Raw genomic sequence first — 60,272 nt, 5'->3', positions numbered from 1 at the left:
TTAATCTATTTCTTTTTATCTTGACTTTTTCCCATATATTTTGTGGTAAGGTGTTTAGCCAAAACTGAAAGTGGTTATATTATCCTGATGAGATGCATCTTTGTCATAGTGAAGCATTCCTCTTTATTTCTAGTAATGTTTTTTCTTTAAAGTCTTTTTTGTCCGAAACCAATGGTGTTCTTATAAATAAAGATTTTTCCATACACCTGTTTTTCTCGTATCTGGCACCAAGGTCAAGTGGACCAAGTTTCCTCTATGCTCTTCCTCCCATGTGGCAGGGTTTACTTCTGTTTCATGCTGCAAGATGGTAACTAATGAGCCCAAATTTTAGTGAGAGTCTTCTATTAGCTTTTCCTCCTTGATGGACCTGAAATTTATCATATGTTTTTAATACTTATGCAGCAAAGTTTTCCAGTGTTTGCAGAAGCTTCTGCTTGTGGTTTAACTTTCTGACTGCTGATTATCTGCTGCAAGAGGGGTAGGACAACTGTAGTGATCCACTACCTTCTATTTTCAATGTTATTTTTCAAACTCCTCCTTGGTGAATTTTTTTTTTTTGAATCTCTAGATGTTTCTGTTCTCTTTTAAATGGAAGAAATCTCTTATACCTTGCTTAGGGTGGTATATACCATTGCCACATTCTCTCCATGGAGACGGTGAAGGAGGGTGGGTGAATATGCCTCCGAATATCGGCTTTCAAGCATTTCTCATTTTGATTTCCGATTTTCAACTTTCTTCTCCCTTTTATTTGAAATCACTAAGTCCTTAGTCTCTGGGATTCTGTAGAGGTAAATTGGATCTCCTTATTCTGACATCCCTCTTTACACACTTCTAACTTCCCGTGTCTTGCAGTAGTTACCACATCTGCCTCTTTGTTCCGTTTTCTTAAATTTGTCAAGATTTTATTCCCCTGTGTATATTAACATCTTTTTTGTTGTCTGTGTGATTTTTATAGCTTTGGGTTTTTGGTTTGTTTTGTCTTCTTTTAACTGTTTTTGCTTCAATTTTTACTAGGCTCTCTGAAGAAAAGTACTTTTAATTAGAAAATATCTAGGCATAGTATAAACTATTAGTTGCCGACTTAGAACTCAGCATCCTCTTTTACATGGTAAATAGTGGTTTTCAAATTTTAGCATGCATCAGAACCACCTGAAATTCTTGTGGAAACTCAGTTTGTGAAGCCCTACCGTGAATTTTTCTGAATCAGTAGGTTTGGAATAGAGCTCGATAATTTGCTTTTCCAATAAGTTCCCATGTGATGCTGATAATATTGTTCTCTGGACCTGACTTTGAGAACCACTTGGTAAGGGAATCCTATTTTGGTCAAGTACTGGGGAACAATGTATTCATGGAACAAGCGTCCTAACCCAAAGGATGAATTTCCATTAGTAGATAATCGTAGTGACACCAGCCTGCCTCCTTTGCCTGTGATTGGTGCACATGTGGGAATATTACTCAGATTTGGTAGAATAAGAGAAAATAAAGATCATTTTAGTGACAATTCCAGATACACAAGAGTACTATCCTGAAAATTAGTGAGATAATGTTTAATGAAATTAGAAAGGAGGAGATGCGTTCCAGAGGCAGGAAAAATAAAAGGATAGGTGCTGCTTAGAGACAACAGGTTTGGGAGAGGGAAAGGGAAGGGAATTATTTTAAGAATGTCTCCATTTTTAACAACTGGGTAGCTGATGGTGCAGATATGTAGAGATCACAGAATGATATTAAGAATGGAATCTAGTTAGATTTGTTGGGTGTGAGATGGCTGTGGGACATGAAAGTGGAGCCAATGGGTAGATAGTTACGATATTCCTACCTACTTGTTGAGAGAACTTGAAATATATCCAGTAATTGAAGTTACCGAAACAGGTGGACCCACACCATTGAAATTTTGCAGCATGAGCAGTGGGTCTGGAATGCAAATGAGAGACACCAGGATTTCAAGAGCATGAGCTCTGTATCCTTTGCTTAAAGAAAACTGAAAGGAAGGAAGAACAAAGAAGGCTATGTAAAACAGAAGTGTAATGTTCCTGAAACTAAGGGGGAGGAGACTTTTATTGAGGAGATGATCGATGGCCTCACAGCTGCAGGAAGTGAAAGAGGTTGCGGTTGTGATTGTGAAGGCCGAGTCATGCGCTGAGGTCTTAAGATCGTTTCCTTTTGACTGAATGACAAGAAGGAAGTGCTCATACAGACTTTCTGGCAGTGTCTAATTTATTGTGCCCTCCACTTCGTCAGTTCCAGAGGGAAAGGGAAGTCACTAAGCAGAAAATAAACCCCACATTCTTATCTATAATCCGAAGCCTTGTAGGTGGATATTAGCAAAGTGGAAAGAAAGTAGGATCTTACTCTGTAATTTCATGTTCCTGTGGTGTACTAGGTAGGAGAGAGGGAGAGGGAGAGGGGGAGAGAGGTGCTGAGAGCTGTTTCAGGGAGCAGCGAACATCTGGCCAGGCTGCTGCATCAGGTCACCTTGAGAGGTGGCACAGAACTAAATCTTTTCATGAGGCTTCCACTTGTAGCTATAGCTTTTTCAGTCATCATCTGATGAGCTTATCTGTTCTGGTTCTTCTCTTTGCACGAGTCAAACAATGTTCACTTATCCAAAATCCAAACTAGCAAAACAAAACCAAATAGTTCAATTGGGGGCCTAAATTTTCTACTTATTTAGACATTTTAAATAACCATCTAAAGACATAATCATTAGGTTTAAAAGAAAATCCAGGAAATCTAAGCACAAAAGAGTTTTTTTTTTTTTTTTTTTTTCTTTTTTAATATACATTTGTCCTGGCTGTCAAAGATGTAAAAGTTTCCATAGGGTCTAACAAGTAAAAGGCCATTACGAATCTCAGCAAGGACAATTTTATTGAAATGTTGGGGATGGAAACTACATTTCAGGGATTTGCAGAATAAAAAGGAAGGCAGTTTAATACAGACAATAAAGTTTATGATTTTTTTAAAGTAAATAAAATGACTGCTCATCAAGCTTACTTAAAAGTAATTGTAAGCAAATACAAGATTATTAACCTTGACGATGCAATGGAAAACCCTAAAGGGGATCAAGTTCGTTGGACTAACCCTTTGTTAACTGAAAACATAAACTTTCTTGGATGTATCAGGATCAAAAACAAGAGAAGAGACATTTTAATTAAACTCTAAGAACAATCAGAAACCCTGTTAACTGAAAAACTTCATATTCAGATTAAAAGGGCTCATGTTTATGAAGTACAACTATTCAGGTACTGAGTCAGGGGCTGAGCTTGAGTATCATACTCCTTTATGTATGCCAAGTCTGAACAGAACAGTAGTGCATTACAAACAAAAAACCATAGAAGGTTAGTAATGCTTTCATTTCCTTATTTTCCCATAAATCATTCTAATAATAATGTCATATGACAGTCTGAGTTCAGTATAGTTACTATATTGAATAAGATCAATAGATAAAAATCTCAGTTACTTAATTATACTTTATCATGTTTGCCCTTTGCTTGCTTTTCTTCTGATCACATTACAGCTTATTTGTGTCGCCTACAATGGAGTCACCAGTGGAATGAACATTGAAAACAAGCAGTAACACGTGGCAGCCACTTATAGTTTGGTCAGATGTTCGCTCTACTTTCACCAGTTCAGTATGGGTGGTAATTCAACATTTTATCCTCATTTTTAAAAAGAGAAAACAAAGAAAACTTTAGTCTTGATCTTTCCAGTAATGATGTGCTATTAGTTATGTTTGTGTGTGTGTGTGTGGTGCAAGGAAGAAATTGCTTGGTACTGAAGCAATTTGAAAATTTGCAAACTGAGATGGTGAACTGAATTCATTTGCAAAGTAATATTATTTAAATTCGTACCAGAGAAGGATTTGCATTTATTTATTTGGTCATATATTCATTTGTAAAGAGATGACAGTGAAGACAAATTTTCATAGCCATGAGTGATAAGCTAAATATAGTGGTATTTCAAGGGATGTGATTTGCACTTATTAGTCTGTTAAACAGATTCCAAACCATCCCTTCAGTGAGGACTAAGTTTCTAATTCACTCTTTAGGCTTATAAGGTTAATGTAAATTAGTGCATTAAGAAATTAGGGATAATCTGGTTGTGTAGATGAGAAATTCAAACAATTCAGGATAGATGCTAATAGATTTTTTAAGCTCATAGTTGAATGAAATTTTTAAACTGGAAGTATATATCCATCATTTATCTTTTTTTTTTTCTTTTGAATCATCTCATGAGGATAAATTTCCAGGTGGATTTTGGGGTCAAAGTGCTTGATCATTTTAATTCTCTTCATATATCTTGCTAAAATCTTTTCCAAAAGAGTTGTACCAAATTAGCTTCCACCTGAACATGTATTTATATTTCTACTTAAAGAATGAAATATATGAATAACAGGTTTTTTTAAAATGAAAACTGATACACATAGTGTTCATTAAGTTTTAATTTAGATGGCTAAATCCAATTCTAATGATACAAAATAGTTTTGATGAATGTCGTCTATATCTATATAATTTTAGAATAATGAATTCAATTAAAAACTTTCTTCAGATACATAAACAAACTTTATTTTGGTATGCCTAATATTCATATAAGGCAATTAGAAAAGCATAAATATTTTGAAAAGGAAAGTCAAACAATTCTATGTAGTTGTCATTTATATAAGAATATGACTTAATATAAAGAAAAATTAGGATAGCAAATTCCCAATGGTTTGTGCTCTTGTTTTTTACTATCTTACTGTCTTCAAAACTCATGTTGTAATATGTTGGAAAACAAGAAGATTATTTATTGTGATTTAAGAGAGGACTGTGTTCAGTGTTCAAAAAATGCTCATAAGGGACCTATGCAGGACTGATATGAAGGAGAAAAGTAACAAGGTGCCAAGTCCAAGTGATGATTCTAGGGTGATCCATTATAAACCTAGGGTTTTCTTGACACTTCCATATTTAGATATTCTTAGAATTTTTGTGTTCAAAGAAATGTGAGATCCTTTAGATCAATTTATTTTTGAAGATGAGGAAACCAAGGTGCTAAAAGTTCAATTTGGCAAAGTAATATATAGAATTAGTGCCATGTGTATAAATAACAAACAAATTTTACAGATTCATGTTCAGCGTTTTTTTTTTTTTCAATCAAATTGCAAAGTGATATTATATAGAAATTTTATAAAATATATAAATAAGAATATATACCAATCACTAATAAGCTTATCACACATTAATAACCACTATAATGTAAGGTATTTCTTTCCAGTCGTCTTTGTATATGTAAGTATATTTGTATTTTTAATAAAATCAGGCTCAGACAGTTGACACAATTTAATATCCTGTTTTCATTTAGTGTATAGAGATTATTTCCTTCAAAAATCTATTCAAAGTTTGCATAATATCAGGTAATAATTGTCATGATTATATTTTATTATTTATTAGTATATAAAAGTCTACATCAAACTTGTGAGCCTCTAGAGTGTGTTGAGTGGGTTAGAGTGCCAGGTATGAAATTATTAAGTATCAGCACTATTGGCCCTTGCCACTGAATATGTGTACAGAGTGAGACTAGTTTACGTGGTAGTGAGTATTCAGATATTTAATTTATGCCATTTATGTTATTTGCTTGTAAACAGAATGTAAGAGGAAATATGCAGCAACACACTTTCTGTATTTCAGTAGCTAGTTGGGCAGTAATACTAGTTTCAGGTAAAACATTACATGGCATAGCCAAGGCTGGTAGTTAGCAGTTACAGTGTGTAGCCTTCTGCAATTCTACTCATAGGTTGGGCATTTATATTAGATTCTTATTGCTGCTGTAACAAATTACTATAAAATTAGCAGCTTAAAATAACACAAATTGTATTTCATAGTTCTGTAAGTCGGAAGTCAGGGTTGGCTTGACTGGGTTCTCTGGTCTAAGTCTCAAAGGCTGAATCAAGAGCTCTTAACTGGAAGCTCTGGAAAGAATCCACCTCCAAACTCATTCAGGTTGTTGGTGAAATTCATTTCATTGTGGTTGTAAAGTGAGGTCCTGGTTTCTTTGTTGGCTGTCAGCCCAGTCCCTGCCCTTAGCTCCACATAGGTCCATCCATACATCTCAGGCCATCAATTGTGTGTTGAATCCTCCTCATGCTGAGAATCTGACCTCCATCTCTGCTGCATCTTTCTTACTGCCTCTTCTTCCTCTTCTGCTTCTTAGGCCTCATGTGATTGCACTGGGCTCACCTGGATAATCCAGGAGACTCCCTATCTTAAGATGAGCTGATTAGTAACCTTAATAACTTCCCCAGCCCAACCTAGACAAGTATTTAATCAACTAACCAGAGGATGGAAAACTGGGGGAGAAACCTTTAGAAATCCATCAACCTTAGCATTTATTCTGATTACTTTGGTCTCATGCCATCCCAGTTACACTTTTGGTAATCATTCCTGAATCTAAACTAATACAGACAGCAGTGAGATGTGGCATAACCTTACCAGTCAGCCCAATTCCTTTTCTCACTAATCTTGGTTGAGAAAGCACCACTTACTCCTCTGTCATGGTAGGTATTAAGGTCCAAACTTGGTAGTTGTGGCTGGTTTGTGGACCAGTCCTGATCTCCACTCAGTACTTTCCAAGAAGTTCTGCAAGGCTGACTCTCTCTGAGAGGCCAGACTCTCAGAAATCAAGCAAATTAAACTTTATCATCTGTTGATACTTTAAGCTTTGAGATTTGGAAGAAAGCTGCTTGTTTATTTGATATTATCCTTGGGCTCAAAGATAATTAAGAAATACAGGTCTTCTTTAGCTCCAAATGACGTCAATAGGTCTCAGTATGGTGTGCTGTGGAGGAAATTATTTTTTTAATGGAAGTATAGTTGATATACAGTGTTGTGTTAGTTTCTGGTGTACAGCATAGTGATTCAGTTATATATATATGTATATACTTCCTTTTCATATTCTTTTTCAATATAGGTTATTATAAGATATTAAATATAGTTCCCTGTGCTATACAGTAGGACCTTGTTGTTTATCTATTTTATATCTAGTAGTTAGTATCTGCAAATCCTGAGAACTCCCAGTTTATCCCTCCCTACCCCCTTTCCCCTCTGAACCATGATTTTGTTTTCTATCAGTTTCTGTTTAGAAAATAACTTCATTTGTGTCATTTTTTTTAGATTCCACATATAAGAGATATCATATGGTATTTTTCTTTCTCTTTCTGGCTTATTTCACTTAGCATATAATCTCTCAGTCCATCCATGTTGCTGAAAATGGCATTATTTCATTCTTTTTTATGGCTGAGTAGTATTCCATTATGTATACATACCACATCTTCTCAATATTGCTAATTATCAGAGAAATGCAAATGAAAACTACAATGAGATATCATTCAATATTTGATTTGAGTTTCCTTAATTCTGAAACTGTCTTTTTAGTTTGTGCACAAAAACCTTTTACTAATGACTACTTTGGTGATTAATTGGTTTTACTTCTGTTGTTTTTGTATAGCCAAAGTAAACTTGGATTCCCTTCTTAACAGGATGTTCAAATTCACCTTTTTCTTTCCTTTCAATTCTATTCCTTTTCCTTCCCCTCTGTCCTCTCACATCTTTCTTCCCTATTTTCTTTCTTGGTATTTTTTTGTTTTTTAAAATTTGTGAGAAATTTTTCTCAATTTATCTTTCATGCCCAAACTTAATTTAAAACTTTTGCTATTATGATTCAAGGAATTAAAAAAAAATTTTGCTATTATGTTTTCAACTTCTGCCCCGCCACACTAAATGTTCTTCCTTATAGTTTCCCATTCTTGTTTTATAGATTGTATTTATGTCTCAGAGGATATTAATTATGGGTGTGGGAATTTTTCTCTATTTTTTTCAGCAATGCCTCTTCTTTTTTCCCAGTTTTGCTTTCCTTTTTGTTTGTTTTTGTCTCTCTTGTCTGAAGCCTTCCTTAAGTGTCTGATGATTCTTAGATAACCCACTTATATATATGCCAGAGGCAGTAAAAATAGCAGATTTCAGTGGCAGGCCTTGTTGATTTGTTTGCCTCACTGTCTGATTAATGGGTTGAAAGCTGCATTTGTTTTCTTTCAGGTACCCCAAAAATCTAGTTTTTTCCCTTTGACTATTCAGTTTCTCCAGGGAACAATTTTCTCACCATCTGCATGGAAGTTGTTGTGAAACTATTGTACCATTCTTGCTTATTGGATGATAGAAAGTAATTGGAGGGCTCACTTTTATATGAGAGAGAGAGCCTGAGAGAGGGAAGAAAGAATGAGACTGAAAGAGAAAAGTGAACTTGGCCTGGAGGTGCAGTAGAGCTGCCCCATCTGCCAGGAGGTCTACTACCAGCCCATGGCCCTTGGCAGCTACGGGTACACGTTCTATGGAAAGTAACTCCAACCATGCCTACACGTGCAGCCTCCTTTGTACTCCCACCCCCAAAAAGAAAAATATACTTGGACATTTTACTAGGAGAGGTACACAGGTTTACCTTGTTCACTAAAAAAGGAGGTAACCATTGCAGCCAAGGTTGGACTCACCAACAGACCAAGCTACCTAGTACCTAGTTAAGTGGTTACCAACCTCTTTATGCAAGGGACAGATAAAAGTGGCTAAAAACCAACTTCCATGCAGTGTCTAGTCATTGAAATCACAGCCAGTAGAGCTGCCCAGAAACACACCCTCAGTCAAACAGTGCTGAGCTGGCACTACTGATTGAAATCCTCTCCTCTCCTAGGACAGGTATGTCCAGTACAAGCCTTTATCATCCGTCTACCAGGCTCAGGTTTATTTAAAAATGAAAACAGCCATAGAATCTCTCTCCAGCATCTGGCTAGCATAGCAGGATTCTGAGAGAGCTGTTCTTTCACAAACACCCTCACTCTGTACTGCGTACTCCTACAAGTCCTTTCGTCTGGGTGTAAGGAAAACACACGTAACACATGTTGTCCACTCTAAAAGGATCTTCTCAGATGCTAGTGTTTGACCTAACTAACTGGATAGAGAGAGAGAGATGATATAAAGCTGTAGATCTGTGAAAGGGCAACAATTAAATTATTAGTTCTAGGATGACTGTGGTTTCTACTGCTACCATTATTATTATGACTGCTTCTACTAACAACTTTGATAGTTCAGAGTTCTTATCTTAATTACATACAATGAAATTAGAAATGTCATTTTTTTCACACTGTTGAGGCCAAAAAATTATAGAGGAAAACGCTGATGAAATTTAAATGAGTCTTTTCAAAAAATTAGAAAACTGAAAAAACGGAGAATTTGCAAGGAGACTTATATTTCACATATTATTAAAATCATACTCTAGTGTGTCAGAACAGAGCCTTTTTCATTGTCTTCCAACATATAAAAATTTTATCAGCTCTGTATGAGATGAATGCTGGGTTGCTAGAATAATTTTTTGAGGATTAAGGATTAGTTAATTAAAATATAGCTAACTCTTTGTCCTTTATAAGCTTAATGGCAGAATAACATGGAATAAAATGATTTACTAGAAATCAGTGATTTTTTTTAAAAAAAAACTCCCCAAGTAATCTTTTCTGGGGATGTGCCTGAATGTTCTTCATAATGCAACAGAAACAAAGGTGCTAATATTTATCTTTAACGACTTCACACTAAGTCTGGGGAGGATATGTTTAAGAGGCAAGTCTGCCATCATTTTCTTCCCTGTTTACCATCTCAGCCCTCAGGAAAGGAGGTGACCTGAGATCAAATCTCCTTGGAAGTATATTGATGACAAGTCCAGTGCTGTTTGCTAGAGGGAGAGTCCTTATCTATGCAAAGCTTACCGTAGGATGGAGCTGGTTCGTCTAGGATCTGCACTGTGAGAAAATGTAGAATTTGTGGATTTAGGGGGCACATTTCCCTGGAAAATGTCAAACAAGCTATGTAACTATTTGGGTATAAAATGGAGATGTTTCAAACCAAACAACTCCCTTCTGTTAAGTAATGTAGCGGCATAAATCACCTAGCAGTCTGTCATGTTATTTTTGGCCAGAGTGTGGCCTGAAGGGGCAGCAAAGAGCCCAGGGAGTTGTGTCAGGGTTCCTGGCCCTCTTTCTGCTTTACCTCTGGTGGAGACTGGACTTTTTGTATCTTGAAAATTTCTAGTCAAATTTGATACTGGGTAAGATCTCTTATTTGTATGGGTCTGATTTTACATTTGGATTCTTCCTGTTATCTCACTTATTATTTAGTAACATTACAGTTAGTAACTATGTATTTGTAGTTTTAATGAACATAGTCTGTCACCTGACTACTATAGTCCAACTTTTACCACTGAAGAGGAACAAGTAAGTAAGTTAATTTAGGTTGAGCTGGTGTGTTTTGAGAGATATCTGAATATCTAGGTAAATTTTTACTTGTGGGACTTGGAACAGAGCAGCGCCGGTATCCGCCCAGGTCCCCTCCTGTTGACTGGATCCTGGGGGTTCCCGCGTTTCTCTAGGCCTACCTCCTCTGTCTTAGGAATGCTCAATAAGGAGGCCCACTGAGGATGAAAGGTGACATCTAGGGAATGAGGGAAGCTTCTCCAAGGAGATCTCAGTCTGCCTGACTAGGATTGTTGGACAGTAAAGTGGCTCAGAATTAATTCAGATAATGAGGTTCTTTGGAAGGGAGATATCGCCAACCTAGCAGCTCAGCTTTGCTTTTGTTTTACTATGGAAAGTAGCCATGATTCTAATGTGTAAGTTTCTCAGTTTAGTTGAGTTTACAGGATGTGTTTGTTTGAAAGGCTCATTCTGCGGCAAAATATAAGAAGTCCTCTTTCATTATGCCCGTCAGGGAAAAGAATCTCTATATGAGATAAATGTAGTCTACCACTTCGGCACAGCTACCTTGCCTTTTCCTTAGCCACCTAGTGTAGGTCACACAGGAAATGAAAGGAAAGGATGAGGACAGATCCGTCAGTAGACGCCTTCATCTTTTATGGCTCCCAGAAACTAGATGGCATCATTAGTACTTCTCCACCCTCATTCTCAAAAAGAAAAATTTTTCTAAGTTGATGACCTCATGCCTGAATGGGTACACACACACACACACACACACACACACACACACACAGATGCACACACAAATATATGTATAGATGCATGTATGTTCACAGCTACATTCATTGACCTAATTGGCCAATGGACTACGCCAAAGTCTCAGACTCCTTAACATTCACTACTAGTTGTTCACATACGTCTAAATATGGTGCGTGAACATTGCTGACTTGGTGCTGACTCGAGGGTGAAAACTCTGCAGGGAAGATAGTGTACACCAGCACCACCTCTCTGCCTCGGTTTCCTCATATTTTGTCTCATCTCTTAAGTGGAGATAATATTATAAAGATACTAGAGTCAGAGTAGTTACTATAGAGTGCTTGGTAGGTTCCCTAATACATAGTAACTCTTTCTCATTTTTGTTAGGCCCTATTTTGGAATGAGAATTTTCCCATTAAATGAGCCATTGTATATAGTGGGCGAAAGTACAGCAAACTAGACAAACCAGGGGGTAAATGTATCCCCTTGGAAAGATGAACACAATGCACTAACCAGCCACATTCCTTACATGTAACTTGAATTATACTCCCTTCAATCTTTATTTGCTTTGACATCAATCTTAGCAATATTTTTTTATCTCTCTCCTCAGGCGAGGACAACAAAAGAAAAAATAAATGATACTATGTCATACTAGAAAGCTTTTGCATAGAGAAGGAAATTACTAAAAAGAAAAAAAGGCAACATACTATGAGAGAAAATATTTGCAAATGATGTATCTGATCAGGGGTTAATATTCAAAATATATAAAGAACTCATACATTTTAATATTAAAAAAAACCCATAACAATCTGTTTAAAAAATTAGCAGAGGACCTGAGTAGACATTTTTCCAAGGAAGATGTACAGATGGCCAACAGACACATGAAAAGATGCTCAACATCACTGATCAGGGAAATCACAAATTAAAACTACAATGAGATGTCACCTCTCACTATTGTCAAGAATACAAGAAAAAAAACTTGTTGGCAAGGATTTAGAGAAAAGGGATCCCTCATGCACCGTTGGTGGGATTGTAAATCAATGTAGCCATTACAGAAATTATATGGAGATTCTTCAAAGAATGAAAACAGAACTTCCGTATGATCTAGTAAATACACTTCTGAATATTTATCTGAAGAAAATGAAAGCACTAATTCAAAGAAGTATATTCACCCTTATGTTCATTGCAGCAATATTTACAATAGCTAAGATATGGAAGCAACTTAAACTTAAATGTCCATTTGATGGGTGAATGAATAAAGAAAATATGGTATCTTTATACAATGGAATATTAGCCAGAAAAAGAAAAAAAAATCTTGCCATTTGTGGTAACATTGATGGACCTAGAGGCTATTATGCTAAGTGGAATTAAGTCAGACTAGAAAGATAAACACCATATGGTTTCACTTATATGTGGAATCTAAAAAAACAAAGAACAAAACAAAACAGAAACATACTCATAGATACAGAGAACAAATTGGTAGCTGCCAGAGAGGGGAGGGTTGGAGGGTGGGAAGAAATAGGTTAAGCGGATTACGAGGTACAAACTTCCAGTTATAAAGTAAATAAGCCACTGGGATATAATGTAGAGCACAGGGAACATAGTCAATAATGTTCCAATAACTTTGTATGGTGACATATGGTTACTAGACTTATTCGTAATGTATAGAAATGTCAAATCACTATGTTCTACTCCTGAAACTAACGTAATATTGTATGTCAACTATACTTCAATAAAAAAGAGAAATTAAAAAATGAAAAAAATGTAAGAAGTGACTCATAAACAGAAGATAAATAGTTATAATGTACAATATAGCATGGTAATTTTCATGATAACTATACATTTTGACATGAAGAGGATGGAGAAAGTAATATAGACTGAGCAAAAATCAGAGGAGGATTTTGAGGCAGAAGCAGTTTTGGCATTCTGTTTGGGTAGGCAGGAAAATGTGAAAATGTGCTGGGGTGGGGATGTGTATAAATAAACGTAGGGAGATAGAAGTGCTTAGAGCATAGCTGAATTTGAATCAAGCACATCAACCTCAGATTACATAAAATGTAGATATTTTCATGCCTTCTGCTTCAAAATTCAATTTGAAAAGTTTTGTAATGATGTTTTAACTTGTTAACAGATTTCACTGCTTCCCTCTGTTGTGAGGCTAACAGATGTACAGGTTTGTTTGTTTTTGTGTTTGTGTTTTTGTAATTGTGCACAAATTTATGAAGGGCAGGAATCCAAATCTTCCAGCAGTGTGGTGATTGTTGATGCCTCCTTAGCCCTCACCACTGTCCCATTTGCTATTTGAATAGCTGAAGTGTTCCATCCTGCAAAAGGATTTGCATTTTGGCATTCTCTGGAAGTCACAACCAGGCATAAAGCATTGAGTGATGCACCCGTGTAAAACTTTTTGCATTCATAAATGCACATAGTAAACCCTATGTTATTGGAAGAAATCTAATGTGCACCTCTAATTTACTCTAATGTATATATCAGGAACAAAACTATATTTTACTTCCCACAATAGACAGTCATAAAACTTTGTAGTATAGTGTTTACTTTGAGAATCAATCACCATATCTCTTTCTATAATTATTTAATACACATTTTTAATCCATTATGCTTTATTCCTGTTATTAATTTTTATAAAATGTATGTTAATGACAATATAAAGCAGTACAGTAATGCTTTTATACATTTGACTCATATATAGTTGCATAGTCCATTCATAATAGTTATTAAAGACTGTAGGTAAGTAGAAACAGTACATATGTTTAAAATTTAAAAATGGTAAAAAAAAAAACTAGGTAAAGAACATATTAATTTCCTGTAGGTTGAAAAGTTTTTATAATACGCTTATTTGTTAGGATTCTGCATTTGTTTCAGAGATAGTAACATTAAAATCTAAGAGAGGAACTAGCAGTTTGTCAATTGTTTATATGGATTATTTATAGGGATTTTGCATTTATAATTTTATTCTTTTATAGTTCTATGAAATAATACAGAAAAGGAATTAAACGCTTTTATTTTATTTTTATGTGCAAATGTGGCTCTTAATTCTTATGCCAAAGTACACAGGAATGACAGACACGTTTATTAAAGACATGTAAATAAAACATTCAGTAAGTGATTGTATATTTTGTTTATGTATAAGCCTTTGCTTACTTTTTCTCTTTTTGGTTAATGATAACTTTATTGCTATTATTTGCCTTCATCTAAGAATGAAAGATTTACTATTTAAAATTTGCTAATTATGCTACTTATTAGTACTTCTAATAAATATTTCCTGGAAAGGGAGCTAAAAAATCTTAGTACAAATAGAAAATTCGGGTTTTTCCAGATTATGACACTAAACCACAGGGGTTCCAGGAATGTAGTAATATGTTAAAATAACAAGAGCTCTTACTTTTATTTGGTTTTTCACAGCCTGCTGTTTTTCATTGGATGTATTAATTTTTCAAATTCCTCAGTATACACTGGTTTTGTTTTTAGAGTTCTCTTCTGTTCCCTGGCTTTCATTTGTTTCTCTTTGGTCAGCAATTTTTTTGTTTATTTAGTCTTTTGTTTCTCCATATATTTGGCAATCCTCAGTTCATTCATATTTGAGAACAGAAGACCAGTAACCGTTGTCATGTGCCTCTGCTAGCTCTCTCCCACGTGTAAGACTAGGGTTAGGTGCTCCAGTATGAACTGTAAGGACACCTTTAGGGTGAGAAGATGGGGAAACCACTGTTTGGATGCTAAAATGGGGAGAGCTTCACTCCGTGGTACTGGAATCCATACAACTACATTAGAAACCTTATGCTCATGCAGTTAGTTAAATTCTTTAAGAGTGCTATTAAGATGCCTGGGAGCATAAAGTTGGGCTGTATATTGTTCTGTGCGTGTGGAGAAAAAGGAGGGGTTGGAAAGAGGTCAGGATAGGGAACTTAACTAGCATAATATTTCAGAAGACAGACTTTTAATTAACCCTGTTTTTAAACATTCTTCCTACTCCCAGCTTGCATGACGCTGCTGTCTGTGATCCAGGGACCTCCCTGGAATTAAGGGCTTTTCTCCACTGTCCATTGTTCATGTGTACTGGAATGCCTTTTGCTGGCTCTGTTTTACCCATTAGTATCTTCTTTACTATAATTTTATTAGAGGTTTAGGAGAAAAGGGAGATAAATTCTTATTTTTAGTTGTTTTGCACTGAAAGAGACATTTTGAGACACCCTCTTTAAAAAGCCAATCTATCAGTTCTATGGAAAATGGATTGTAGGAAGGAGGGGTTTGTGCCAGGGACCTAAGTTAGCACGTTCAGAAATAAGATCGTGTGATAGTAGAAATGGAGATGAAGAGAGAAAACTGAAAGATAAAAAAAGAATAGAATTTATAGCATTTGGTGACTAATTAGTTCAACACTGGCAGTCGTAAATACACAGGAAGAAATAATATCTTCCTTTTGTGTGATCAATAAACATTATTTTAATATAAAAATAATATGTAAAACTCCAGGCCACATGTCTCTTCAGAATTGCTTTCTAACTGTATAATTAGGGTGTAAGTAATTAAAATTTGATCTACTGACTTTAATTGATACATTATATTTTCCAAAATCTGATATGGTGCCATGATGTCTGGATTTAGATGTAAACACTGTGGAACAATTCACTGAAAAGTTGGAAGCCAGAATTCTACAGCTAGTTCTTCTCTGTTCCTTTTCTCTTACTATCACTCTGTAAAATAGTATTTGAGGTTCATCCTTTTAGCTCAGATTAATCAATGTCTATGCTCTTGATTCTGGAAGAAGTATCCCACTTTTATCAGAATAACAGGTTTATCCACCTGATTTTTTTGTGTGTTGTTTTTGGCATATTATTCTATGGGCTTGCTTATGTAATCTCCCATAATGATTCTGCAGCATAACACTCCCTGCTCAATTAAGACCTGACATTACCATCCTCTTCCAGATCCTTGTGATTGCGGATATTTGCTGCCTATATTAATTCCAAGTTTTTTAGTTACTTAAAAACATTCTTCACTCATTTCCTCTATTTCTTTCTTTTCATCATGCCCACACTAAATTAAGACCCTTAACAAAATGCATTTAATACTACCTTCTCTAAGACCTAACAATATTTGAAGGCCTAAATCCAAAGAAAATAACTAAATCATGTCTTACAAAAAAGAAACTCAATGTAGCATTGAACGTGGTTAATCAGTACGCCCCTCATAGAAATGTTCACTCTCTTAGTTGCTGTAGCATTGTTCTGTGTTGTCCTTCCCACTGGTCTCTAAGTAGTTCAGCTCTGTCCTTTGTGGACAATTCTTCCTCTTCGAAGTTTTAAACCATGGTGTTCCCAAGGCTTCCTTCTGCTTCTGACTCTTTTCTCTTTTCATGCAATGTATTTTCAGTAGGTTAAGTTGTGTTCTCATGGCTTCAATTCTCAGATTTAAACGTTTGAGCTGAAACTCTCTCCTGAGAGTACCTGCCAATTTCCTTCACTTTGATGTTTCATATGAATCTTGAAAGCAGTCCACTAAGCGATGAACTTCCCTTGCCAATTTAACTTCTGACTGCATTTCTTATGTGGGCAGAAAATAAGCTAGTAATAAAAAAGATTAAATGTGTATTAATGATAAATTAGATACCAGGTGACTTCGGAATGCAAATTTTGTCCTATTTAGTATTTTGACAAAAGGATATTCATCCTTTCCCATCTTGAGTACTCAGTGTCCATTGATACAATATTAAATTTGACTGCTACTGAATTATGTGAAGGGGAATATTAACAGGCTAGAATTTAAATATGTTGGGTAGTATCATAGATCCCAGGAAATCTGGTACATGGACTGGACATTATGGCAAACAAATCAATGGAAAAAATAGGAATAGATACACATAAAGGATGGGCTTGTTTAGAACACCATTGAAAGGAGAAGTTTGGAAATAGTCATAAGAAAAAAAAGTTCTTATTTTTCTTAATTTTATCATTAATATTTTTTCTATGAATTTAAGAATATGTCACAGATTTTCCCTATGAGGCAAATCTGAATAATTGTGTTTAAAGATAGTTTCACTTTACCCATTGTATGTGGGGGAGGGGTTGTGTGTACGTGTGGTGTGTGTGTATAGGTATGCACTGGGTTTATTCAGACATTTCAGAAGTACATAAAATAATAATTCCCTCATTATGCCTTCCCAACCCTGAAATAATCACTATTAAATTTTTGAAATGTATTCTTCCCAATTTGTTAATTTAAGAATATCTTATTGTATATAATTACTATTTTTTTTACAAAAAAAGAATCATAGTTCTGCATAGTTATGCTAAGTAACTTGCTTTTCCTCTACTTTGAATATTAGAAATATTTTCCATCCTCCTTTGCTATCTTTTGCCCCCATCTCCTGTCCCCCATCTAAATGGATATCAGTCTATCTAATTTTAAGAAAGAAAATTCCCTTCTATTTGTGAACAATTATTTATAAACTAATCTGTCATTTGTGAACAATTAGCATATCTCCATTCATTTTTATTGTGAATGTTTAAACAGTTTTGCAACTAGCACCATGTCTGTATCTGTGAGAACTTTTTTGGTTATTTAAAATATATTCCAAGAAAACCAAGTTGCTAGCTCAACTAAAATGTACATTTAACATTTTTTACACTTGATGCCAAAATTTCCTCCTGATTGATATCAATTTACTCTTCTACCAAGAGTGTGTAAAAAGTGCTGCTTCCTGAGCACTTGGTAACAATGAGTAACTTAAACTTTTGAATCTTTTCTAATCTGATTCATTTCTTTAATAGATGTACTTGAACATAATTTTATTTTTTACTGGCCCCTAATATTTTAAATGAATTTTATGTTCATTGTTATGCCTCTTTTCTTTTAAAATATTTGGCTCATATACTGGTAGAAGCACTTTCCTCATTATAAATTAGCACTATCTGTGTCTTGTTTTATGTTGCAACTTTTTTTCCTTTGTCTTAATTCCTGTTGTGTTTTGCAAAACAGAAACTCTTAATCTTCTAAAATTTTATGGTTTTATTTTTATATCTAAATTTCTGTTTATATGTGACTTTAAATCATATTTTAATTTTCTAAATTATATCATACAGCCATATTTTCAGCTTCATATTACAGTCTATTTATTTTTCTTTTTTTAAACTTTTTTTATTGAGTTATAGTCATTTTACAATGTTGTGTCAAATTCCAGTGTACAGCACAATTTTTAAGTTACACATGAACATACATATATTCATTGTCACATTTTTTTTTCGCTGTGAGCTACCACAAGATCTTGTATATATTTCCCTGTGCCATACAGTACAATCTTGTTTATTCAACATTTTGAACTCCCAGTCTGTCCCTTCCCACCTCCTGCCCCCTTGGCAACCCAAGGTTTGTATTCTATGTCTATGAGTCTGTTTCTATTTTGTATTTATGTTTTGTTTTGTTTTTTTTAGATTCCACATATGAGCAATCTCATATGGTATTTTTCTTTCTCTTTCTGGCTTACTTCACTTAGAATGACATTCTCCAGGAACATACATGTTGCTATGCATACATAATGCAAATGGCATTATGTTGTTGGTTTTTATGGCTGAATAGTATTGCATTGAATAAAGATACCACAACTTCTTTATCCAGTCATCTGTTGATGGACATTTAGGGTGTTTCCATGTCTTGGCTATTGTAAATAGTGCTGCTATGATTCATGTTACAGTCTATTTAAATACTAGTGGCTTAAGCAATCAATGATCTCTTAAGCACAATAATAATCTCAATCACTTAATTTTGGAGATAGTTCAGGACAGTTATACGAGCTACATCATATCATCAAAGACCCATATTCCTTCTATTATTTGAGTTGCCATTCTTCGAGTATGAGCTTGGTGACTCATTAAAATTGGTGCTGTATTTCCAGGCATCACATCAGGTTCCAAAAAGGAAAAAGTGGGCAGAAAAATAGCCAACCACATTTGTCTTTGTTAACAGAGAAACAGAGGATTTACTGCGAGCCCTAATAGACTTCCAGTTATCTTTCATTGACAAGATCTGCATTATGTGGGGATCCCTGGATACAAAGGAGCTGAGAAAACAATTAGTTTTTGAATAGACGTAGGTCCATAAGATAGACCTATATTCTGCCTGTCATGCTTTTAAACATATATCTGAAAACATTTTATATGTCTTCTATAATTGCATGCGTCTGCTTCTGCTAGAGCAAATAGAAAATTTAACCTTTTGCCCTTCTCTCTCTTCTCTTTCTCTTTTTACCTACAACTCACATGTAATTATCTTTGATTTTACCAAAAAAATGATCATAATTCTGCATACTTCTGCGAAGTACCTTGCTTTTCCTTTACCTACTATAATATAGATATTTTCTATCCTCTCTGTCCATATATCTATGTATTCTAACGTCTGGCTGACTTACAATCTAACTTTAAGAAGACAGAATACCATTTTTTGTGTGAACCATATTTATTCATCTATATTCACCATTGCTGAGCATTTTACATATTTATTAATCGTTTTTTAATGTTATGGTAGAAGGACCTCAGGATGTGAAGTAGAAAAGTCTTTAACCGCAATATTTGGAAGTTGTACCTAGTCATCCACAAACTCTGCACAATTGAAACTATTTTCTTGCGAGGCCCTGCTCAGGTCATTCATATGTGCGGAGGTGCTTTAAAATACTTTAAAGAATTCTGCCGATATGTAGATGATACCACCATTGTCACTGTGATTTTGCAGTCACTCAGTACATTGGAAATACGATTCGAGGGCAGCAGGCTAGGGATACGCAGGAGGATCCCAGAGGGACAGGAGTGTGCTCTAAAGGGCTTACACTACCGGAAAGTTTATGTAGGTAAACTAGAGACGAATTACTCAAGTTTTTGAATGCCAAATTTGGGATCTGGACTTAAAAAGAAAGTTTATACTATTTTTGTGTTGAATAGGAAATCATTTGCAACACTGGTTAAGCATTTGTATTACCAGAAATATTTTTAACACAGAATACATTGGCCCAGGGGACATTTGTAAGGATTTTGACTTAATTGTTCTGGAATGAGGCCTGGGGCATTGGTATTTTAAAAAAATCTACCCACACTGGTATTTTTAAAAGTGTGATTTGAACACTCAGCCTGGGTTGAAAATCACCCCTACGGGATAAAGTTGATTGTGCCGTATTTTACATGGTGTTTTCCCTACTACTGCTGCTCCTCCTCCCACCATTCTGGATAGAATATTCATTACCACTTTTGTGTTTGTATCACTTTATCATCTTAAAAGTCTTTGTGAGAAATGGTGGATGTTCCCATCTGTGATCAGGGCTACTCACCGTTGCTTGATGACCTTGAATCACCAAATCTGGAAGAGGTTTAACTCCGTGTGTGTGCCGTGGCTCTGCCTATACACTTCCTGTGAAGACGATCAAGATGCAGCACACAAATGACCTCAGCGAAGACATTTCCTGCATGATTCTAAATCGTTTTAGATTTTGTGCAATGACTGTTTAGCTCTTAAGTGAAAAACAGCAAATCAGATTTGGGAATCTACTTATTATTATATGCTTAATCTTTATGGTTGCCTATAACTAACTATTTGATAACAGAAGATTACTCAGTGTCCTTGGAAAAATGGGAATAGATACATTCACGAAATTGTTTGAAATCGTAAAATTGTATGCAGTCTGTTAATCAAAAATAGTAATTCCTGATCTTTTGTGTTGTGCATGATGCATCTATAAAAACGGTCTGTTTCTTGTTGGATAGGAAAAAATAACATCGAATTTCACCCTCCTACATACAAAATCAGCACATTTTCTTTTCCAGATTACAGAGAGAACAAAGTGAGTATTCAGTGGAAATTGTATTTCCATGAGTCTGATGCTATAGCTGAGCAGAGCTGATAATGTGAAGTGTTGCTGCCACCTGCAGCATGAAAGGCATTAAAAGTATGTGTTACCTAATCCATATAACTGGGTTTTGAACAACTCACTTAAGTAAGAATTGTTTAATTTCCCTATTAGCCTTTCTATGTATTTTCTACTGCTAGCTTTCAACATACTTAAAGTGTAATATATTTTAAAACATTCAAAGTACTTGTGAATATGATATAGGTACCAAAATGAATCCTGAGGTTATGTTTATTTTTTAATTACATTAAAATTAATTTCTAAAAAGCAATTAAATGGTAGACTAAAATAGCTTGTATGATTTATTGATACCAGGAAATATTTTCTAAATCTATTGCTTGACAAAGTTTAAAAAGTGACTTCAAAATATCTAAACTTACTCTCCAAGAGAATTTTTTCCCCAGATTTGCTCATTATCTATTTATTCTGTTATATGCAGTAGTAACCACAGAGGTATTCACAAGAATGATGCCAGAGGTATATTATTAGTGGATAAAGGATTTCAAGTTGCTGTTTATGTATTGTTTTCCAAATAGAGATATCTCAGTGTTGATGAGAATATAACTTATTCGAGCGTTATAGGGATGAGTCACCTCTATCCTAGGTTTCTGAATTCTCATTCTGTGTATTTTAAAAGTCCTTCTTCTGCCATTTCTTGTGCAAGCATATTCTCATCTCGTTTGTCAAGGTAGACTAAAAGCTAACAGCTCTGTAAAATTTGGCAAATTACTTAACTTTCCTGAGCATTGTTCCTGTCATCTGTGCCTTTGGGCTTATAATAATCATTTTGCACTGAAATAGATGAGAATTGCATGTCAGAAGTCTAGCACAATGTCCAAAACATGCTCATTAATGTTAGCTTTTATATATTCATCAAAAATTGTTTGATCATATTTGGTATTGTTTCAGACAAAATGCCATATTTTTGTATTTGAAATCTCTTATATTTCTATTGTAACTGATCTTTAAAAACCTGATATTTATAATGAAATGGGAAATGTCCAGAAAATACATTTTCAATTAATTTGATAATAATATTTAGCAGATAAGTCATAAAATACTGACTCAGACAGCAAGACATAATATGGTTTTCTCCTTTTCTTTAACAAGATTTTAGTTCCTTTATTTTTTTCTCTTAAAAATAAATCATAGATTCCTTAAATGATTTAAATTATTGAAATCTGTGATGTCTAAATGTAAGACCTGGGCAGTTGGATGAACAGTCATACATGTCACTAAGTACAATGCTCACTTGTTTTGGGAGCAAAAAAAAAAAAAAAGGTCAAAGTATAAGAAATAGACAAAATCCATTTGCATTTATAGAATTTTTATTAAAAAGGTGTTTTCCTTTTAAGATAACCCACAGATCCCAAAACAAAATGTTAGAAGAAAGGACAAAATTGCTGAAGTTGAGAAATTAAATTATTATAACCAATTTATTTTCCCTTTAATTTTAACAGTTAAAGACTATGAAAGAACTGAAAAAAACAGAAATAAGGTTTTCAATTTACTTTGCCCAGATCCATCAGAGGAATCACTTTCTGTGGTGGCTATAGCCTTACAAAGTGCATTTCTTAAAGAATAAGACTTGAAAGTTGAAATTACTCCTTGATCCATGGGCTGCAGAATGGTTGTTGTGTTAGCAGGCATGAAAACAACATTAATCTCATTGTATATCTCTTCAGAGCTCTTGGGTGACCAGATGCATTGTCAATGAAAAGTGTAGGTCTCAACATTGGACTTAAAGTATTCAGTAAACCACATTGTAAATAGATGTACTGTCATCCAAGCTTTGTTCCTCTATTTATAGATCACAGAAAGAGTAAATCGATTTAGCATAAGTCTTAAGAGCTGTAGGATTTTCAGAATGGTAATTGAACATTGGCTTCAACTTAAAGTCCCCAGCTGCATTAACCCCTAACAAGAAAGTCATCATGTGTTCTGAAGGCAGGCATTGGCTCCTTCTCTCTAGCTATGAAAGTCCTAGATGACATCTTCTCTAATCATCTGCATTGACAATCTGTTGTTTAGTGTGGCCACCCTCATTAATGATCTGAGCCAGATCTTCTGGATAACTTGCTGCGGCTTCTACATCAGCGCTTACTGCTTCCCCTTGTACCTCTACGTTGTGGAGATGGCTTCTTTCCTTAAACCTCATAAACCAAACTCTGCTACCTTCAGACTTTTCTTCTGTACCCTCCTCACCTCTCTCAGCCTTTACAGAATTAAAGAGAGTTACAGCCTCGCTCTGGATTAGGCTTTGGCTTAAGAGAAGGTTGTGGCTGGTTCGGTCTTCTATCCAGACCACTCCAACTTTCTCCATATCAGCAATGAGCCCATTTTGACTTCTTATCATTCCTGTGTTCACTGGAGTAGCACTTCTAATTTCCTTCAAGAACTTTTCCTTTGCATTCACAGTTTGGCTAACTGGTGCAAGCAGCCTAGCTTTCAGCCTGTCTTGGCTTTCAACGTGCCTTCCTCACTAAGCTTATTCATCTCTGGCTTTTGATTTAAAGTGAGAGACATGCAGCTCTTCCTTTCATCTGAACACTTAGAGGCCACTGCAGGATTATTAGTTGGCCTAATTTCAATACTATTGTGTCTCAGGGAATAAGAAGGCCCAAGGAGAGAGAAAGAGAGAGATGGGGGAACAGCTGGTTGGTGGAGCAGTCAGAGCACAAACAGTATTTATCAATTAAATTCACCTCCTTATAAAGGCCTTGTTCATAGTGCCCCCAAAACAAGTATAATGGTAACATCAACACTGATCACAGGTCACCACAACAAATATCATAATAATGAAATGTTTGGACTATTACAAGAATTACCAAAATGTGACACAGAGAATGAGTTGAGCAAATGCTGTTGGAAATGCTGTTGTAGACTGACTCCATGCAGGGTGGCCACGTAACTTCAATTTGTAAAAAGTGCAGTATCTCTGAAGTGTGATAAAGTGAAGTGCAATAAATGAGGTGTGCCTGTATCAGACTGTCGTCAGTCAGTGATTGATTACAAACTGCACACTCTTCTGAGAGAAAATCAGCTACATCCCATGCAATCGACCCCTGAAAATCAGATAATCAGCAACGGCTTCCATCCAGTGAACAGATAGATTTCTGACAGTCAGCCAGTCAGCACAGTCTTACTCTAGTAAACATGTTTCCATAGCTAAAGTCCACACTCCAACTTCCAAACTCTACACTTTTCCAAAACCCTAATAAGTTCTCTTCTTTTCTTTTAAACTGTGTCTTACAAGCTCAGCTCTCCCTTGCCTGAGCAAGCAATATATTCAGTTGTTTTAGGTAGTAAATGATAGAATCTTTATCAGTATTTGTGATCACCTTTGCTTACCTGATATTTTTGTTATCTGTGGGTTTATTTATCTGTATTAGGATGTAAGCTCTACGAGGGCAGGTACCTTGTTGCTTTGGTCACTGCTGCAACTTATTGCTGACATAGGTACCTAGCACATAGTATGAACTTCACAAATATTTGTTGAAGGCATCTTTACAATATGGTCACTTAGCATAACATCTCCACTGCCTGATAGAGTGCCTAGTGCATAGAAGGAATTCCATAAAATATTATTTAGATTAATGAATGAATTCATTGTCCATGCATGTTTAAAAATATTTGTTATGGACATCTTTGAAGTAAACCAGAGATTATTCAAATCTCTGTGGATCCATATTATATTTTTCATAAACTCACTAGATGAAAACATGCCCATCTGCCCATTTGACATGCCCTTTTGGAAAACTTAAAGGCAATACAAGTTTAATGTGCTTAAAACTGAATCCATGTTCTTTTTTTACCACCAAACCAGATCCCCTAAACCAGATCCCCTTCTCATAGTTTGTCTGTCACTAAATGGTGTAGGCCAGACATGCCCTTTCTCCTTTGAATCTCCATTTTCAACCCAGCATCAAGTAATGGTGATTTTACCTCCTAAGAGTATCTTGAATCTGCCCACTTCTCTCCTTTTATGAGTGCCACATTAATCCAAGCTACCATTCGCTGTCACCTAAACTACTTTAGGAACACTAATTGGTCCACGAGCATCCTCTCCAGCCCTCTCACCAATCTAATCTTTCATCAGTCAACTCTATCCTTACAACATTATATCAGATGCTTTGCTAATAGGACAGAGTGTAAAATCTTTACCATGGCCTACAGACCCCATTCATCCTCATCTTGTACCACATTCTTCTTCATTGTCTGAACTTTAGTCATTGGCCTTCTTGAAGTCACTTGAGATTGTCATGTCTCCCTCTTCCTCCATCAGAGATACTTTTGTAAATGTTAGTACCTCAGCCTAAAATATTCTTCCTTCTGCTCTGAATTATTCTTCACATATTAAATCCACCATCATTCTCTCACTCCCTGACCAAGCCACATACCCCTACCTTACTTAAGACCTTGTCTACCTTCTGTAAACACTTCTCATCTGTGAAATCTAAGTTTTGCTTGTGTCATTATTGGATCAGTAGCTGTCTCTTTAACTAAACTGTAAGCTCCATAAGAGGTGGGGGGGCGACTCTATTTTTTGGCATATTAAGAGTAAATATGTATTTGTTAAAATAATGAAAGAAAGAAGGAAAGAAAGAAAGAAAGAGAGGCATTTGCATCTTGTCAAGACTTTGCCAATATATTTCAGAGGAAACAGAGTTGGAACCTCTGTTCTGAGAACACAGTGGGCCAAGGAAAGGCAGTGATTGATGCGTAGAGGACCCATCTCATTCTAGACCTGCATTCTTTTCATTAAAATGTTCACTGAGTAGCAAGAGTCTTGCTAGTCTTTCATGGGCTCATGTTTGGTAGTAAAGGTGGTGCATGGAAGACATTTAAAGATAAGTTTCACCTTTCATGAAGAAGGGGAGAAAGGATGGGTTCTAATTTGTCGTATGTGCCAATGCAGGAGCAAATACCATAGCAGGTCTTTAGTTAATACAGCCAACTTTAAAATGAGTGCCATGTTCTCAGAAGGATTTTCATACTTGGGAAGTCTCCATGAGATGTAGGTATCAAGTAGCTCTTTTCTTTTGTTTTAGGCTATTTGAATTTTGTTTCCTAAATCCAAAAGTTTGTCATTAGAAGACTGTATTTACAAATGGTGTTTTCTTTCTCTCATCTTTACCCCACTGTGAAAGTTTCAACTGCTGCTGCTGTGACAGCAATTACAAAAAAATCTTTCGTTTTAGAAATCAAAGTAAAGGACAAGAAGAAGCTATGAAAGCAGGATCATCTTTAGGGAGAAAATTTGGGACATGGAGTACAGGGTGGGGAGGGGGAAGGATGGGTTGCCAGGCAGTCTTCAACATACTGCCTGATTCTTCTTTATTTTCATTTCATTTTGCTCTCCCACCAAGAATTCATAGCAAGCCTAATGTCTAGCTTGTAATAAGCCTGCAGAAAATGTTAGCTATTCTCCCCATTTTATTGGTTAATAAGCATCAGCTTAAAAACTGCCATTTCCTTTAGCTGGTTGTAAATGACCATAAATCACACACACGTTAGTAAGATAAAGTAAGATAAAGAGGAAATAGAGGAAAAGCTTCACTCCCCTAAAGCATCACAAAGCTCTGCAAGGTAACATACTGGAAGCCTGAGGAGGTTCAGAAAGACTCCATGCTCGGTTTATGGATGCACGGCTAGCACACGGCAGAGCCAGGCTCAGGGTGACGTCTATCACAGCACATAGGACTTCTGTTCCCTTCCAGAAAGGCATTCAGAAAGGTGTCAAGTAAGGATGAAGAATGCTAAAGGAAACTGAACCAGAAAATAGAGGAAAGACTCTTTTCCCTTCATCTTACCCAGTCAAAACCCTTAATCCAGAACCCAGAACCAAACTGATGTGGGCTATCTGAGGAACTTAACTACCACATACAAGATTATTTCCAGATGATAAATTCCTAATTCCAAAGAACTAAGTGACAGAGGCTTGGAACACATTCCCTTTAATAAGTGGGCGATTATCTGGAGATTCTTTAAACACCTTATTTGTGGATGGAGATTTGGGTAGTATTTGTGTAATTCTAAAGTAGAGCCTACATGGTGCTTTGCTTAAAACAAATTTGTTTCCTCATTTTGAAAAGAGGAGAGGGATTATTGTTATTCACAAAAAGAAATTTTCCTCTTTTATGGACTTGGGGAATGTGCGGATAACTAGATGTAATAATCTGGACGACTCTGAAAACATTAGGATGGAAGGCATTAATTAAGTGAATTGGCAGTTTCCTGACTTCTGCATTTGCCTCATGTATTAAGGTTTGTTTGTTTTTGTTTGCTTGTTTTTAAGTCCTGGGAGTTGTCCATTTTTTCAGAGCCTTAGATCCTTTTTGGAATGAACTTTTTCTGCAAATAGATAAAGTTTCTACTCTATCCACTGCTTTTACCAACTTAGAAGTCTATTAATATGCTTATTTAAATCTCTAGCACAGGTATGCATTTAAAGCATGCTTTGATTTGTAAATATTAGCTTCCTTATAGAAGGTAAGCATGCCTTTTGCCACTAGAACAAATTGATTTCGTCTATCTTGCGTCTCATTTTTAAACATATTATTTACCCAACTTTTAACTTTTCCAGTATAACGTAAAAACGTCTCACTGTAATAAGATTAATAAACAGTAAAAAAGACTATGAAAAAAATACTTTAGAAGTCCAGTCCTTTTGATCAGCAAGCAGCCCTAGTAACAGAAAAACTTCAAAGTGCTTTCTAAACATTGAATTTTCATCAATGATGCTGCAAGCCTTAGCTCTCATCTTTCATGCTTACTATGCAATAACTTCAAAGGATAAAAAGAAAGAATGCTCATCTCTCAAAGCAACACTGTGCTGGGGCCAGTCATTGCGTCTTTAACTATCATGCATTCACAACCAGATAATTGCTTCATTACATTATGCTTTAATAAATATAATAATTAACATTTTGTTACCAAAAAAAAAAAATCTAATACTCAGACCATTCAGAAATGAAATCCAGAGCCCAAGGGATTTCTAGAAGAAAATGAAAAAGAATTAGACAGCGTCAAATATGGACATCTTCAAAGGGAAAGAGATCATTTAAACTTGTCTTTTACTTACTGAAATATGTTCTGCATATTTTATTGTTTTTGTCATCTTGCTTGTTATAATCCAGCCAGTGAATGTTCAAAGAACATAAAATCCTACAAATAAATAAGTGGGATATGAGTGAATTTACAAAGAGGCAACAATTAAGATCAAGAGTCTCACATGTAAGCTTTGATTACATAAGGCAATTTTGTTTCCCAGTGGTGCTCCAGGAACATGTGATTTATCAGTAGGAGAAAAATCATAAAGTTCGAGCTTCGTGACACATGTCTAATTTTCAGAGTGCAAGTAACTCGGAAGCCTCATCTGAATCAGCATGGTATCAGTCAAAATATGGGGTGATCAAGATGTTTTAGAATTCAATTACGGAGTAGTCTGGGTCAGCGTGGGAAGTTGTAATAGACACTGACCTTTGAGCAAGAGTTAGACATATCGTTTTGGACTTTGTGGTCAGTAACCAGGCAGTCATCTGAGGAGGTACTGAAAACTCTACCAGAGGGAACTTGTGGGGGAGGGGTCAGAGCTGTGCGTTGTTCAATGGTGAACTCAGACAAGAAGAGACCAAAAATTTTGTTATACTTGTGAATTTTGTGATTTAGTTCAGGGAATATCCTCATGCCAGTGGCTTTCTGAAGATCTCTCACCACACGGTAATAAAATGGAGACAGCATTTAAAAATGAAAACATGATTCTTGGTGAGAAATTGTCCTAAAAGCTATATTGGCAAAGAAAAGTGCAAATATTTTATAATAATATGGTAAACAGGGAGGGAAAAAAAGGATAGGAGCCGTCTGATAGTCTCAGTGAGTGTGTTTCTCCCTCAGACACTGGAGTTAAAAAGTTATCTTTTTGGATGATTGGGATGTTATCTACATCAGGGCTTCTTCAATTGATAGTCATAGGAAATTGTTGACAGTGTCCATTTTTGCCATCAGCGTATTACATAAATAGGTCAGTAGGGCAGGTTAAAGATCATTTTTTAAAATATAAAATTAAGTAAGGGGCTTAACCAGAAAGGCCAAGTTAAGGTTTTGAGAAAAGGGCATGTTTGTGTGTGTGTGCATGCTTGCATTTGAGAGAGCCTACATGTTTGATGCTGAAATGCAGAATGGTCCAAAAATAGAAAAGGTGAGCAGGAAGTGGCAGGTGAAAAGCCCCATCAGGCACATAAGGAGAATGGGGAATTGAAGAAGTATTAGGTGGCTGGCAAGATTGCCTGGACAGGTTGGATTTGTAGATGAAAATGGGAATGGAGGGTGACTGCTTAGACAGGACAAAGACCTAGCACTCTACATAAATTAATTCTACCTCTACCAGTGAGAGGGAACCAGTAAGTTAAAATAACTTCTCTAAAGCTTCTGGGGAAAAAAGTACCAAAATATATTGTTAATTAAACTCTAAGTATTCATCAGTGGTATCACTAGGGGATTATTTTTAGTTAATATAATTCCCAAGGATCTTTAGAAGAGAATAGTGAATAGAGCCACTTCTTTTCCCCCACAGCAGCACTTATGAATATAACCGTAAGATTTAGGATCCTAAAACCCGGAAGAGTAACAAAATATGAGAGGAGGAATGTAGGTTTATTTTAAAATTCCGTGAATTTTGGTGAGAGCACTGAAAACGGTAAGCAATGAGGGAGATATTAGAGGGAAAGTCAGAAACAGAGAAAAGCAGGCCAAGATTTGGCACAGGTATGATTTGACTTCTACAACCAATCTAGAAGAAAATGTTTTTAGTGAAACCGTAAGTTGGAAAGAAAGGACAAAGACATGATATCTGTCGACTGAAATAAATGCACAGCCTGGAAGTTGAGAGTTACGTTTTATCTGGCGGGAGGACTTAAGCTGGGATGATTGTTCCGAGAAACTGCTCCAAAGAGGTAGGGGAGGAGCTAGGATACACAGGAATTTTACAACAAAGACCAGGTAGTTGGAGCATTAAAAGATTACTTGTTAACTGAAGAAAACCAGACATCTCAAGTTAATGAATTTAGTGCTTTTCTATGTATGGGAGGGAGCAAACATTTGGGCTCATTGAATTCATTCCTTTGATAAGCACCTAGCTATCTAGGGCCAGTATCCTGTCCTTTCTTATTCTGAGTCCCCTCAGGGTGCACCATTGTGAGTGGCTGCAGAGTCTGGGCTGCAGGCTTGTCTTCACTGGGGGGTGGCGGCAGCCGCTGATGACTTGATGGCTTCAGCATTCTTCGTTTACTGATATGGTTTGCAGTATTTTTTGTTCACATATCTTTTAATAATGGAAACTAATACGTATTAACTCATCCCTGTGGACTCAAGTATCTATGTATATATTGAAAAGACAAGAAAACTGCTCTTTTCTCATTCTGAGTATCACCTAATGCATTGGTAAGCAATGAAACCGTCCTAAACTTGACCCAGGATAAATAATGTGGCTTTGATGTTTACATATTTTTTCAGTGGAAGTGAAAATAAGCCAAAAGTCTAAAAATTGAAAGAGAAGAGTAATTCAGGTTTTGAGAAATGGTGAGTTAGGATGTGGATGGGGTATCAATCCTTGAGAAAGAGTGGGTGGGGAACCACTGGAGGAGGGCTGCCAAAAGAAATGCAGGCTCCTACATTCTGGCTTCTGAAGATTGGTAGTCCCAAACTAGCATTCTGTGCATAAAACTCACTCTTAGGGTAAACGATGTGTAAAATGGGATTGGCTAATTAACAACTGAAAAGGAAGGAAATAAACCACCTATATTCCTTAAGACCATACTTACAAAGAGAAAACAGGCACCAATCATCGATGCTTTGACTGTGACATCTAGATCTGCAGGAACGTGAATTCCGAAGTTGTCAGCATTGGTGAAAACGTCATTTACAAAGCCCGACCAGTACTTTGAAATCTTTCCAATTGTAAGCTTTTCGTTAATAGTTTTCACCTTTAAAGAGAATATAAGACGTTGTTAATTTGAAGGTGAAACTGAAGGTTTTACTTACTTTGTATGTTTACTTCATGAGAGATAGGAATTATTTTATTCATCATCTTTAAATGATAATTCGGTGTTATTCAATCCTTCATATAAGCATAGTTGTGAAGATTTAACTTCCCAGTTTACTCTTTAGGAGTTTTGCTTTTCTGACATTTTTTTTGAATCCATCATAATTCCTTTTTTTTTCTTTTTTATGCAGATTGAGAATTTAATAACAATAAATAATTAAGGCGAAGCTACCACAAGATGGCAGCAGGTGCATAGTCTCAATTATATGGTCTAACCATGTTAGTAATTCCTTTACCTGAAGTCCAGATTTTAAACCAGAATTCTTCATTTAAAAAAAAGAAAGAAAGAAAGAAAAGAAAAAAAGAGTATTTTTGAGAAAGATTTTAGGAAGAATTTTTAAAAGAAATTAATTTCTAGATATAAATTTTTATTGCTGAGTTTATAATTATTAACACGTTTAAATATCACCAGTCATTGCTTAATCTCATTTTTCTATTACACTCAGACGTTTACTAGGTCATTCCTTTATAACTAACCCTAAGTTCTATTTTTCACTTAAAAATCCTCTGGGCTAATGTATCGCATGGGGAATTCAGACTAATCTGACATGAAAAGTCTAGTTCAGCTAGAAGGAGTCTACAATTAAACTTTATCAACTACTCATTTGCTTGCCCTGTTTCCCATTCAAAAGGTTGAAAGTGATTCATTATAAACTTTCACTTTCTGTATGGAGGTAGAAAATAGAAAATAGAGAAATTATTTAGGACATCCCTATACCATGAATACTAAAACTCAAGTTCTCTTCAATCACAGGACATATTTTTATCTTTTATTCTTAGGAAAGCCATGCCAAGTCTCTTTCGAGTGGGCTGGAGTTAGGACAGCTCATTTGCTAAATGCACATTGTATTCTAGATGAATAGTGTTCCCTGAAGTCCTGCAGACTGAAGGTCCTAGGTAGGATAGGCATGAATGAATGGAGTGAATAAATGAAGAAGAAATATACATGTGAAATTAGACTGTCTCCTCTGTCTAAGACATATTTCTAGGAAAAGTTTTTAAAGATAGTTCATATTCTTACACATTGAATTTGGAAGTAGTTTTTGTTTTTAAACATCCAATTTACACAAATATGTTTTATACGAGAATAGATTGTTTCACAAAGTGAAGTTAGCAAATCTTATGAACATGGATTTTAAATTGGTGATATTTTGATGTAGTGTGCTCCTGACATGATACCAGAACTGGGATATGTTCCCAACAGGGATACAGGAAAGATGTAATTTAGATGATTCTAAACTATATGTATTTGCTTTATGCCATAAGAACTGTAATGCCACATCAATCAAATTTTTGTGGTATGTTTTAAAAAAATTTTTGGACTTAGTATTGCTGGAATTATGAGTTATTATTGCCAGGTACAATATGGACTTACTACATTATTTCACAAGTATATTATTTTCTAAATTTATTTCAGACATATATTATGATTTGAACTTTAAAAAAATTGAATTATGTTGCAAAAAATCAGGACCTAAGTGAAAACTTCCTTTGTTTTGTCAATCATACCTCAAAATCCACATCGCCAAAACAGCCACATGTCGCACAAGGACCAACAATTTTCAAAATATCTTCTTTGTTTGCATTTTGAATTGTGAATTTAGGCAGAAAGGGGTCCCACTTCTGTGCAACATAACCAACTATAGTACCAGGAGGGGCTTGGATTTCTAACTGTAAGAAGAGATAATAATAAAGTAAGATTTTCTAAGGTTATTGTATTTTAATTTTACTATAGTGTCAAATTCTAAACAGGATACTATTATGAAATTATTTTTGTACTCTACAAAATAGACTAAATATCTGCTTCTACGTTCTGGTTTTTTCATGATTTATAGAAACAAAGATATGCACTGTATCGATACAAGTTCAGTATTGTGTGCTAAAAGTCCACGTCTTTGATCTTACTTTCCTAAGGAGAACTTATCCCAGAGCTGTCTTCTGATTCTGGGACACTAGCTTTGCCATTTTTGTTCCAAGTACAATAGCTGGTTGAGCATTGAAGCTATTTCCTATAAGGTACTTCATATCCACTCCCTTTCTGTTGTTGTTGAAACACATATCTAATTTTAATCCTCACTTACCAATTATTAAGCATTCATGATTTTTTTTCTCTTCAGATTGTCAACTTCTAGCCTTTCTGTGTTCAATAAAAAACAAATGCTTCTTGCAGAGTTACAGTCATTACACACCAATTTGATTTCTGTTTCACTTCGTCCAAAGTGTTAAAGAGTAACAATTGCATTTCCAGGCCTGAGTTCAGTATTTTGCCCCATTACCCTTCATTCCCCTAATTTCTTTTTTTTTTATTTGAAGTACGGTTGATTTACAATGTTGTGTTAGCTTCTGGTGTACAGCATATTGGTTCTGATATACATATATACTTTTTCATTATAGGTTATTTTAGGATATTGAACATAGTTCCCTGTGCTATACAGTAGGAACTTGTTGTTTATCTATTTTATATATAGTAGTTTGTATCTGCTAATCCAAAACTCCTAATTTATCCCTCCCCACCTCTTTACCCTTTGGTAACCATAATTTTGTTTTCTACTTCTGTGAGTCTGTTTCTGTTTTGTAAATAAGTTCATTTGTATCATTTTTTTAGATTCCCCAGTAAGTAGTATCATATAATACATGTGTCTTTCTCCTTCTAACTTACTTCACTTAGTATGATAATTGCTAGGTCCATCCATGTTGCTGCAAATGGCATTATTTCACTCTTTTTATGGCTGAGTAGTATTTCATTTTATATATATATATATATATATATATATATATATACCACTACTTCTTTATCCAATCATCTGTCAATGGACATCTAGTTTTCTTCCATATCTTAGCTATTGTAAATAGTGCTGCTATGAACATTGGGGTGCATATATCTTTCTGAATTGGAGTTTTCTCTGAATATATGCCCAGGAGTGGGATTTCTGTATCATAAAGTAACTCTATTTTTAGTTTTTTAAGAAATCTCCGTATTGTTTTCCACAGTGACTGCACTAAACTACATTTCCACCATCAGTATAGGAGGGTTCCCCTTTCTCCATACCCTCTCCAGCATTCATTGTTTGTGAACTTTTTAATGATGGCCATTCTGACCAGTGTGAGGTGTTATCTCATTATAGTTTTGATTTGCACTTCTCAGATAATTTAGGATGTTAAGCATCCCCAATTCCTTTATTGTCCATCATATTGTATGTCAAAATATTTGTGTAGCCAAATCAAATACTTTATAAAATAACCTAGAGGTGGGTGAAAATAATAAAAAATGTTTGCTTTTAAATCAAACCAGTTCTCCATCATCTGATCTCCTGTAGTCTTTTCTTATTTAATAAAGTTCATAGTCTTATGTGCATGTCCGTAGTATCCTTGGATAGACAAAGGTGGTTTCAACCAGACTGCTTAGAATTATATGGATTTGTTCTGGGATCACTTTTAAGGTAATTGATTTGATTTTGACCAAATTAAAAAATACTAGTCAGTGTTAGGATACCTCTTATATTTAATTTATATGACACTGGGCTACCTTGAAATAAAACGTCAATTATCAGAAATTTTCAAAGGGGCATATATTCTGGACTATACTGATTATAGTCTCTTGAGGCATATTAGATCTTGGGTATCCTCAGGAGGAGGAAGAAAATTCTTGGGCTCCATATGTGAGTACCTTAGCCATCCTGTCACTTAGCCAGGGAAGTGCCTATAAATAGTTGAAAAACTAGCTTCAGTATATACTGTTAGCAACTTCCCTAATTAATCTCCTTCCATATTAATATTTATTTCCCATTGTGCTAAGTAGAATATTTATACATAAGTCCTCAACAGAGAAACTTGGGCTTGAATAAGGACGCCTGGATCAAGTCCCATGTATGATCATTCCTAGATGTGTGATCATAGGTAAGTCACCACTGCTCTCTAAGCCCCAGTTTCCTCAGCTGAAAAATGCGAACAGTAAAACCTGTTCTAACTCATAGAGGTGCCATGATATCAGTGACATCAAAGTAAACGCCCCATATCAACTTAACTGCATTTTGTCAATGAAAGTTATCATATTAAACAGTGATGAAAATCCATTATATATTAAAATAAAATAATTAAATGATTCTCTCCAGAACAATAACATAGTCTTTGCTAAGCCTTGAAGTTTATCGTAAATGGTGAAGGGAATGTGAGATTCTGTTATCAAAAATAATATCCAATCCAGAGAATATCTTAGAAGAGTTTAGTATCACTCAGCACTTCCTGAACTTTGCCTCAGTAAGAGAAGACAAAGGGTAGATTTGCTTAGTGGTAGAACTCAGAGATACAATTATGTGGCTAGAATAGAAATTCAGGAGGATGTGTCTTGTTTACACAGGGCATGAGCTGTCTTCACCAATTAACATCACGGAAGCCACTCTAGTCTTTGGTTGGAAAGGAAAAAATTTTAGTGAATCACCAACTCCTTAAACTGTTCTGATCCTAAAGGAGCAATGTATTAATTCAACCAGTTGAAAGGTTAATTGCTCCATATCTCCAGATGAATGCCATTTATTAAAGAATTGCTGAACTTTCCAAACGTGTAGAAATAAAAGCATGCCCAGAGCCGATGACTAACCTCTTGTAGGTAGCAAGGGCACCAGCAGCTGTTACACCTCAAGGGCCTGTTGACTGTGATGACCTCTCGGCCTGAGTTGTCGGTGATCTTCAGTGTGCAAGAGCGCAGCGTAGAGCAGAAAGCACGGTTGAAGCAGATGCTTTCCTCCACTGCAAAGTAAATTCTTTGTCCTAAGCTGTTTTTAATCTCGTATTTGTTGCAGGTCTCAGTGCCAAGTATCACTAATGGAGGAAAACAAGAAAAAAAAATTAAAAACCACCAATTATCAAAATAATACTTCTGCTTAGTATCAAATCTTTATACGAGTAAAATGGGCAGTGTTATTAAAAGAAAACAGAGTGACTTATCAGTTACTAAGTATTTGGTATCTTCTTCACATCAATCTACTTCCATGCTCTAAATTTTGAGAATTTAGACATAGAAATCAAGGTAAACTCTGAGAACAAAGCTATGCAATTAATAAATTTTGACTCCAGATGTATGACCTACTTGGAAACATGTGGTAACACTTTTTAATTAGGGAAGCAATGCTACAAATTAGAATCTAACACTCAAATAATAGTTCTATCATGTATATCACTTATATATTTAATTAACATTATAGGTTTAGTATATTATTGATTATATTAAATCTATCAATATAGCCATATCTATGGAATTTACTGGGACAACTCATAGAGTAATGATTTTGTCTAAAATCTCTATTTGGTACTATATTTACAGATGCATGCTATCTATTTATTACAATTTTGATATATCTTAGGAATAACATAGAATATTAAGGATAAAAAACTCTTGAATAATTTGAATTCAGTTAGTCATCATTGTAAATGTGTGTATTGTTAAATGATTTGCCTATTTAATGAGTCACTGACAATATGATAAAACAGTAAATTGTTTTGATGAGTTTTTGCTAGTCTCAACCTTGACTTCTATGTCTGAAATTATTAAGAAAATTTAAATTATTAGCAGCCATGGAAATGATCAAATATCTTTTATTACCTTAAAACTGAAAAATAATGTTAGATTCCTAGTGACAATATCATCAAAGACTTAGAAAGTTTAATGCTTTTAGATTTATCTATATCAGACTAAATATATTGAAGTATATATTGAAATATATAATTCAATATTTATTTTAAAAAAGAGACCTCTTTTTGATCCAATTTTAGCCTAAACATTTAACTTTATTGTTTATAAAATATTTAGATGTAGAGAAACTTCTGCAACTTAAAATGTTTTTGACAGTTTTAATAATTACAAAATATAATATACTTACTTCCAAGAAGTTCCACCTGCTGGTGTATAATTATCAGGTCTAACTGTTAAAGGATGACATAAAGGAAATAAAAGGTGTTACATCACAGTTCTTTGAAAACCTTTGCAGCTATTAACCTGTTTACTAGACTACATGAAGTTAGGTGATTTCCATGTTCTCTATTAAAGAATGATTGAAAACTGCTCACATTTTATAATGAAAAAGAAGATAATATGATTTTTATTCAAGTAAAAATTTTTAAAAAGTACAAGAACCCTGAAAATTTCAAGACAGAATTGCCCAGAATAAGAACAGAAACTGTGGTTAGCTCTGTGTTTTTTCTGTTGTAATGCGATAAAAGAGCAGCTCTTGGAAACAATATCTTTGCAGATATTTTAAAACAATCTCTGAATAAGAATGCCTGTAAGGTTTTAGATCTCTCTCTCTCTTTTTAAGAAATGAAACAGTAACAACAAAAGACAACAATGATCTGATGCCTAGCTTCTCTCAGCCCTACCTAGCTCCGCTTTCACTATGTCATGCAGTAACTCGCTGCTCACGGTGATGAGCTGTCTTTGTTAAATCTGAAAAAGTCTAGACTTTAAATTTTTCTCCTTCACACCTTCCTTTGGACTGCAAAAAACAAACAAAACAAAAAACAACAACAAAACCCCCCAGAAACCCTGCTCATGCCAACAAAATTCCAGTTTAAGCAGAATAAGAGTTAAGCCACTAAATGCATGATGTATTAAAATTTACCTGTGTAATTAGAAATAAAATCAATTTACAGAGATAAAGTATCCACAGACAGTTGAGAAATGACTATATTAAAAAAGTATAGAATACAAATTGTCTTTTAAAGGGACTATTTAAAATATGTTCTTAGAATGAATTTTGTTTGTGTAGATTTTAGTTTTGATATTTAGTTCTTAAAGATTCACTAAGATGAAATCATGAACACTGAACACAGTGCTGATTATTGTCTTTTTTAATGCTTCATTTTCTGTTTTGCCTTAAAATTTTCTTCACTTTATTCTCCCTTCACAAATAATAAATTCACTGGTAACTGGTAAAGGGAAGTAGTCATTACCAATATTTGGTATTGGTTAAGCATCACAAACCCTGAAAATATGGTTACCTTATTTCCTTCATTTATATTATTTCTTCATGGTATCATTTCTTCTATATAAGTCATTATTGATAAAACTGTGCATGTGGCCTCCTTTTTAAGATTCACAAAAAAAATTTTTTTTCAAAAGTAATTTACGATTTAAGATATTCTAAAACATATTTTAACAACCATGACAAAGGCTTTTTAAAAAAAGTTAGAATTGGTCTTTTGTAGTGTAGTGTTGTTAGCTCTGTTCTCCTCTTTTGAGGAAAATGGAGAGTCAAGAGAAAAGAGGAGTAGTAAGCTTCAATAAGGACTTCCACGATTTTTAGCCATGGATCCATGTGGGAGTAACTTAGGGATGGAGAAGAAATACGGGGGCGAAACTCAGGTTTCAGTTGAGGAACTTTGAATATTTGTATCATGGATCAAGATTCCATCTTGAAATTTAGAGACTATTAGTTGAAAAGAGAAATTGTACCTTTCTAATATCTAACAATAGAGGCTGTTTACTGAGGTAGTCACTGTGCTAGGTATTTTGACGGTGTCTGATTTAATCCTCACACACACTCAGAGAGTTAGGTATCATTACATTTAGTGTGTGAGGAGACAATCCCAGAGAGAGAAAGAAGTTTGCTTAAGATCACAGAGCCTGTAAATGGTTAGGCTGGGATTTGACCCAGGCAGGGATGCCACCGACTTTGACATGCTTTCTGCTCTGCTGTACCAGCATCACTAAAGTAACCTTAGGACCTGGGAGAAACAATTCTTAAGTGATACTATGGGACTTTGAGTACCTTGCCTCCCTATTTACTCTCAAACTCACCCATCCTCTGTAATAACATTTGATTTGCTCTCTCTGTGTGGGAAAACCTCCTGGATTTGAGGGTCTTGTTTTTGGTTATTTTTGTAATTTCCTTTGAGTCCCCCTGGGTCACTTCTAAACCATGGTCCAAAAGAGCCCTTTTCATCTTTTGCTATTAATTGATGGACTAGGAATTTTTGCAAACTTTAAATAGACTGCATCATGTATTTGAGCATTAGGGCAACTGAAGCCCTCCTCAAGTACGAAAGCTGTAGAATGGACACCTAATGACAGCCTTGAATATGTAGCCAAGAATCAATTCTTATATATAATTTATCAGGTTTACAAGTGTCAGTGATTCCATTTAATATAAGTACTTAAAAATAAATGAGGTCTTTACATGTGTCTTTGTAGATTTTAACTCAAAACTCTCCCCTATAGGTGACTAAGTTATAATCGTTATCCTTTGATGCTTATGAGATAAAATGTTATTGACTATTATGAATATGTTAATCCAATCTGGAAAGAGAATGTATTGGTTTTATTCTTAGGCTTAACCTACATGAACAACATATATGTATACACATATACATATGTGTATGTATATATATGTATACACAAACACCTCCCTCCCCTCACCTAGGGGTTTATTTTCAAATTGTTAATGGGAACACAATTTTCAATAGTCATTGGATAGTCTTGATTAAAAGAGAATAATTCAAAAAAATTTTACATTGTTTTTTTAATTTAGAAGGATATTTATTGAATAGTTTTGTGTTTGTATATTGAAGCATATACTATTTTCACATGCTCATAATTTTATTTAATCTTGTGGGATTTTAGATAAAAGTTAGCACACAGAATTCTTTATATATGTTTCTTACAAACAAGTAGAATTAAACTTCAAAAGGCTCATTCATCCTGTTCTGTATGCACCACTTTAAAGCAAGTAAGTGTTCTGTTAGTATGAAGATTGTAAATTGTCTCCCTTTGAAGTAAAATAGTTACCAATTTTGTGGCATATTTTTGTTTCCTGAAAAAAAAAAAAGATTACCAAAGGTATATTTTTGGAAAATTGACTTCATTTTAGAACGGAAGCCAATGGGTTCATATCTCTATCTACCGAATGTGAAAAACATGTATTTGTGTCAAGCATCTGGCTCCGGGTGTGTCATCATTCATGGATGGAAGAAGAATATGTGATGACCATATGTGGTTATCAAACCTCAGCCCTCTGGCACTGGTATATCACTTTTATACTTGGCAAAACCTTGTCTGACAACAGTCCCAAACAGCTTGCAGCAGTTAATCAACTCTAGTCAGCTATTACAGCTGATCCTTTCTGCAGATGGAAGATGGTAGGTTAGCTTTTCCAGCTCTTTTACATATCTCCCTGAGCTCTCCAGTCTCTAAAGTACATTTGTCTGCCAGTGGGTTTCTGGAGACGGCATCTGCAATTATAAACATTTTCCCAGGAACATATGCTGCATGCAGCTTAAACCCTATCAGGCATAACCAAAATCTCTTGTACCTTCAGGGAATTAACACAGAGATTTGATTTTGATAAAGGAGATAGACTTTATAGTTTGAAAGAATGCCAAACAAGCTGAAAATTGCAGCAGATGTGCTGACATCTCAATATTAGTGTAAGTGTGTTTCTAATCTTTTGTAGGATAAATACAAAAGCAACAAGAATGTACGTAACTATCGGTTGCTTTTTATGTGCCCTAGAATTCAGATGATGATATTTCTTGATTATTTATTATAAGGCTTGAATCATTGCTTACCCTCTAAGGAACCGAACAGTGGCTGGATCTAATAATAATAACTATCTTCTGAGCAAATTGGCCCGGAGATGCAACAGTATAAGGAGACAATAATGCTACCTTGATAACTGGCTTTCTCTTGGATTTCCAACCACATTTTGAGATTCAGCTGACGATGATGAACTGTACTCATTGCAGAAGTCTCTCCTGAGTACTTTGATCCTTAACAACCTTGCTCTACTCTGTACACCTGCACAAATTAAAACTGTGTGCTCATCTGGCTCTCATACCCAGCCTCGCACTTTTTGTCAACATTTTTTGTCTTTGCCTGTGAGGTTGCAGAATGTTTGGGTGAGAAGGACTAGGTTTTATGCCATTTATATACCTTGATTGTAGCAGGTACTCAATAAATATTCTTTAATAGCTGTAGGTGACTAGACATTTTAGACAATTCCTCCAGGATAAATTTGCTGACACCTTGAGCAATGAGCAGAAGAGGGATGCATGTGCTAAACAGCTCAATCAAAAAGGTTTAGTCTCCTCACTCTGTCGAATAAATAAGGCAAATAGAAATGGTCATATAGGAACACATAAGCTTCTTCTCAATCAATGGAAATAAGTAAAATACACATTTTAGAATTTCATGATTTATAATGCTTTTCTGACCTCAGTAAGTTATTTGTTGAAGTTCTTCAATCTTGATCAAAAGGCAAGAAACCACAGTTGTATTCATTTTAAGGGGAAACAGTTCATAGAAATAGAGAAAGTCACCTGGCTTAAATATTCCAGACCAGGAGGGAGACTGCCTGGTGGAGGGAGACCCGGCTGCCACACTAAGTTCCCTGAATTGGACGGTGAGACATGAACGCCATGGTCTGGGTCTGGAGCTCCGGGAAGAAAACTGGGCAGACCTCTTCTCTGGTTCTGTGCATCTGCAACAGAATGAAAATCCCAGCCCATATTTAAAGTTAGGCCATTTTATTTAGTTTGTCTTATAATCTTTGTTACTTCTTAATTCCGACGGTAGGATGTCTGCTGCTGCCTTTCCCTTTAGTGCCCTTTCCTTCAGAGCAAGGAAGAGGAATGTGGAAGACTACCAGAGGTGGTTGTGAGAAAAAGTTGGGTAACTTGGGCAAAATACATGATTTTAAAAAGATACATTTTTTTGAAGGCAAGTTAAACTTCTATTCAAAGAGCTGGAAGATTATAAACCACAAAAGGAAAAGTGATGGTAAAAGAAACTAGACATTCTCCACTCATAAAAGGAGAGCCTTAGAAATCGGTTCTGAATCATAAGTATGACTTTCAAGCTTTTCCTCCCTTCCTCAAGTATTATGAAGGTGCCTTATATTTCCAAGGAGATTTTCTCTCTTTTTATCAATCATGCTGCTAAGGCTATGTTTAATTCAGTGGTTCTTAACTTTAGCCTGCACCAGAACCACCTAGAGGGCTTGTTAAAACGCACAGGCTGGGCCCACTCCAGACTGGCTGGCTCAGTGGTTGCGGTGGGGGTGGGGCTAGAGAATTTGCATTTCTAATAAGTTCCCAGGTAAACTAATGCTGCTGGTCTGACGATATATCCTTTGAGAACTAATGGTTTAATTCTATATATACTATAAGATTCTTATAACTAATTTATTAGTTTCTTAAGAGCAGTGTAATATCTAATTTAACTTTGATTTCTCAGTATTTGGTATAGAAGCACCCTCAAAATTTTGACAGTATGAAATCCTTTGTAGCTCATTCAACATTACAACTTTATTATTATGCATAAGCTCTGATGTGTGGTGCATGCGAAAGTCTTCTTTGTTAAAAATATACTTTACGGCTTTTCTACTATTATTTTTCCTGTTTCTTTTTTCACATGACTGCTATTTGGCTATCTCCCTCATTAGATACCAATATGCATATTTTTAAAAGACTATCACTGTTTTCACTTCTCATCTTTATTAAGCCAAATTATAAGAGTTCATATATGTGCATTCATTTGGTTTACACTTTGCTGTTTTAGATTGAGTGTAGGGGTGGAGCAAGGTTCCTGACAGGTGTTTTCAAATAGTAGAGGGACTGTAATGAAGACAGGTAACTTGACTATTTTAAAGACATAAAAATGGGAGGGACAAGGAAACTGGTTCTGGATTAATATAAGGAAGAAATTTATAACAGCTGCACAAAGATTTGGATAGGGACTCACTGTATGTATATTAAAACTGGAGTGACATCTATATAATTCACAATAGATTAGAATGGTCTCTCTTTAGCACTGTCACCAAGTCCACACAATGTGTGTGTGGAGGGGGGGTAGGTGGGTGGTGGGGGTGGGTGGTATTCTTATGAATCTTTTAAACCTCTAAAATTAAATTTGAAGAAAGGACTGAATTTCTTTTGGAAATTATAAGTTTCCCTTCATTAAGAGAATTCAAGGATAGCCTGGATAAGCACGTGAAGAGGACTTTAAAAAAAACAACTGGCGAAGAAACATAGGCATCCAAGGGGTGGGCCTTTGGACACTGACATAGACTATTTCTAGCAATGATAGGCTCAGTAAGGTCGTGTGTACGTGTGGTGTTAATGAGGGACACTAATTGCCAGATGATCTGTTTGCTTATTTAACCAGAAGGATGTAGGAATAGACGGAGATGGATCCCCAAGATGATACTGGTCTGAGATGTTTAGAATTTGGACATGCTTTAGGGGTAGGGCCACATGGAAGCAAACTTGTCATTTGGCTCCACTAACACAGAGCTCTATACCGATGATAATACAACAGTTTGCTTCCCCAAAGGCCCCCATCCTGAGCTTCTCTCAGATCTAGGCAGACATAAAGGGTATAGGCTTTAGAACTCCTCTTGCTCTTGAGAATGAGACCCCAAGCGGTAAACTGAGAGGAAGACTATGTATCACCATGTCAGATTTAGGAGAGGAGCTAATGCCCACTAGGGCAATAACTGGAAAATAATACAAGGCAACAGACATCCTTTCTTTGGCATTAGTGCCAAAACCACTGCTGTCGTTGACTTTCAGAGAAACAAAGGCAAATTGTGATCTAGGGAAAACTAGTTCATAATGATGAAATAGTAGGCGTTCATCTTGGGAGTGGAGGTGCATGGCTATTGATCAAAAAGGGAACATTGTGAGGTACCAGAAATGTTCTGTGTCTTGATCTTCATGGTGGTTACATGAGTGCATCCTGATTTTAAGAATCATAGAACTTAAGTTTGGTGCCTTTTATGCACTTAACTGTCCACATGTAATCCTTTGATTAAAAAATAATGGGTAGGGATTAATTTCTGATAATAGCTGATAGAAGATCATTAGATTCTCTCTCATTGTCAATTGTATTGTTAAAAAGATTAGCAAACTACTCCAGTTTAATCTTGTAAACTATTTTGCTGTGACAAAATGCATCCGGTAGGTTGTTGAGTTTCTGGAGGATGGCTCTATATTCCTGACTGAGGTTTTTAGGTTGTTAGATTTCGCAGCAGGTCCAGAAGCATTAATGCACCAGGGCCGAGAGCAGAACATGCCCACTATCTTTAGTGGGAGCAGAGGCTCAGTCAGAGACTGCTGAGATCATTTCTCTTCTGGGGTTTCAGCTTACATCGGAGCAGCACTGCCTTTGAAGCTCTAAACTGAAGCTCCTGTTCAGTTTAGATCATCCTAGAAACTCTTGTTTTTCTCAAACTTAAGAGACCAACCCATTCTTCAATTTATGTTTATTTATACTAAACCAGGGGACTTCCAGACCACACAAATACTTCTGTTCTAATGGCCTCCAGTCTCCTGGCTGATGTAGTGATGCTTACTGAACTGCCTACGAAATGTAAAATGTTGTTAGCCTGCATTCCCTGGGAAAACGCTAAATGCCAGTGCAGACTCATGGGTCAGAGAGCATCATGATGTTATAAATAATGTCTTTAAATATCTTTGAATAAAACTCCACAAAAATATTTTCGGGAAATGATGATATCCTGACTTGCCCCTCAAACCGGATGTCTAATTCCAAAGAAAACTTCATTTTTTTTACTTTTTTTTTTTTTAGAAAAGGGTCTCTAACAAATGTTTTACCCACTTCATCTGTTAAGTATTTTGAGTGGGTTGCAGAAAGAGTGTTAGTTTTCCACCTGAAGTTTTACCTCTAAGTTTTGTCTTGAGTCCTTGTGATTACTGAGCATCGTAGCTTTTTTGGAAGATTAATCGTATTTTGATCATAATATTGCTTTCTAGTCACAAGTTTCTTCAAAGACTCAGACCACCAGATGAAGAAGGAACTCCTTTGAATTTCTATCTACTCTTTTAAAAATGTATAACCAGCTTATAAATATTTCACGTACTCTGCAACTCTTTACCTCACAGGCCACAGTTGTTGCTGTGGCTCTTAGAAAGCGATGAAGTGTTTTGGACTGAGTCTTAGTGTCAATCTTAAATGAAAGAAAGGACTTGTCAAGATTTTGTTTGTCTGTCTTCAGACAGAGAAATGAAGCACGTATATATTAAAATTCATGATTCTGATGTTTCATGTCTATATTTTATAATTTGTTTGCACTCTCCCAATGATACTCAGGGACTGGGGTACATTAAATGTTGACAAAAAATGAAAAGATTGCTTCCTTTGTTCCAAATTGAATAGCATCCAAAAAACAGAGTTTGATAAAGGAAACAAATAAGTATACACATTTCTTTGAATGCATCATTAAGTTAATTCAGGATATTTTAAATCAGTGGGCTCTATTATCCTATTTGCAATTAGGTTAAAAGGTTTCCACCAATTATACTAATCATAATTCTCCACATTAAAACTTTTCATTATAGCCTAGAGTTTAATGGTTTCTTCTGATAATGGAATGAAAACACATTATAATTTCATTTTTATATAATTTCACAAGTGTTTTTAGTGAGATTGCAACCCATTATCTTAAAACAAGCACATCCCTAGTCTTTTGAGAAGTTCTTTAAAGTAACACTGATGATATTTACATAGTTTTAGGCATTTGAGGAAAACCTACCAGTTCCTCCTCGCAAAGTCTTTAATTAATCTGCTCGCTTAAATTAGTTTCTGTTTGCTTTTTATATATAATTTACCATCAAAGAAATTTTGAAAGATTTTTTGCTAGTTCAGATGTGTTTACTTCTAGTCCGTTACATTTACTAGAATTTCTCCATAACAATGTTGAATTCTCTATGATAAATGGCTGTATCACATATTTTAAACAACAAATGGGAAATTTAAAAATACTGAGCTATACTTTTACACATTTTAACTTACGTGTGAAAAGTTTTCTTCAAATGCCTTTAAACTTGAAATATCAACTTGTCTTTGTGTTTGACATTAAATATTTCTACTCTCAATTTTGCTATGCTGCTTTTCTTATTAAGTCACTAGGTGTATATTTATGGTAACGAAAACATTGTTCGTTTCTTCACTGTTTCAAGTCTTCACTTTTACATTCTATCAGCTAGAGTGGTTTTCTTTAAAATTTAACACAACATGCTCCTTGGAGTTAAAATTCAAAAATTCCAGTGTTCAAAAGCACTAAGTGACAGGTTCTAAAGTATCAGTCTCACTGATTAGAACATCCTTACAACTGTGTATTTTTAGCCATAATAAAAGCAAAATTTTTTTAGCTGCCTATATCCACTCTTACCTTTAGAGGCCATGAAGATGTCTGAGTCCCTTCTTCAAAGGCAGTCGGGTTAAAAGAAGAAGCTTTTCTTCCTGAACCAAGGGGAGAAAATACAGCATGCAGGAAACTTCAGAAGGTGTCTGTCTAGAGGAAGGGAGTGCTTTGCTGTTTCCAGAGGGCTGTATTTCATCATTTTGAACAACAGGGGGAGACGAAGCTATCATCAAAAGTAAACACTACTCAGAAACCCTAATACCACTTGGTGGCTGAAAGAATTTCAAAATAATAACAACCAGGAAGAAAAATATACAACACTCATTTTTATGGCTCTTATTTCCACTTAAGTTTAAAAAATTATCACTTGGAATACATATTTTTTCATTCATGACTATATCTGAAATACTCTATTATTTTTTCTAATTTCTCGATCCCTCTTGTACCAGAGTCTGTGACAAAACATTCTATCACATGTAAGCTTCTGATAGTTCTAAATAAGTTTTTCTGTATTTTGAAAATGTTTGAACATCCATATTCTTATTTTTTCTCAAGATTTCTCCCTACTCTCTCTCCCCATAACAAACAAGAAGAGGATGTTTTCCCCACTATTTACAAACAAATACATCTTTATTTTCATTTTTAGTTGAATTTAATGAGTCAGAAGCATTTGAAAATACAAACCTCCAATAACCTCCCAAATTTAAACAAAATATACAGGTAATAATTAACTGTATTGTGTACTGAGGAGGAAAAAGAAACCAAACCAAACCACTGTAACCTGCATATTTCTAAATGCAGCTAACCAAGTGACCGTGGAGATTTTGCTCACAAAGTCAATTGCCCTGGGTGGCATGATTTGCAAAAGTTGAACCTGAAGGATATACTGGGTTATCAGCAACACTGTCTACTTTCAAAAATAGTTAAGTGGTGTGAAGAGGCATGGATAATGATGAAAGATTGTAAAGCCAGCTCACAGGTTGTAGACAGCCAAAAATTTGGGTTCTTCTGATTTGGCAAAGAGATGTTTCTTTTTGTTGTTGTTTTGAAACGTTCAAGGTTGAAAAGGGCTGCCGTTATTTGTTACCATTTTGCAGAAAAGGTGTTTAAATATATTTGTAGTTTATATCTAAATTCTGTGTTTCACAGACTTCTTAATGTTGGTCATGGGCATTTGGAAAACCTTTGATCCAAAGAACCTAAGTTGTTATTAGCACTATCAACCATGGTATTTTAAGTTATGGTCCTAATGGACCAGTTAATTTTGATTTTTCAACAGAGCACCAATTATGAAACAAAATATAAACATCTAAATGAATTAAGCATGAAGGAGAAGCTCACAAACCTTCCTTAAGGGACCTCTGGTACGTTTCAAGTGGCCTGTTACCAAGGACTCCCACCCTCCACAAGCTAGCCTCACCTCCGGTCCTGCCTTCCAGGTGCCCTCACTCCATTGCTCCTAACACTTGCCACCTCTGGAGGAGCACCAGGACCACTATCAGTCCTCAAAATGGTCACACTGTCCTCTTGTATCTGTGCTATGAAGCCCTTGGCTTTTTCAAGCAGCATCAGATTTATTTTGTCATCAGTGTTTTATTCTGCTCCCTGAATCCCATGAAATTAAACAGTACAAGGTAGGCCTGTCCAGCAGACATAAGCCAAGACTTGAGGATAGCGGTGGGGATTGCAGTACAAAAGATGAGATGTGAAAGTGAGTATCAGAAAACCTCGAATCAGTGGTCTGCCCCTTCCCAGCAAAACTCCCCACTAGCTTCTCTCTCCTGATCTTGTGCCCTGCTGCTCTGCTGCTTGGGTGTGCTCATCTTCTTAGGATGCCCTGCCTTGCTTGTCCTTGTTCTCCCCTCCTTCCACCTTGAAAGAAGAATTTCTATATCCCCTATCTTCAGTTTCAGCCAAAAGGAAATGGAAACACATTGCATCATAATCTGGTGCAATCATGCCCTGCCCGTGGCCTTTGCACAGGATGTATCACAGCTATTTCAGAAGATTTGTCCATTCAATGTTACATCATTGTTCAGAACTTCCCTATCATTTAATTCTTTAGCTGTTAGATACTAGACTTAAATTTTCATGGCTGAAAGGGCTCACTAAAATTGTCTTACTCAGTACAAAGGGAGAGACTGTCAATTTATTTAAACCTAGATAGTGAGAGAAAAGAAATGCCACCTGTTATAAGCCAAAACAGAACAAAGTCAGCAATGTGCTCTGGATGACATCCTTTGGGGAGAGAATGCAGAATGGATTAAGATGTAAGCCTACAGATCTGGGACAGGACCAAGGACCAGGACTGGGAGTACTGGCTTTAGGAATATTTCATTAGCTTAATGGTTATTCTGCCTCTGGTTTTACTATGAAAATATGTGTCCCTGGAGGGGAAGGGTATAGCTCAGTGGCAGAGCACGTGCTTAGTATGCACGAGGTCCTGGGTTCAATCCCCAGCACCTGCATTAAAAATAAATAAATAAATAAACAAACCTAATTACCTCCCCCCACCAAAACAAAAACAAAAACAAAGGTAAAAAAATGTGTCCCTAGAAATTATATGCATACATGCATAAATATATACATATGGACATATATAACTAAGTATACATATATATGGAATATGAGAGAATTACTTGTTTTTCTTGATTTATATAAATGTTATTTTAGGTATAATTCTAAAACATGTTTTACGCATTTAATATTGTGGTTTTTTTAAATTGACAATAATGTATAAAATTACATTGTTTTCAGCCACTGCATGTGATTACATTTTATGAGTATATTGAATACAATTTTTGCCCATTGCCATTTTAATGGACATTTGGTGTTTCCATTGTGGAAGACAATGGTTCGTATGCACAGGTGTAACAGTCCTTTTGAAGGTATATATCCAGGAGTAAAAATGCTGGCTAATGGGATAGGGAGGTCTTTATCTTGGTATCACCAAGTTGATCTCCAATGTGCTTGTGCCAATTCACATTCCCAGCAGTAAGGGATAAGGGGTCCCATTTCCACATATCCTGTCCAACAGTAGCTTGGTCAGCATAGTGGGGAATTAACTAGGGGACTTAATATTAATTTATGAGAAGGCAGCATCTAGAGGTCTTAATGACATTATAATCTGAGAAATGTAAACACCATTGTGTGTATTTATGTTTTCAGCTGTTTCTATCATGCCATATCATACAAGAATAATTAACAGCAAATTTATGAATAGCTGGTCATAAAAGTAACCACTACAGGTGGGGAATCATATGTAAATGGACTACAATTTAGTGGTAAAAATAACTTCTTTCATTCAGTGAGGCTCACCGTATGATCTGCTAAAATGTGAATCCGCTTTTAACAGTCTTGCAGCACTTAAGGTGTGCATTTCTATGCATAAATCTTATCCCTGGGTTTATAAATTCCCATACTGAAATTTACTGTGGAACAGAGCAGGGTGTAAATAAACAAATGAAATAAAGCAAATAGGGGGAGACTATCATGATTAAATAAATCTTTTCCAGAGTTATTTGATTTGCAACTACATTGCTAAATGTAAAATATCCAACTCCTTAATGCAAACTTGGATGTTTCTTCCCTGGGAACGGGCAACTCCAGTTTCAACAGCCATTATCCACACTTTGCAGACTTCCTGTCAAAGTGTATTTCTTTACTATCTTATTCAAACCCACCCTTTACGTGCAGTGCTTCATTCATTCTTCAGTAGACATTTATCAACTGTTTACTATGTGCGTATCAGTAGACAGCTTATTGAGATGTAATGCTATGGCCTCCTCTCTTGGGGAATGAGGACTTCAGTGGAGTATCACAACACAGGGATGCAAGAGTCCTTCAGTATTTTTAAAAGTAAGGGTCAGTTCCCACCTTCTGAAAATCAGATGATGTAACTCATCCTCTCTCTGTAAAGGAAAGCTAATCAAAGTCAGTAATGCATCATTCAAATGAGCAATTCTTTGTTCCACATCTACATGTCTAAGTTTCCTTTCCTGTTACTTTAAAACAGAAAAATAATAGCTATTAAGATATTTTTTCTTAAATACGAAAGAATAGTATATTGGATCATGCTTCTTAACTATTAATAAGAGATTTCTTACCCTCTCTCTTTCTGCCTACTTAAAAAGATATTGATTTAAATGACTAGAAAAAAACATAGAAAAGAATTCTAGATACAGAGAAGAATCTGTGAAACTGAAAAAAGCTGGTTCTGGAGCAAATATATCTTGAGGGGTCCCCACTCACTGAGATATGACACAAAAAAGACTCCTAATTTAGAGTCCTGTGCACAGACTCCACGGGACAAAAGGTATTCCGTAATCAGTAGATTGTAAAGCCCAAGGCAGAAGCAAAAGTTTAATTTGTATGTAGAAGTTCTTTTTTTAATTTTCAGCCTTCTACATTTTCTCCAGGTAGGATGAAGTTAAGTTGAATGGTGGTCTTTGAAGTCATCTGTCTTTATTGTACTTTGTCTTCTGGCGTTTGCCTGATCTGCTATACATAATGCAAACTTTGGCAGTTCATAAAGGCATTTTCCCTTTAAAGAGTCTAAAAATAGAGGAAATATTCTGAGAGGTTGTGGCTTATTCCAGGCCATGTTACTAGAAAAAGAGACTGGCATTCCAAGCAGAAAACTGTACGCTACAGACATATGACATATCAACAATTATTTATTTCGATGTTCTTCAGGGTGTATGTGTGTGTCTCTGAGAGAGAGAGGAGTGGAAGGAGAGAGAGAGAGAGAAGGAGAGAGAGGGGGAGGGAGGAGATTGGAGCTACTAAGTAGATTGACAGGGAGAATTAAGAAAACATTAAAAAGCTTCAGAAATCCCAATGCTCCACACCAAGAACGGCTTTACCATTTTGAAAATCTCTTTATTTCTATCATTTATTTTAAATATGCTTACCTTGTGCCGTGGTTCTGGTGCCTTACTCAGTGTGGTTGCTTTGTTCTCCCAACATCTGCCTGCATCTTCAGACATCACCAAAATACTGCAACCAGCCCTTCGGGAGCCGCAGCTGACAGCCCAGCAGTGCTCTGCATACAATTGCCTTCATTGACAGCAGCCATATCAGGCACGGCAGGCAGGCGAGTGCAGCTGCAACCTGGTGCCAGCTAGACTACACCAATTGTTTTCTGCAGCACGCTTCCTTTGCATTTCCAGCCTCAAAAATAAGCTTCCCCAAGCTTGGAATCCCCCGTCAAGAGCAAAGTTCCCAAGAAATTCAGATAATTATTATAACAAATATATATTAAACATTACACAGCATACATTCATTTATGCTGAAGAGTGCATGTTTATGGGGGAGGGTATAGCTCAGTGGTAGAGCACGTGCTTAGCATGACTGGTTCAATCCCCAGGACCTCCATGAAAAAAATAACTAAATAAGCCTAATTACCCCCCTCAAAATAAATAAATAAATAAAAAGAAACTGGCGCTTTAAAAAAAAAAAGAGCCTGTTTAGTGTTTTCTTCTGGTGCTATTTATAGGCTAGATCATCCCCCAAATGTTATTGCGTTTAAATGCACGTTTTTCAACATGGTGGCAGAAAGAGTGGGATGGGACTGTCCCCTAAGCCACGGAGAGCCCCTGAATGGGGCTGGGAGGGGGAGGCCTGTGTCAGTGCACATCCTTTTCCTTGTCTAATGCAGGTCCTGACCCGTCGTAGGCATTTGTGAAATGTTAGCCAGAAGAATGATGGAATAGGTGTTACCAAAAGCGTTGTTTCTGGTTTGGGTCTTCTTCCTTTTATTATTTTGTCTACAGGCAAAAGTATGAACAGTGAGAAATGAATGAGAATTATGATCTTGATCCTGACTTCAAATGATAGTTGTGATTTGAGTAAGATGTATACAAGTATGCTTTGTGTTTGGGGCATAACTAGAAATAATGCTGCGTTTGCTTCAGGGAGGTATATTGATGTTTTGTATAGTTGTATTTTTTCCTTTTGAAATCTCCTTAGTTATGTTTTTCTCTAGTTAACTAAATAGATTCTAGTGTAATGTGGTCACTAGAAATGCATTTTGAAGCACATATGTAATTTAAAACTTTCTAGGATCCACATTTAAAAATTAAAAGAAACAAGTGATATTAATTTAAATAATATATTTTATGTAACCAAATATTTCAAACAGATTATAATTTTCACATGCAGCATTAGTCCATTTTCAAGTGCTCAATAATCATGTATGGATGGGTGGCTACTGTATTAGACAGAGAAATTCTAGATATTTATCCAGAAAAAGGCTTGGCTGGTGAACAGATTAGAAGTTGCGTGTGAATCTTATGTGTTTGTTTTGAATATATATGTGCATTAAAATAATTTTGAAGTTCAATATTTAATTTCTATTTTGAAATAATAGTAACACATTGATACTGGCAAACAAGTTGAAATTATACTGAAAATGATAAATGAAAAGTAAAAGATGTGTATATTTTTAGGTTAAAAAAATGCTTATACTTATCATATGGGAATATATATTAAGAATTTCTACCTATATGAAATGTTATACAAACTGACATGCACTGTGCTCAACTTTAGTAGTAAACAGAAAAAAATGAATGAGATACCATTAGCCACTTACTAGAGTGGCAGAAATTAAAAGGGCTGACAGTACCAAGTGTTGGCAGGACATGGAACAATGTTAGCTCTTACACACCGCTGGCAAGTGTGTGTGTTGCTACAATAATATTGGAAACAGTTTGGCATTATTTAGTATAGCTGTTCTTTAGAATCAGAGGGGATTGTTTCTAGGAGCCCCTAATAAGCCAAAATCTGCAGATGCTCAAGTCCCTTTCATAAAATGGTGCAGTGCAATGAATACAGTTGGCCCTCCATTTCCATGGGTTTTGCATTCACGGATTCAACCAATACCATATGGAAATTTTCATGTGTGGTTGGCCAAATCAGTGGATGCAAAATCCTCAAATACAGAGGGCTGAATGTATATTATTGAAACATCCATGTATAAGTGGCGCCAGGCAATTCAAACCTGTGCTATTTGAGGAGTCAGCTGTATATTTGAAGAGACACATACTTAAGCCCTAGCAATTCCACTTCCAACTATATACGAAGAAACCCTTGCACATCTCCAACATGAGAAATATGGAAGAATACTCATTGGAAGCATAGATCATTATAACCCCAAATGGGAAACAACCTGTTGGTTTGCATACTGTCCCTTGTACATGGAAGGCAAGGAGAGACCAAAGAAAGGCAGAACTCTCCAGATTGGTGGGTGGTAGTTTTGATACGCAAGGGAACTTATTTAAGTGGCATGTTCTTGGGTAGCTGGAAGGTGAATCGATTTCCACAACTGCTCACCTAAACTTTAAAAGTTATATAGAAGCCTTAACAGGGCTCAGTCATGTATACATCCAGATGTTCTCAGCAACAGCTTACTGTCTCAAGGCTGTGTCCTTGCAGTAGCATCTAGCTTGGGGCAGGCAAGCAGAACATACATTCCAAGGATGGGGGAAGGACTGAGGAACTGAAATTTCCTTAACCCCTTAAGTATCACCCCTAACCTTGAATCAGGAGACAGATTTGAGAGGCTTGCCTCCTGTCTCCTTACTGGTAAACCTCGAAATAATACTCTTTTCTCAAAAGCCGGTGCCATTGTATTGGCTTCTATGTGACTCAGGCAGCAAGTGAGCCTTTGCTTGGCAACACTCTCTCTGGAATGCTCCTCTACAAGATGTTTGCAGGTCAACGCCCTTATCTCATTTATGTTTTTACCTAAATATTGCCTATTTTGTATTCGTTTCCATGTCCTAGTTGGCTGGGTATCCTGTTTCTGTTTGGGGGTGGACACTCTTGTATCCAAAGTGAAGTGGGCTCCTAGAGCCCTCATCTGCTTCTCAGAAGGTTAGGCTGATTATTTCCCTTGTCCATTCTTCCAGCTGCCATTTCCACATTCTCACCGAGTGCTGGAATAGAAACACAATTGAAAACTGTTGCTTTTGCCCACAGCATTTCTCGAATGACTAGTCTATGATCCAGGGGGTTAGAGTTTGCAGGGTTGGGACATCGCCTGGTAAAGGAGATGAGGCGACTGCCGTCAAGGTGTCCAGACCCCTGGCCTTTAGTGCATCCCTTTCACGGGTCCTCTTTCCCCTCTCTCAGAGGGCCTGCCTTGCTTTTTAAGTTCTTTGTCTTTGACTGCTTTGCCTTCCAGCAGGAGACAGTTAACTCTGGGGAAGATTGTTCATTCTATCTTTCCTTTAAACATCCTTCCCGCTGGGAAGATCTAAATGAAGAGTCTTAGACATTCTTCCTGCTTCTTAGGTGACTCTGACACAGTGGGGAGGGGCTAAGCATCTAGAGCTGCTGTCCACATTTGTCCTAGCCTGCCTGCACGTCTCTTCAGTGTGCTCTCCAAATTGGGAGGAAATATCTTAAAATCAAAGGATTCAAGGTACAGAAAGAGACCTTAACATCATGTATTATAGTATTTTCCAAGGAGTAGCTTAGGTAGTTATTCAGTTTCTGTGTTACTTTTGATAGTAAGCACTGATAATTGTAAATAAAATGATATGCCTAAGTATATGCAAGTAGCTACAGAGATGTCCCTGACTTCGATTTCTTAATGCTCTTATCACTATCCTTCTGTTACACCATATTATTTTTCCCTACTCAAAACTAGAAAACAATAAAGAGCAATAAAAAAAGTTTCTTTTAGCCTTTCGGATCATTTAAATTTTTAAATCAATTATTAAAATTTTAACCTAATTTTTAAAAGTTCTCCATAAACAGTCTAACATATTTTGGCCATTTAATCAAGAGCAGGAATTTTGGCTTTCAGATTCATGCTGTTATAAATTGAGATAGTCTGTCCAATTTTTTATGAAGAGGCAAAGGGAGGTTTCATTAAATTTCAAAAGCCTGTCTTGTGTCTGACCATCAGTGTGCTATTATTACACTTAACGTCTCTTTCCTCATGAGGAAAATCTTTTTCTTTTTTTTAAAATCCCTGTCACTTTCCAAATCATCATTTTTGAGAATCTACCAATCAAAGGAAATTGTAATTCTTTGAGCCTCTCAGCTGTACTCTTAGTAACCATGGAAACCAAGCCAAACTGTTACCAAGGTAACCTTCCTAAAGCTACAATTTCACTCTCATTAACAATTTTTTTTAAGATTAATAAATTCATTGAAGGTTTAACATAAATAACACTGTATTTGTGTATAATTTATGGATTAGAGTATAATTATTTTAAATTCTCATTTTAAATTATATGTAACTGAATTCATGGTTCAACATAGAGAAACAAGCACAGTCATGTGGCAATGTTTGGAGCAATTCATTGAGTATCTGGAAAGAAAATTAATTTGACCTTGATGCTGAGAGTATTTTCCCTTTGGCATATATTTAGCAGCGTAAGGATACTTGTCTCCTTTTTTTTCCCCATACAACTTGATTCTAAAGTATTGAATACCATATGATAAATGCTATTCTTGGTCAGTTTGTGTAATCAACCTATGGATAAAACACAGGACATGGTTATAGATAAATAACATAAGGTAAATTATAGAAACCTTGAAAACATAACAGCAGTTGAATATATTTATTCATATAATGTTTCATGAAAGCAAATGTAATTTCATTAAATAGCTAATCTAATATTGATTTTATTAAATAGCTAATCTAATTTTGATTCAATAGGTACTGTTTAAATTGATAAATCAGGAATCGAAAGCATAAACATATTTTAGGATAATCTTATAAATATTTTCATATATTTATAATATTTACATATTTGGATTTTTTAGAATACTTTAATCATATTTTCTAATATCCATTTTGAAAAAATTGTGAATTGTTAAAAGAAAATGGAACCAGGAGTTGGAAGTTCGGATATAAGACTCATGTTTTAAAACGTTTGCATGATTTGACATTTATGTTTTGAGCACTATGCATTTTAAATAAATACCAAAGCAAGATTTTTGTTGTTCTGAATTTTGGAGTGGTGTTTTTCATAGTGAAAAGGAATGTGTAGGAATTTTTATTTCTCTCTGAATTGAATGTGAACATAAATACATGTACTAGATTTTCTGGGAGGGTCCTCTTCCCCATAAGTATTTCTCTTCTTTTCAAATTGTCCATTTATTTCCTTTTTTTTTCCTATTAGGGAGAAAGTACAGAGGCATGGATCAGTGGATCTGCGGCCCTGAATCTGGAGCATGAGCACAAACAAGGGCCAACACATGCACTGCCTGTAAATGAATGAGGAAGGGACCCCCAGCGGTCAGGGTACCTATGAGAAACAGAAGCACCTTCAAAATAGAACAAGGTCAGGAATATTTATTTACAAAGGCATTATTTCTACATTTGTGGGTGTGGAGACCTAGGACAAATACCCCTCAGTCTGCTAGTCAGCCAGAAAGAGAGAGTCAGGTGGGGCTGACTGCCGGGAGAGGGACGTAAGAGGGAAATAGCTCCTCTGACCTCTCCCTCCCTGACCTTCCCGTCTCCCGGCTCCTCTCTGGCTAAACTCCCACAAGAAGACAAAGGGTTCTATTTTGTAGAAAAAAGAAATCGGTTTCTTTGGGCAGAGAGCAGGGTAGGGCTAGGTGGAGATGGACAGAGAATGGACTTTAAGGGGCCAAAGGGGAATATCTGTCATGAAACCCCTACCTTGAGTCCCTTTTGTGATTTTGTTAGAACTGGGATTTTACTCTCATCTGTCAGAAAAATGGTTGCAATCAACATACAAATCTGCCATGTCTGTAATATGAATGGCCTTCTCTTAGGTATGACAACAACATACATGACACCACCTGCAAAGCCATGGGTTGCTGCCTTATGTTTGAGAAAAATTCAGAATATCGAACCTGGCCTGACTCCACTATTGGCACTTTTTATTTACAATGCAACACTAGCCTGTAAAAAGAAGCTACGATGAATTTAAGTTTCATTGCATTACCAGGGTCACACTGATGGAATTCAGAAATGGGGAGCTAACCCCATCGAGATGCTTCAGGTCCCAAAACTCCACCATCAGAGAAGTCCTTTGAACCCCATTTTCAATAGTCCTTGTTTAGAATACTTACTCCCCCCTGCTTGGAGAAACACAACAAAATGATTCTTACTGCAGAAATCATGACTTTAAATACAGGTTTCTTCTTTTAAAAAAAATCTGGGGCATCACTAGAGTGCATGGTTCACATGAAAAAGGCAGTACTTGAAGGAGGAAAAGGGGAAGGAACAAACTTCTCATGCTCTTGTTAACCTAAAACAAATAGGCTGCCAGTTATTTCTCCAGCAAAAGTGAGTTTATTAAGGATCAGTGAAGAATTGCAATTTGGAGTTTGCAACCCTGGGGAGACATGTGGAAGTCCCCAGCATACATGAAGAGGTGGACTCTTTTATGGAGGGAAAAAGGAAGTTGGGAGAGCTACAGTAAACAGAGTCTGCGGCTTTTCATCCACTGTTTTGTGACTGTCTCTCCTTCACTGAGCTTCTTGCCAGGCAAGAAAAGGGGGTCCTCCTTCTTCCTGTTGGGCTCTGCTATCACGGCAGGGCATGGGAACTCCCCTTTCTGGTCTCCAGACTCCATTTAATTAAGGTCTTTGTTTATTAATTTTTATACCCTTATCATCTTTTGCATCTGACATTATGAAAGAAAAGTAAATGTATGTTTAATTTAGTTAATCACAGCAAATTGACAAGGTGAGTAATTTTCCCTCATTTTACAAGTGCTGTGTATGTTTTCTATGAAATTTGGTTCCAATCATGTTCTTTGCTATACAGTTGAAGGTGATTATGAGTCATAAAACAACCAGCGTTAGGAGAGGAACAGAATGTGAGAAGGTACTAGACTAGGTCAGTGAATTTCAAAATGTATCTTGGGAAATCCTCATGTTCTAAGGGCAGACAGGTCTCTCTGAATTGAATGTGAACATAAATACACGTACTAGATTTATATTACTAGAGGCTTCTGAATACAAAGGGCAGGGCAGGATGTGGGACCCCAGTGAGGCTGGGCAGAGAGACTCTGGACCCCTTCTCTCCTTTAAAACAGAATCTTTGATTTCATCTGTGTTTGAAAGTTCTTTAAGAACAACTGGTCTAGAAATTCTAAACATTGTGTAACCAGTTTCTTAATATTCACTCAAAATCACTTCTAATAAAGCTTCCCAATGATATTATAATTAAGGAGAAATAAAGCAATAATCAGCTTGCTATTCACATGAAAACCAGCATTGCCTATTTTGTTCCACGAACAAAGGTTCATTAACTCATTTAAAGCCAGACACTTCATTAAACAAACATGTGATCAGACACAAGCAGTCCTTTCAGAAAGTGAAAGAGAGAAACAGAGGAGAAGGTGATCTCCCAGGCTAGAGGCTATTTTTCACATTCCTTCTTAAAACCTGGTATTTGTCTATTCTTTTGGGTCTCTTTTTGTCACCCGCTTACATTTACTAAGAGGAGAGTTTTGAGAAATTCACTGAAATAACAAGCAGCCACAATATGTCCAGTTACTGTATGAGTATTGCATTTTGATGCCTAGGCTGAGTCTAGAAGGGATGTGTAATTTTGCCCGGGCAGGTGGAGGTGTGAACTCTGCCTATCCAGTTTCACAGAGCCTTACGTGACCTTGTCACTAAGACGACTTGAAGAAAAGAATTCCAGTTTTCTTTCCTTATATCACTATCTTTATTATTATTTTTTTAGTTGAAATGTAATTGACATATAATGTCGTGCAAATTTAAGGTATACAAAATGTTGATTTGATACATGTATATATTGTAATCTGATTAGCACCATAGAGTTAGCTAACACCTCTGTCACGTCACACAATTATCATTTCTTTTTTTGCAGTGGGGACTATTAAGATCTAGTCTTTTAGCAACTTTGAAGATTATAATACAGTATTGTTGACTACAATCACTATGTGGCATGTCAGCCCTCCTGGACATATTTATTTTGTACCCTTAAACAACACCTCGCCATTTTCCCTCCTCACCCCAAACTCATTACCTGGAACCACCATTGCTGCTTTCTGTTTTATGAGTTCAGCTTTTTCCAGATTCCACATATAAGTGCTATACAGCATTTGTCTTTCTCTCTCTGGCTTATTTCTCTTAGCAGGATGCCCTCAAGTTGCATCCGTGTTGTCCCAAAAGGCAGGATTTCCAAAACAATTTTTCTCTTGTGTTTGTAACTAAAATGAGATTACCAAAGAAGGAGACCATAGGACATCTCACAGAAGCCCACCATGTCCTTTTTGTTTTATTTATTTATGTTCTGTCCTTTTTGTTATATTTTGTTATATTTAGCCAAAAAAAAAAAAAAAAAAAGGCGGGAGATCACATGAGTTTTCATCTAGTTTTATTCTTGGGCTGATTTAATTCATTTATATTTGCATGCATTAACATACAAGAGAACTCATAGACTAAAACCAATTATGTTAAAGTAGAAATAAACAACGGCAAGGAAGGAATGTGACAACTGTGGTAGAATTTGGCTTCGAGTATTTGCAGATGAAGAAATTAAGGTAAGGGCGTCTGTGTTTCTGTTTCTAATTTTGCCCCTCGTTTTTTTATATTCTTTATAACCAGAAAGAATCTGAGAAATGTTACATTGGCCTTTCTAAGTTGCTTCTCAGAAGGCTAATTCAAGTAAAACAAAACAAAACAAAACAAAAAAATGAATGCTGGTGCTGCAGAGTTGTCAGGGGTCTCCAGGATTTAGGTGTTTTACCTCCTTACCCTCAGGCATATCTTACAAATAATTTGGACAGATAAACTAGAGGAAATGTGATTCCACAAACCACTTCTGGTAATTCGCTGTGACGCTTAATTGACCTCCCTTTCCTGGCAGAGATTTCTTAAATCTGTGTGCAGATTTATACTTGGTGCAGGAATTGAAGTGACATGAAGGAAAATCTGGAGCAATATTTCCCTCATCTGTGCCTGTGTCATTTGCAATGCTGGAGTCTTTGTCTCCTTTGTTTGAATAGAAGCTTCCTGAAGTATACATCAGTATTTGTCTTCTCAACTTCCTCTGCCCACCCACTGCCTGCCTTTCTCTGCCTAGACAAACGCAATCTGGGTTCTGCTTCATAATTCAAT

The 60,272-nt window shown here is 35.9% G+C and overlaps 1 protein-coding gene across 2 annotated transcripts; it reads right to left on the bottom strand.

The window, feature by feature from the left end:
• Window positions 1–23,596: 23,596 nt before the first annotated feature.
• Window positions 23,597–51,456, bottom strand: PLSCR5 (phospholipid scramblase family member 5). 2 transcript variants are annotated; one of them, XM_074369887.1, is made up of 9 exons: window positions 51,098–51,456; window positions 46,212–46,282; window positions 41,338–41,498; window positions 36,906–36,948; window positions 35,627–35,847; window positions 32,539–32,700; window positions 30,749–30,910; window positions 28,012–28,094; window positions 23,597–27,924 (listed from the first exon to the last, which is right to left on the bottom strand). In XM_074369887.1, exons 2-8 carry the CDS (start codon window positions 46,222–46,224, stop codon window positions 28,056–28,058), a joined length of 801 nt encoding a protein of 266 aa, XP_074225988.1. In that variant the 5' UTR covers window positions 46,225–46,282; window positions 51,098–51,456; the 3' UTR covers window positions 23,597–27,924; window positions 28,012–28,055. The 2 variants fall into 2 exon arrangements, with proteins under 2 accessions (XP_074225988.1, XP_074225995.1); XM_074369894.1 differs by lacking the exon at window positions 51,098–51,456 and having other exon boundaries at window positions 46,212–46,381.
• Window positions 51,457–60,272: the final 8,816 nt, after the last annotated feature.

This window comes from Camelus bactrianus, chromosome 1 (assembly GCF_048773025.1).
Source record: "Camelus bactrianus isolate YW-2024 breed Bactrian camel chromosome 1, ASM4877302v1, whole genome shotgun sequence".
Taxonomy (NCBI): Eukaryota; Metazoa; Chordata; class Mammalia; order Artiodactyla; family Camelidae; genus Camelus; species Camelus bactrianus.
The sequence above is the reverse complement of the archived record's forward strand: the minus strand, read 5'-3'. Positions and strand labels throughout refer to the sequence as shown.

Coding starts and splice junctions, on each gene's coding strand:
- PLSCR5 (XM_074369887.1), bottom strand. Junction 32,701..35,626: donor GCCCTTGCTACCTACAAGAG/GTTAGTCATCGG, acceptor CTCTTCTTACAG/TTAGAAATCCAAGCCCCTCC. Junction 30,911..32,538: donor TTGGCGATGTGGATTTTGAG/GTATGATTGACA, acceptor TTCTCTTTAAAG/GTGAAAACTATTAACGAAAA.